Source organism: Brassica napus, chromosome A9, assembly GCF_020379485.1.
Source record: "Brassica napus cultivar Da-Ae chromosome A9, Da-Ae, whole genome shotgun sequence".
NCBI lineage: Eukaryota > Viridiplantae > Streptophyta > Magnoliopsida > Brassicales > Brassicaceae > Brassica > Brassica napus.
The window spans coordinates 27,382,230-27,454,318 of record NC_063442.1 but is presented as its reverse complement, the minus strand read 5'-3'; the positions used below and the strand labels follow the sequence as shown (position 1 = coordinate 27,454,318).

The 72,089-nt window shown below is 31.9% G+C and overlaps 5 protein-coding genes across 5 annotated transcripts; 2 read left to right on the top strand and 3 right to left on the bottom strand.

Annotated features, from left to right (window-relative positions):
* Positions 1–4,025: 4,025 nt before the first annotated feature.
* On the top strand, positions 4,026–7,664 carry LOC106367285 (CBL-interacting serine/threonine-protein kinase 23). The gene is made up of 15 exons (XM_013807024.3): positions 4,026–4,591; positions 4,679–4,741; positions 4,877–4,948; positions 5,035–5,142; positions 5,238–5,318; positions 5,430–5,483; positions 5,577–5,702; positions 5,776–5,865; positions 5,997–6,116; positions 6,194–6,319; positions 6,409–6,525; positions 6,630–6,686; positions 6,785–6,859; positions 6,960–7,038; positions 7,125–7,664. Exons 1-15 carry the CDS (start codon positions 4,391–4,393, stop codon positions 7,154–7,156), a joined length of 1,401 nt encoding a protein of 466 aa, XP_013662478.2. The 5' UTR covers positions 4,026–4,390; the 3' UTR covers positions 7,157–7,664.
* Positions 7,665–10,068: 2,404 nt separating this feature from the next.
* On the bottom strand, positions 10,069–12,288 carry LOC106364649 (J domain-containing protein required for chloroplast accumulation response 1). Its single transcript, XM_013804179.3, has 5 exons — positions 11,579–12,288; positions 10,932–11,475; positions 10,757–10,846; positions 10,494–10,673; positions 10,069–10,404 (listed from the first exon to the last, which is right to left on the bottom strand). The coding sequence occupies exons 1-5, from the start codon at positions 12,019–12,021 to the stop codon at positions 10,360–10,362; spliced, it is 1,302 nt and encodes a 433-aa protein (XP_013659633.1). The 5' UTR covers positions 12,022–12,288; the 3' UTR covers positions 10,069–10,359.
* Positions 12,289–37,077: 24,789 nt separating this feature from the next.
* Positions 37,078–38,559, bottom strand: BNAA09G26240D. The gene is made up of 6 exons (XM_013804178.3): positions 38,431–38,559; positions 38,081–38,176; positions 37,887–38,002; positions 37,580–37,785; positions 37,308–37,484; positions 37,078–37,212 (listed from the first exon to the last, which is right to left on the bottom strand). Exons 1-6 carry the CDS (start codon positions 38,441–38,443, stop codon positions 37,170–37,172), a joined length of 651 nt encoding a protein of 216 aa, XP_013659632.1. The 5' UTR covers positions 38,444–38,559; the 3' UTR covers positions 37,078–37,169.
* A 26,361-nt stretch (positions 38,560–64,920) lies between these two features.
* Positions 64,921–67,983, bottom strand: LOC106367284 (pentatricopeptide repeat-containing protein At5g41170, mitochondrial). Its single transcript, XM_013807023.3, has one exon. The coding sequence runs from the start codon at positions 67,795–67,797 to the stop codon at positions 65,362–65,364; it is 2,436 nt and encodes an 811-aa protein (XP_013662477.1). The 5' UTR covers positions 67,798–67,983; the 3' UTR covers positions 64,921–65,361.
* Positions 67,984–68,411: 428 nt separating this feature from the next.
* Positions 68,412–70,716, top strand: LOC106364646 (putative hydrolase C777.06c). The gene is made up of 9 exons (XM_013804177.3): positions 68,412–68,702; positions 69,020–69,155; positions 69,316–69,443; positions 69,550–69,697; positions 69,788–69,893; positions 69,986–70,044; positions 70,131–70,166; positions 70,240–70,349; positions 70,432–70,716. Exons 1-9 carry the CDS (start codon positions 68,524–68,526, stop codon positions 70,487–70,489), a joined length of 960 nt encoding a protein of 319 aa, XP_013659631.1. The 5' UTR covers positions 68,412–68,523; the 3' UTR covers positions 70,490–70,716.
* The last annotated feature ends 1,373 nt before the right edge of the window (positions 70,717–72,089 follow it).

The following is a 72,089-nucleotide window of genomic DNA, read 5'->3' as shown; positions in this document are numbered from 1 at the left end:
GAAAAATAAAAAAAATTATAATATTTTAGTTATTATATAATCATAATCAATCATATTAAATTAAAATTATTATATTGAGATAAATATAATAAAATTGTATTAAATTTATATATTTATATAATTTATTTTCGTAATTATAAAATATTTATGTTCAAAAATAAAATCTAATATGTTGGTAAGATGGGTTAACATTATCAAACTATATAATATATGTATAAAAATTAACATGTATTTTTTTAAAGTTAATAATATAAAATCTTTGTAACTACTTTAATCATAATATATTTTAATTTTAAATATAACTAGATTTTGACCCGTGCAACCGCACGGGTGTTTGTTTTCACTTTTCTATACATAAATTATTGTTTTAGAACATAAGTGGTATATATTTTTAATGTTAATCATATACTTAAATATTTATATAATATTTCAAATACAATAATTTTATAATTTACATGTTATAATTAATTAATTGTTTAAACCTTATGTATTTGCCGCTTTTTATTATATATTTATCTTATTGTATTTGCATTTAGTTATTAAGCAAATTAATAAATTCATGAGAAAATATATTTAAAAAATATTTTGTATTTAATTTATGCTAAATTCTGACCCGTATTTCAAAACTGAATTTCTTTTTACCAATATTTTTATGCTTATTCATTTTAGATAATTTATTATTGTATATATAAAAGTGTAAGATATGTTAATTTTTAGACATGTATTATATAGTTTGTTAATTTTAAGTCGTTCTATCATCATATTATATTTTAAATAAATAGTTTATATTTATAAAAATAAATTTATAAATTTATAAATTGAATATAATTTTATCATATTTATTTTAGTATAATAATTATATTTTAACATGATCATGACTATAAAAGTAGATAAAATAGGATATAATTTATTTATTTTCATTTCTAAATTATAACTTAAAATACATTAAGTTATTGTTTAAATATTACACAGATTTATTAGAATTTTTAAAATATAATATATAAATATATATTATATTTAAAATGAAAATATATTATGATTAAAGTAGTTACAAAGATTTTATATTATTAACTTTAAAGAAATACATGTTAATTTTTATACATGTATTATATAGTTTGATAATGTTAACCCATTTTACCAACATATTAGATTTTATTTTTGAACATAAATATTTTATAATTACGAAAATAAAATATATAAATATATAAATTTAATACAATTTTATTATATTTAGCTCAATATAATAATTTTAATTTAATATGATTGATTATGATTATATAATAACTAAAATATTATAATTTTTTTTATTTTTTGTTTTATATAACTGAATATATTAATGCATAATAATATTTTAAACTAATTTCGAAATTAGTGAAAATATTTAAATATAATTTCAAAAATGAAGATCTTGTAAAAATCTTCTTAAACAGATTTGTTAGAATTTTAAAATAAATATATTTATATTTAAAATAAAAAGATATCAAAAGATACTATGATTGAAATATTTTAAAAATTATATTTATTATTAGTCTGAATTAAAATATAGTATGAATTTCTATGAATAGGTCCATTAGGTCCATTTTTAAAAAAATCACACATGAATCAAGGTTGTGACTTCTGTTTTAATATATAAGATATATATGTATATATTATATTTTAAAAATTCTAATAAATCTGTGTAATATTTAAACAATAACTTAATGTATTTTAAGTTATCGTTTAGAAATGAAAATAAATAAATTATATCCTATTTTATCTACTTTTATAGTCATGATCCTGTTAAAATATAATTATTATACTAAAATAAATATGATAAAATTATATTCAATTGATAAATTTATAAATTTTATTTTCATAAATATAAAACTATTTATTTAAAATATAATATGATGATAGAACGACTTAAAATTAACAAACTATATAATACATATCTAAAAATTAACATATCTTACACTTTTATATATACAATAATAAATTACCTAAAATGAATAAGCATAAAAATATTGGTAAAAAGAAATCCAGTTTTAAAATACGGGTCAGAATTTAGCATAAATTAACAAAATATTTTTTAAATATATTTTCTCATGAATATATTAATTTTCTTAATAACTAAATGCAAATACAATAAGATAAATATATAATAAGAAGCGACAAATACATAAGGTTTAAACAATTAATTACTTATAACATGTAAATTATAAAATTATTGTATTTGAAATAGTTATATAAATATTTAAGTACATGATTAACTTTAAAAATATATACCACTTATGTTTTAAAACAATAACTAGATTATGACCCGCACAGTTATGCGGGATTGCCTATATTTGTATTTATAATTTATATTTTAAAATTAAAAACTTATAAAAATTTAATGATATTTTATAAATTTTGATCCACATTAAATTTTACTGTTTTAGTTTTCAGTTTAGTTCCGGTTTAGTTATGGGTTTTGATTTTTCGGTTCAAAAAATATAGTAATAATTTGGTTATTTATGAATTTGAGTTTTGTTATTTTGTTATTTGGTTTGGTTCATCTAATTTTGCAATTATACTTTATTTATAGTGGTTTGTGGGATTGCACGGATTGTTTTTTATTTATAGTTATGAATTTATATTAAATATATATATGATGTTTGTTGTGTAGTATTACATAATAGTAGTTTTAATTTGGTTTCCTGTTCAGAACCACAAAATTTCGAAAATATAAGCTATTATCAAAATTACTGTATATTCATTCAAAGTTTCAAACCCAGGATTATTGCATAAATTTAAAACATTGTAATATATTGTTTTGATATTGTTACTAATACAAATGTTTGGTATCAATGGAAGCTGGTAATTTAAGATTTAAAAATGCATAGATTTAGGGATATATTTGTTTCAATGACATATTCTATATTTTAAAAATAGATTTCAAATTTTGAATACATAAAAATCTATCTAAAACTATATATAATGATTTTGTTGAAATATGTTTTATAGCATGCTATATTTTCTTAGGAATATACGATCAGTGAATACACGTTGATGTTGTGTTTGAGTATATAATAGAGATTTGGGTATAAAATATATATATATGACATGGTTTAGAAGAAGAAGTTGATGTTATGTTATAATCTAAACCTACTTCCTATAAGATGGTGTTCATAAAAAAAAATAAACCACCGGTCAAACACTCCAATAATTGGTCAAAACAACTTATAGATCTTGATTTTTGAGTTCATATTTAATCCATGGAAGTTGACCATGTTGATCTCTTAACCTATTGGTTTCAAAACGTAGAGCAACACAATAACCAATCTATATGAGAGTTTAATAAGTTCAATTAATTTCTCTCCAGTTAATGAAATTGCAAACCATATTTGTTTGGTTCAGATTAAAAGATATGGTTTGTTACTCAAATATTAAACCCAAACCATAATTGGTTTAATATAAATATACCAGTTACCATATAAAATTGTATACATAATTTATTTTTATATTTAGTCACAACATGTTTAATAAGTCCAAATTAAATCTATGTCATGGTAAAATTCAAATAGGACTTTATTTTAATAGAGTAGATTTATGTATAGAAAAGTGAAAACAAACACCCGTGCGGTTGCACGGGTCAAAATCTAGTATTATTTATTTGAAATGTAGCAAAAGGAGCATTTTCAATTTATTTCTATATTTGACAACAAATATTATTATAAAAGATATTATCCTCCAATTTAACATATATTTTTTATTAAATAGATATTGGTATATTTTTCTTTATATTAAAAAGTAAAAAAATAATACCCTTTCTATATTAAAAGAAGATAACATTTCTCTACTTTATAAACATATATTAAACAAAAAATTCTATTAAAAAAAAACAGAAAATACACATTAGAAATGGTCTAAGCAGACCAGCAAGAATTAAATAGACAATTATTTTGTGTAGAGTAAAATAAACAATTTATTCTGACATAAACATTACTACGTTAATTAATCAAAAAGAATATAAATCCTTATAAATATAACTTTAAATTCCCTTCCTCCTCCGATCGAATCAGAAAGCTTCCCCCTTTCTCTCTCTCTCTCTCTCCCTCCCTCTCGCGCTTTTTCATATCAAAATCGGCTTCGATTCTTTTTTCTTTTCTCGGTGCCGAGAATTTGCGAAACTTTTCAAATTCGATAACTTCGTCGTCTTTGATGGGTCGTCGTCCGATTTGAATATTCTCTCCTCCGCCCGCCCCCACGAGAGTTGAATATCCGTTTTAGGGGGATTCACGGGGTCTTAGGGTTCTTACAAAGATGAGCGTTGCGAAATCTCAGGTATGGCAGCCATGCAAGAAGAAGCGATCCTGAAAAGATCTTTAAACATCGAAGAAGAAGGAATCTAGAAGATAGAAAGAGAGAGATGATGGCTTCTCGAGCAACACCTTCGCGATCAACTCCTTCTTCTTCAGGGACGCGAGTGGGTAAGTACGAGCTTGGGAAGACTCTGGGTGAAGGAACCTTCGCTAAGGTCAAGTTCGCGAGGAACGTTGAGAACGGAGAGAGTGTCGCCATTAAAGTCATCGATAAAGAGAAAGTCTTGAAAACCAAAATGATCGCTCAGGTTTTAGACCAATCCCTCTCCTCTCTTCCTTTTTAGGATTTTACCCAACATGTTTTGACTTGAGGGGTTTTGTCTGTTTCTGTTCAGATCAAGCGTGAGATTTCGACAATGAAACTCATCAAGCATCCTAATGTCATCCGTATGTATGAGGTTTTTGTCTCTAACTCTCTTCTTCCTTTTTAATCGGTTGCTTACATGTTTTGAATCGAAAAAGCGTAGTTTGAAGTTAGGGAACATAATAATAAGTGGTCCCTCCCTATAATAAATAGTGTTATTTTATTGCAGGTGATGGCTAGCAAAACTAAGATCTACTTTGTTTTGGAATTCGTTACTGGTGGAGAGCTTTTCGATAAAATTGTAAGCTTTCTCTCTCTCTTTCCATTGAGGATGCTATTTATGAATGAGTTCATAAGTATAAGGACTTGATTTGTCATGTGTAATAGTCAAGCAGTGGGAGGTTGAAGGAAGATGAGGCCAGGAAGTACTTCCAGCAGCTTATTAATGCTGTTGACTATTGTCATAGCAGAGGAGTTTATCACAGAGACCTTAAGGTTACCCAATCTTATCCTTTTGTGCTCTTGTGATTTGTATCAAGAGTTATATGCTTTCACTTTGTTAAAACCAAGTTGCGATTTTCTGGTTGCAGCCAGAGAATTTGCTCTTGGATGCAAACGGTACTCTGAAAGTGTCTGATTTTGGATTGAGTGCTCTACCTCAGCAAGTCCGGGTGAGCTTCTATCATGTTATTTTGATGTTAAATGTCAGAACGTGATAATACAGCTACTATGGTGTCCATGAGTTATCAAAGCTGATTTTTGTGACCCTTCTTCTTGTTTAGGAGGATGGTTTACTTCACACAACATGTGGAACACCCAATTATGTTGCTCCTGAGGTAAATATCTATTGACACTCTCAACTGTCTTGAAGCTTGACGTCTTATTCTTTCCTGGTCTCTGTAGCCATCTATTTTTTTGTCTCTCTATAGGTAATCAACAACAAAGGTTACGATGGAGCAAAGGCTGATTTGTGGTCTTGTGGTGTGATTCTCTTTGTCTTAATGGCTGGCTATTTGCCTTTTGAAGATTCCAACTTAACGTCTTTATATAAAAAGGTGCTATGCTTTGCTTTACTTTACTTTCAAGTAAGAGTAAAGCTATAAGAGTCTTATGTCTTTATGATTACAGATATTCAAAGCCGAATTTACCTGCCCTCCCTGGTTCTCTGCAAGTGCTAAGAAGCTTATCAAAAGGATTCTGGATCCCAATCCAGCAACGGTATATTTTTCCTACTCTTTTTGTTGTTGAGAAGGTTTCATTTGTTCTATGCCGTCAGAGGAGGCAAAAGCTTCTATTGGTTTTGAGTATATCTGATGTTTTTACACTGATTTTATCTGTATATTGGACAGAGGATTACATTTGCCGAAGTCATTGAAAATGAGTGGTTCAAAAAAGGGTACAAAGCACCCAAATTTGAAAACGCAAACGTCAGCCTTGATGATGTTGATGCTATTTTTGATGATCTAGGGGTAAGGCTTATCTGAGTTATCTACATTTTTATGAACTTTGGGTGATTGCTTAGCTTGTTGTTTTTGTTGGATATTAGGAGTCTAAGAACCTTGTTGTGGAGAGGCGAGGAGAAGGACCTAAAACACCAGTAACTATGAATGCTTTTGAGCTCATCTCAACATCACAGGGTCTCAATCTCGGTTCGCTTTTCGAAAAGCAAACGGTACAGATTTCTAATAAGTAAAGCCTTTTGTTTTTCTTGTGGAGGTTGTCATTCCTAGTTTAGTGATAAAGCATATCATTTGGATTCAGGGGCTTGTTAAACGAAAAACTCAATTTACTTCCAAATGTCCGGCTAATGACATAGTCACCAAAATTGAGGCAGCAGCAGCACCTATGGGCTTTGATGTCAAGAAAAATAACTACAAGGTTTGTAATTCCTTTTTACATATTAACCTACATGCTGGTGAAAATTGTATTTATTCATTAGGTACTTGTGATTACACTCTTATACCATTTCTTGACTCATCCAGATGAAGCTTCTAGGAGAGAAATCAGGCCGCAAGGGCCAGTTAGCAGTCACAACTGAGGTTAGTTTTCTTAGTGACCAGTGATTGATCACCCTCTACTAGATCACCCTTTTGTATGATGTATCTCGGTGTTGGACCCTAATCTCAAGCTGATTCAGGTTTTTCAAGTTGCTCCATCGCTTTATATGGTTGAAATGCGAAAATCAGGGGGTGACACCTTGGAGTTCCACAAGGTATGCATATGCAAGGCTTGAGTTGCATCTTAATGTCGTGGGTTTGGTTCTGAAGAAGTTGATAATCTTATGCCTTTTGCTTTTCTTCGTCTTGTTTTAGTTTTACAAGAACCTGACCATGGGTCTCAAGGACATTGTTTGGAAGACAATCGATGAAGAGAAAGTGGAAGGAACCGAAGGTAAGCAAGCATCTTCATTGACATAATCTATTAAAGAATCCAAGAAAGTAGATGAAACAACATCACAAATCCTGTTTTTGTTTCAGGTGATACTAATGGTGCAGTGGCTGCTTCTTGATACCAGACAATTGTGAAACAGTTTGCGTTTGTTTTTGATATAGATTTTGTTCGTTATAAATGGCTATGGTACTTGGGGTTTGCGAGTGGTTTTGAAGTTATATAAAGCAAGTGTGAAAAAGTGGGAGCAAAGCTGAAAGTTTGAAACTATTTTTTTTTGGGGGGGGGGGGGGGGGATTTTGATTAAATTATGTCTTTGTTTGATTCCATGGAATGCTGTGAATATCATATGCGTGTATCCTAGCTTGAAAGCGAAAGCTCTTTCTACATATTTGGGGATGTTTTAAGAATCGGTTTTTGTGCCATTTCTACGAGTTTTTTACTTGCCAGTGAGTTTCGATGGGTAACGAATACTTTTTGTCTGAAATTGCCTACAAGCCAATCACTGTACAAGTAGATTGACACATGTTGTTGGCCCACTATCTGTACGCTGTCGGCTCTCCTACGTATAGAAGTCCAACATTCATAACAACATGACCAGTAACGTTTAAAACACAAAACAAAAAACATATTACTGGAAGAAATGTTTTCTTTTTAGAACTTATGTATTTATTATTCGTAGATAGTATATATATATATATATATTCACTAAAATTTATATTATTAAAACAGAATTATTTTTTGGTATTGTTTGGAAACATAGATAACATTATAAATGAGAATTGTTTAAAAACATGGATACCAATATAAAAAAAAAATTATCTTTTTAGTTATTCTATTAATATAATTGCATTAATTGTATTTTCATATTTAGTCAATTTAACAATTTCATTAATTATTTACCTTAACAAGACATCACATCATTAATTATATTACTATAGTAATAATAGTGAAAATCTTAATTTATTTGTTAATCAATATTAACTTTGTGTCAATTATAAAATTAAAAATGTAAATAACTAGATTTTGCATATGGTTTAAACGTTTGGTTTAGTTTGTTTTAATAATTTGTTTTTTTTTAGTTTCAATCGGTGGAAAATTACATAGTCAAAAACATAATTCAAAGACATGTTCTATGAATAAAATAATAACTTAAATCAAAATAATATAAATGTATTACATTTATTATCAATTAATTTTTTACTCCATATAATTATTTTACTAAATAAAAAAGCTCTCTTTATTTCACTTTATTTAGCAAAACGTATAGATAGAGTTCTTTTTATTAGTTTATAAAATCAGTTAGACATGATAATTGGTTATCCATTTATGTACGGATTGTTTTTTCGGATATCGTTTTTTTTAATTAGATCCCGCTTGAATACTATAATTTTATGTGTGGGTTTTGAGTTGTGTCCTTCTGTGTCTGGATGAGTTTGGTTTTGATGTATATGAACCTAAAATTATCTAAATAACAAATGTATCTAAAACGGATTCGGATATTTGTACCAAAAATAATCATATTAACCGATTCAGTCAAGATCTTTTGAATACAATTAGTTATATTATGACATATCTAAAATATGTAACACTAATTATAAAATAAAAATATCGATATATAAAAATGTAAGAACCAATATCCACGCGGATGCGCGGATCAATCTCTAGTTATTATTAAAACTAATGATTATGTCTAAAATAATGGTAAACATGATAGATAAGCAAAATCGCTTAATAAATCGTAGTATAGATAAATAGATTATTGACTAAGTAACACCAACTAATGAATCCATGCATACTTAGAAATATGCAGTCATGAGGAGTTCAATACAGGCGCAAATGTTGGTTTGTGTAGGCCTGAAAGGTGGTTTCCGCCATAACATGGAGTCATAAAATGCAACATGAATGTGAACTGAAGGAATCAACATTTGAATAGTGGTGCAGCATGGATAAGGAGAGATCATTGCGGGAAAATAACTCACCATGCTATAGACGCTGTTACTCGATCGCCCAATGGAATGGTGGCAGAGCTTCGCGGTGTATATGGGTGTTGTAGAGTTTAGGAGATCTACGGGTCCAAGATGTGACAATTGCTTCGGACTGCCATGAGATAGTAGAAGCTATAGCGAAGCTAGACCTATGGCCAAGGTATAGAGCTTTGTTGGAACAAATCTTTGCACTTAAAGGTAGCTTCACAAGCATATCCTTTGAAGCGGAGAAACTTACAGCAAACTCAACAGTAGCGGATGCAGGATACTTTTTTTACTAGGGTCAATTTGATAACAACTACAATTTATAAGGGTCAATATGTTAGTTCTTTGACATTTCATCAAATTTTAGAAGGCAAAATACAAGTAAATTTTTTTTTCATATGGGTCATTTGACCAACCTAACTGCATGCTGCCTCCGTCACTGAAACTCAATTGCAAGAGATATTGCCAAAAGTGTGTTGCGAGATGGGCGTTTCAATTCCTACTTGTCACTTGGAAGCCCTTCTTAGTTACATGATCGGATTCAAAGAGAAACATCCAGAAACGATGTTTGATTCTTATTTAGAATGTTGTCGTTTTTCTCTTTATTATCCACAGTTTTCTAAGGTTCTTGGTTTGTACTTGAAGTTTATTTCCTCCCCATGACTTGAATCAATTCATACGTTCAATAAAAAGATTTCAAGATTAACCATATTGAACTTACGTGATCTATACCAAAACACTTGCGAGGAAGAGTTATAACAAAAACCTAGTTAATGTGTAATAGTATAAGCTCTCTACTGGAGTCACTAGACACTAGAAAATCTGGCAATAGGCTGGGAGAGCGATCAAAGATTAGATGGTAACCTAACTAATGATTTTGTACAAAATTACTGTAAATTCTATCGTTACACCCTTATCCAATATCAAACAAACAAGAAACAGGAGGAATTTTGTGGATACTGTAACAAAAAATTTAGATATATTCGACATAAGAGTAGTTTACCTGATTTATGCGTTTTTAGTTTTAATCTAATAGGTGTTGCTTACTCTGTATCTACTATCAAGAAACAAAAATATCTTCATTTGTTTTTTTTTTCCTTTTCTTAGCCATGTTCCATCCGTTTTCATGCATTTATTTGTTCTTTAATATAGTTTCCTAACATTTTGTTATATATAAGAGCATTGACAATGGTAGACACAAATGCACCACATGGGAATGTTCATATGACTATTAGAATCATTGCAGAAAACAAACCCTCCTTTTCCTTTTTTCTTATTCTTCATTACACTATAAATGATTATGAACATATCCGGTTTACTAAACACCAGGAAATGATTTGCAAATTCCGGTTTAGCTTGAGAGTCCTTCATTTGTTAAGTACACACCCCATGCTTCCTACAATTTTCAAAATGCCAGCTAATAGTTAGTAATTAACCAGAACATGAACCGAAGCTTACAGGTTGAATCAAACTCGGTTTAAGTACCTGAAGAATGGAGAATACTCTGCTGGCGACAGACTTCTGAAGCGGTGAAGTTCCTCCTCTCTGTTGAAGTTTATCTGGATGTAAACAAAGGCGAGCCTTTTGGTAAGCTTTCTTCACTTGTGATCCATCTCGTAGATTTGCCAGAGGTATGGCCTGCCAATTGCTATTTGACCATAGAACCTGAACAAAAATCACGGTTTGGTCCGAATCAGTATCCGGTTTACTTGGTCTGAGACAAAGTAACCAATTTGAAAAACTCTTACATGATGTAAAGTTGAGAGGAGGAGTCTAATGTTGGTTTCTTTTCCGGTTAACCAGATTCTTATCTCTTCATCTTTCATCTCCATCTCCATCTGCAATTCATTTGACCGTCACGTCAGATTCTTTTTTCACTATGAAATGACTTTTACCGGGATTTTTTTTAATTACAGTACTAACCTCTTCTTCTGATTTGGCTTCTTCTTCTTCTTCTTCGCTCCTTCTTGAATCTATTAAGTCTTCTTGTGCTTGTTTTGTTTCTGGACGTTGAGATCTCTCTCTGGCCCAAGCTATTGCTTCATCCATGTCATTCGAATCAGAGTTTCCTCCTCCGCTTCCTCCGTCTCTGTAGCGATCAAAACGGTCTGAGTTTATTTCGATTACGTAAGAGCTCATCTCATCCTCATCGTCTTCTTGTTCTACTTTACAGTCTTGGGTGGTTCTCTGCTTGGCCTCTGTTTCATATTCATCTTCGCGGATGAAAGAAGAAACAGGGGAAGATGCTGGAGAGCTTGGTCCGAAATCATCCATTCTCCTGAAGGATTGTGGATCCAAGGTCATGGTCTCCGGCGAGGATCTCCGAGAGCTGCCGAAGTGTGGTTTTCTGTAGCAAAAATCGAATTTTCCCGGTGTGAGATCTTGGCCGGACAATGATGTCGGAAACACCGGGAAACTCTGTTTCTTCGATTCCCGCTTATGACTTCTTGACGGGACGTTTAACGGTCTACAAAAAAAAAAACAGAGCATGTCGAAATTACGGAATTGACCTCGAAAGTTGACTCCTGCATTAACGGATATTGAGGGTATAATAGTAACTCCGCACTCACCTGAGTGTAGAAGTAAAAGAAGATATTCCGGCGTCATCATCTGAAGTCCCCGCCGGTGGTGGCGAGGAATTCGACCTCGATTTCGTTATCGGACTCTGCTTCTTGGTTCCCTCCTTCTCCGTCCCACTGCGACCTCCGAACACGCCGTCGTAAAATCCATCTCCGCCGGACGGAATTCTAAACGCCGGTAAGTTTCTTCCGTGAGATTTAGAAGAAGGAAGCGCGCCGCAGGAGAACATCCCACGTGGTCGGAAAATCTCGTCGTAGAAACAGTCGGAGCGGGAAAAGTCGCCGGAGAATTTCCTAGTGAGGACGCTACGCGGCGGTCCACCGAAAACATCGGAGAAGTCTTGGGCGTCGATTCGAACGTCCATGGATCTTCGAGCAATGGAGAAGAATGGATCAACGTTCAAACCCAACTTCATTCGCCACGACTCGTCCATTTCGCCGCTGAGATCTTCTTTTGCTTTCTCCGGTCACTTGAAATTGTTAAAGAAAAGTAGAGGGATGTGTTGTGGTTTGTGAATGTACACTTACGTACACATATAAATAGTACTCAACGAACAAAAATATTTATTAACTATTTATTCATGTGTGAATTTTATTCGTTTTCAACTCTTATTCTACTGTCTAAGGAAAAAATCTTCTCTATTAAAAAAGAAGTATCATTTATTTAATTATTTACATTAATCTATTAAATATATAAAGATATTAATAATAAATCAATTTTAACTGTAAATTTAAATTTTATCTTTAGTTATAACAAAATATTGAGAAAAAATCTAACAAAATCTTTCTAAAAATTTAAAATATTTTATTTAAATTAATACCATTGATTAATTTCGTAATTAATAATATATACTATTATACATTAACTTAAATAAGACTTTATTATAAAACAAAATAAAATAAAAGTGTATGCTATTTTTCAAATTTTATAATTATATTCTATATCTTCTTTATTAAAAAAAATACCATAAAAAATCATACTAGGTCTATTTCATCAATTTCATCAATTACATCTATTTGATTATTTGAGTTAATATATTTAATATATATAACATTTCTAAAAAATCTTATAAATTATATAGATATTAGTAAATAAATTTTAACTGTAAATTTAAATTTTATTTCTATTTATAACAAAATATGTTGTAAAAAATCTAACAAAATCTTAATAAAATTTTAAAATATTTTTAAATTAATGCAACGATTGATTTCATAATTAATAATATAGTATTATTATATTCTATTTACTTATAAAATTCCACAATCTACTAAAATAAATAACATATAAATATAAATTATGCTAAGAAAATATCAGTTCTATAGTAACTAAATAAAATTTTAAAATGTGTTTTATTCAGTCTGTAAAAATTAGAAAAAAATGAAGAAGATTTTCAATTTGTTTATTTCATACTATGAATTTAGTTTACCAAACTCGAAAATATATTAATATATAATAACAATTAATAATAAAGTAAAATGTATAAAACAAATCATTATACATTAATAATATCGAATAAAAAATATAACTAATAACATTATAGATTTACACAATATATAACATTAAAATGTAAATTATATCTTTGAAAATTTTGCGATGGTATCTGTTATATATTTATAAAATGAAAATCTACCCGCACAGATGTGCATGTGAAAAATCTAGTAGTTATTAATTTACTATGATACTACTAGCTAACTTCAATTTGAGATAATTTTAACTTTACATCAAATTTGCTATCATTTTTCATATTTACTTTTAGTTGATTACCCTTTTTATAAATACTTTAACTTTATTATGAGAAAATAAAATTTACACTCATAAATTATTTTTAAATGTCTAAGAATTATTTACAGTAATTTATAAACCAGTTACGTCCTCTAAATAATAAACACTAAACAATAATTATTAAACCCTAAACTCAAGTGTTATCATATTTTTTATTGAGTACGTTTAAAAAATATATATTCAATTTAGTGTATTTTAAGCAGGTTTTATTAAATTTAATTATTTTTGGGAAAACCCGTGAATATATGAGGATAATATTCTATATTTTATGGTTGATCCAAAGAAAGTAATTTATATGTCTTATTCTATTTTATATATGTATCGTAGATATCATTGTGTTTTTTCGTTCTCATTCAATAATTTAATATATTTTTCTCTGTTCAACAATAACACTGCTTTCAATCATACATCATAAGTATTGCAACATTATGATTTGAGAAATTATTTAAAGCACTTTAAGTTAGTTATTACTTTTCAAAAATACAATTAATAAAAAATAGTTTAACATTTGAATTTAATATTTAGTATCGGTTTGTAAACTTCCATAAATGTTATAAATTATTCTAAATATTTATAAATGATTTAGAATAATTAATTTAATTTTATCACAAATTTAATATATTTATAAAAGTATTTACTTTTAAAAGTAAATTTCGAAAGTTGTATCAAACTTTTAATAAAACTGAAATTTCACTTTGATTTAAATGGTGCTTATAAATATATAAATGAATAATTTAATGCACATAATACAGTACTACGCAAAACAAACGGATATTATTTGAAGCTTTAAATGGAACATTTAAGAACTTCGGTCTATGGATCAGAATCATCTGAAATTACGAATTTTGTATTCCTTAATTGAAATTCTGTATCCATTAAATGAGAAATTTTTAAAATACCAGGTAACCTGACAAATGGCCAACTTTTGCTACACATTTGGAGGAGTTTCGACACAGTAAGATTTTCTTTCCTATTTTCAAGATTCGACATATACCAAAAGCAACTAATCTAATGGCGGACAAGCTTGCAAGAGGTGTCGGAGTTCTCATTCAGCTGTGTTTTAAGGTAATCTTCTCCAAAAGCAAAATTTCAAATTTAACTTCAAAACTTCAAATTTAACTTCAAAATTATTTGTAAATTATACTATGCTTCTTATATTTGTCATAATTAATATAAATCCATAAATATTTTATAGATAACTAGCACATATATAAAAATAGTATAATAATATTAATTAATAAAATCTTATGCTAAAATATAAAATTATAAATAGAAATACATAATTAAATATTAAATTACAAGCAAAATACCATATTATTACATAAAACTATTTTCTTAATGCTCCATTTTCGGTTACACGAAATTTGTTTGGACAATATTTTAAAAGTTCCAGAGAAATTTTACTAGACTATTACTGTTGTTGTAATATTTAAATTTGTGTAATAATGATGTCTTCATGTATCTTCTTAAATTTTTTCTGTTAATTTTTTTTTGTTATATTCTTGTTGTCTAATTCTACTTTAAAAATATTATAAATCTTATTAATTTTTTTTTAAAAAAAAATTATGTGTTAAATTTAAATCTATAAAAATAATTTTGAAATATTTAAAGTTTACAAAAGTTGTAAAGATTAAAACTATGAATCAGAAATACTTAAGAATCATAAATGTGAGATATAATTAATTATAAGGATCAAAATGCAAATAAAAAGATGAAACTTCAAATTTAGAGTTTTGAGTAGTGAAACTTCAAATATGAAGTTTCACTTCTTAAAACTCTAAATTTGAAGTTTTAAAATTCTTTTTTGGAGAGTAAAAAGCTCTATATTTCAAGTTATAAAGTTTATTTTGGAGATGCTCTCGTTAATTTGAAAACTTTAGGTTTTAGCCTAATTAATTAGTATACAAAAAACAAAAATTACTTTTACATCACTGCATGAATTTTGAGCAAAGGAAAAAGGGTTAATATGTACAAATAGCACTACAAGAAAACGTAAGTTTAACGAGGATAATTAACGAGGAAAAATAATCCTCGTAAAAGTACGTTGATTTTGCAAGGAAAGTACGTGGAAAAAGAGAAGCATCGTTATTTCGTCGTAAGGTAACGACAAAACAATTTCGTCGTAAAGACGATGTAAATTGACGTGGCTTTTACGAGGAAACACTATTTCCTCGTAAATACCACGTAAACTTCGCGAGTTCTTTACGACGAAATACTTTACGTGTACTTAACGAGGAAATTTTGAATCCACCAACTTGGTAGGTAGCTCACGTTTTTTTGGCCATCCAATTAATTTTCGTCGTAATTTCACACAAGGCTATACTTTTCACACATATGAGTATGGTAGACAGCGGGCGACCAGTAACTATGGAATATGTGTGAAAGGGGAAATAGATTTCTACGGGATCTTGACGGATATTATTGAAGTCGAATTTCCAGGGATATTGAAGCTGAAATACGTCCTCTTCAAATGTGAATGGTTCGATCCCGTCGTCAACAGAGGTGTTCGGTCTAACAAATTCGGTGTAGTTGATGTCAACGGTGGACGAAGGTACAACAAATTCGAGCATTTCATCTTAGCTTCACAAGCAGACCAAGTTAGCTTCCTTCCATACCCTCGAATGAGAGATTCAGGTATAAATTGGTTAGCTGTGATCAAAGTTACACCTCGAGGACGAATTATCAGTGGAGAAGAACCACCATTGCAAGAAGAACAGATAAATGAAGTCGAGGAACCTGAACAAGAAATTGATGACATCCTTCTCATTGATCCGCATAATCATGAGTACGAAGATCTTACCGACGATGCCACAGACGAAGCTGTTGAAGACGAGTTTAATGAAAATGATGATGTTTCTAGTGATGACGAGAATGTTGATGTATCCGATTGATGTATTTAATTTTATGTAGTTTGTTTTATGAATAAGATAATGTGGGAGTTTGATTTATGAATAAGGTAATGTGAAAGTTTATTTTAGGAATATGGGGTTTGGAGTTTCGGATTTTAGGGATTTAAACGGAATACTCGTTAATTCCTCGTATGTTAACGTCGAACTTACGACGAATTCCTCGTAAATACCACGTAGGACAGATTCGTCGTAAATACCACGTAGGAGAGATTGGTCGTAAATACCACGTAAAGTAAATGATGAACGCGGCCCACTTTAATTCCACGTAGGACGGAATCGTCGTAAACACCTCGTAACCAAAATCGTCGTAAACACCTCGTAACCAAAATCACCGTAAACACCTCGTACCGTAAAAACTAGAAAAAAAAAAGAAAAAGAAGAAATATACTGGATTTACATGTGACAAGACTTCCAGCAATTATATTACATAAGTCTCACCAACATAAATTCCAATATCTTCTTCACTTCCTTTTCTCTCAAATTTTTATAATTTGAATAGGATTGGATTTGAGAGTATGAAGTGAGATAGGGTGTGATTTGGGAGTTTGGGTGTGGGTTGAGAAGGAGAGTTACGGGTATATTTATAGGGAAGCTTTCCTCGGTAATTCCACGTAAGCAAAATCGTCGTAACGTCCTCGTACCTAAAAAACACGGGCCTTTGTAATTCCTCGTAACTTCCTCGTATAAAAAAACGCGGGCCTTTGTAATCTCTCGCTGTTTCATCGTAAAAAAAAACACGGACCTCTATAATTCGTCGTAAAATTACGAGGAATTTGCGACGGAATGTAATCTTATATATACACCCCGAGCGCTCACTCTTTCTTTCCTCTCTACTTCCTGTCCACTTCCTCCCTGTTTCGTTGCAATGGTAAGCCTCTCTAATTCCTCTCTAATTTGGTTAGTTTAGGTAGATTAGGTGGTTAGTATAGGGAATTTAGATAAGTTTACGGATCTTATGTTATTTATTGTTGATTAGGTGGATAATGTTGGAAAATATACTGTTGACGGAAATTTAAAAAATTAAATTTTTTTCTCAGGTTCGAAAAGGTAGACTTACTGCCCATTACAGAGAGATGTTCGGTGAGCCGGGTAGTCACCAACCGACGACTCACATGCCGAGGCGGATGTAACGTCGAGGAGTGATGAATTCTACCGGGCGATTAACGACCCTTAGTTCTTTTTAATTTCGGTTCTTGTATTATGAATTCAAAACTTATTTATATATAAAATATTTTGGTTTTGATTTTTTTAGAATTTTAATTTTATTAATAATTTAAATAATTTAAATTATTTTTTTAATTATAATTTTTTTATTTCTGTAAAATAACGAAACGAAGTAAATTCGTAGCTATTTTGCGACTTCTTTACGTGGAAGCTTAACGAGGTTTTTACGAGGAAATGTTTACAAAGAAATGACGTGGAAAATTCACGTGGTCTTTACGAGGAAAGCTATCAAGGTATTTACGTTTACTTTGCGAGTATTTACATTCGAGTTATTTACGTGGCTTTAACGAGGAATGGCTTTCGAGGTATTTACGAGGAAATTTAGCGACGTCCTTACGTGGAAGCTTTACGTGGTCTTTACGACGAAATATTCTTCTTCGCTTTTACGACGAAATTATTTCCTCGCTACGTTACCACGAATTAGCGAGGATATATGCGTTACGACAAACGTATAACGACGAAACGGGTTTCCTCGCTAATTCTTCGTAACACTGCTTTTACGACGAAGTCACGAGGAAAACTGCCCTCGTAAAACTTGTGTTTTCTTGTAGTGTATATAGATACAGATTTTGTTTTTTCAAGGATGGGTTTGGACATGGACCCTAATCCCATGATTGATCCGAACCAACCTTTACTAATACTGAGATAGATTAGAAGACCAACTTTTTTTTATCAACTTATGTTTTAAACCCGTAGTTTAATTACTGCATCTGGTGGTAAAAGGAAAATTAACTTTAGTTTGCCATATTTCAAGAAGGTTTTACTGAGATTTTTTTTTTTTTTGGTTAAAAGTTGTTTTCTTTTTTCGCTTGCACAAGTAATATGTTACTAACAGATTATAAATAGGAGGTCCAGGATTTTGTGGTCAAGTGATAAAGAGAAGGATTTGGTATGCCAGAACGCTTCAGGTTCGATTCACTTATTATGTGAAATTAAATTTCATACATCTTATATGGATTTGGACATTTGTTTTTGCCCCATATGAATACCAGGAGAGAGGGTATATCTATGGGATGCACTTTCATTTCTATATATGCTCATGATATTCCACGTTAATAAAAAAAGAAGTAGGAGAACATCTGTTGATCATTTCAACATGAATTTAAAATGATTTGGTTTTTGGATTTTTGGTCATCAGTTAACATACACTATTGCCACTTGGAGTCCCTACTCTTGAAGACATGATTTAATTGTTTCCCTTTTGTGTTAGCTGTATAATTGATTTTCTCTTGATTGACTCTTCAAAATGTTTAAATCATAATTTTAGATCGTCAGTATTTTTGGGTGATAGTAGTCCTAGTGGAGTGTAGAACCAAAAACAAATCTCATATGTTAAGCTTAAAGTGTTTTCAATATTTTACATTCTAAAATATTAATTTGGACCCTACCTCATAAAATATCTTACTATGATATTTATAAATCCAGTATCATGTGTTCGTTTGTTGTATTGCCAAACTACTCACAAAGACTGAAATAGTCTTGATTCACTTACATTCAATGTTTATAGATTAATATAGATGTATAATGTATGTGTTCCAATATATATATATGTATAATGGAACATTATGCATACAGATGTACAACTGGAAGAGGAGGTAATTCTACGTCTTGGATTTATATATTATAATAAAATTTATTATATTACTTAGAATATAATTATGTTTATAAATATTTAAAAACCAACAGTGACAAAAAAAAATCCAGCTCTTATACAATAATCTTAGACAATGTGACATGTCTAGTGACCAATATGGTTTGTCTATAATTCTTGTGTAGTGGAAATATTGTTAGAAACTTAAAGTATGTTGACTAAATCTCATTTTTATTCTTGACAAGTGAAGGTAGCTAGTAAGCCGGCTAACTGATGACACTCACTTCCTACTCCTAATATGCTAGGTAAAGGATTATTTACACAATTATATCTATTATTAATATGCCACTGAAGAGAAGTGGGTGCAGGAATGACATATAATACCCTTTGGAGGGGACAATGCATGCTATTATTTGATGTCAATGAACTTTCTTCCCTACCAAAAAACCATATCCTTCTTACTTTCCAACACATGCTTATCATTATTACTAATTAATTATTAAGAACGATTAATGTTAGTTTTTTTTTTCTACAACTGATGTCCCCGAACGTACAGATCATTAAATTATCGTTCTATACAAGTGATGTCCAGTTTTTATTTTATTTCATCTGTAGGCAATTGTTTTGGTATATTGGGCATTAGGTTATCCATTAATAATTATTACAAATAGCCAATCATCGCCTAAGATGAGTTACTAAGCATAGCTTAAGTTCAATCTATAGACTTCAATGGATACAATAATTGCTACATTATTATTGACTTTTAATAACTAATAAGTAGGAAAGATACTAGTCGCTGAGGTCCTAGGAAAACATTCTATTTTGGGGCTAGCACTTGAAACGGGCACTATTGTGGAAACCTATTATTGTTGTTATAGTTTTATATTACTGACGGCTACTTGCTGATTTTCTTTTTGATCAACTTGGTGTATTTCCGAGTCTATAGAAGTATTCATACTAATCTTTTAAAGGAGGGTGTAGATTATGGATTGATTCTCTCCGAGTATTCAAATAGGATCCAAAACATGGTCTCATATCTATGTGGCGTTGTGGCCTACATGTTTAGTGTTGTGAGATTGACTCGAATATGAGTTGCTTAGTCTCCCAAAGTCCGCATACTAATAGACCATCTATGTATGGTTGAGTTGCTGATTTTGTTTGGGATCAAATCAACGAATTTATATATAAAAGTATGCACATCAAGTGTATAGTCCTAAATCACCAAGAAATTATTAAATGTTGGACTTATTTGGTGAATATTGTTTGTTTTTGAAAATAATAACTAAGTAGAGAACACACAAAGACCATGCATCATATTCAGACCATGGTATAGGAACATTACAGGTAAAATGCAGATCAGGTGGTCATGAAAGGGGACAGCTTTATCTTAGTTAAACAATATTTCAATACAATACAAGAAAATCATATACAAAAACAACCATTGTTATAAGATTTGCTCCCCTTATGATTCGAGTTAGATCATTTATAAAAATTAAAAACGAACTGTAATATATAAACTAAGAAATGTTCAGTGATCTAAAAAAGAATCAAGGAAATTCATTAATTTTTAGCTGTTCCAAGCATGTGTGTGAGAGCTGTAATGCTATGTGACAAAGATGTTACCTCTAAGTTATCATAATCAAATCTTTATTTTGATAAGTTTGAAGATCAGATCACTTTTATATAAAGGTTTGAAGAATCTGATGAGTGGTCTACCAGTGCCAAAATAAATAAATTGGTGATAAATGCTCAAAATGAGTTCAGTACGTAGTAATGAGACTCATCATATGTATGCTTAACGTATGTACTTCTTTTTCTTTTCTTCATTTAACTCTTCAAACAAAAAACAAATCTATAAAACTTATCTTCGATTTTTGTAGGTTTCTTATACATTAGACAGTTTAGAACTAGTGTTTGTTTAGGAAATTAAACTTATGTTTTTTACTGGAAATATATCAAGCTAAGCACAGGTGGATTCAATGAAATGGTACATCGTACAAGATCAAAATGGTATACATTTGGTGGTTGTCAAAGATAGTTGTATACTTATCTTCAGAAAATTAAACGAAAAGAATATAGTCTAAATAAACGAAAGAAGAACAATGTATTAAAAATGGTTTAAAAAAAAAGAACAATGTATTATTGTATAACAAAAGAATATATATGTTTTCTCTATTTTTTATTCTAGAATGGCTGAATAAACCGCTCAGCCCTAACAAAAAGTAGATTATAAATTTATAATTTCCTTTAGCCACAATAATAACTCGAGAGTCAAGATTTCTAATTCGACATAAAATAATTGCAAGATTTCTGCAAATTTGAAGGCCGGTCATTACTAAGAGATTAGTCACTGTTCGTGTATAACGAATCTATGTATTGACTATTGACTAGGAGTGGGCATTCTAAATTTCTATGAACCGAACAACCAAAGCGAGGCCAGAGTTTATGCATGCATAACCGATTCAGGTAAGCTTTCAGTCAACCGATAAATTCATCTCGGTTTGTTAGAAACCAAATTGAACCAGTAATAATAATATGTTTATTTTATTTACTATTACACAAAAATGTGAGCGTACAGAGGCAAACACCTTAGTGCCAAATGGTAGACAAACACAAGTAACAGAACATGGGAGATGATTCATCAAATAAAAGCATTAAGTGGGTCTTTGAATAATACCAAGCACAAAATCCCCGAAGACAGTCTAGGGTCAAGCACAAAGAACGGATGGCCATAACCAATGTGCTTTCTTATGAAGACGCGTAATACGTATACCCCAAGACAAAGTAATAAGCCAATGAAGTAAGTGATTGTAACCATAAGCAGACAAAAACATCACACAGTTTAAATTTAACCTAGATCACACAAAACACACAGCATTCTAGATGTGTGAGAAAACAACAAAGAATAAAGATATTTAGGTTGCCTAAGGAAGATATTTGTGAAGCAAAGGGAAGGATTTTTGGCGTTTCGTTGCAGAGTGAATGAGTGATCACACTTATGCCATTGAAACAATAATCTGGAATGCAATACCTAAATCATGCAAAACATAGCATTTTCAAAGAGTGGAAGAAAAGAAGGAAATTTTTTATAAAATGTTTTATGTTTTAAAAGAAGAGTGCTTAAGGAACGACACAACCCATCAGTTCAATGGCATGAATTCGAAGCGGGTGACTCCAACAATGTGGCTGCATGATTCATAGAGCAGTAAGGGGATTCACCAATGTTGTTTATGGGTAAAGTAACAAAAGGGATATTTTTACTTTTTTTTTACTAAGGCTTCCAAGGCTAAATTTTTGTAACTACAAGATATATCTTATTGTTTAACTATAAAGGTTAATTTTCTCCACTTAACCCATTTTCCATAGCTAAATTTTGTAACGGTATACTATCAATACATAAGATGCCAAATAACTTAATAAATGATGGTTCAATCAGAGTCGTCGAATTTCTACAAACCATTTCTTTGCTTTATAGTTATAATTGTTAGCCAACTGACCACAGAGTACACTGGACATTCTACAGTATTGAAAATAGATTGAACAGTTCTCTCTCTGTCGGTGTACGTCCACAAGTAACCTCTTACCCCTTGAAGATTCTGTGCATTTACTGCTAAATGTTGACGTAAATCATATATCCAAGGAAGAACCCTGTAGATAGATCCTCCACTAAAAGACAAGAACAAATCTAATCGCTTTCATAAACCGGGTAGATACCATTTAAGCATTACAAACAAAACAACAAATCACATCACCAACATTTTTTCCAAAAAAAAAATTTTCACAAGATATGGGACTATATGATAACTAACAGAGTATGCAACGTAAGAAAAACGAGCTCTCTTAGCCTTTACATGGAAAAACAAATAGCAACAGTAAGTTACTAAGTTCCAGTAGAAGGCAACAGCTGAAAACCGTTTAATTGGACATGATCTTTTGTTTGAAGAATATAAAAACTTGCGACAAAAATAGTTGTTGAGGAAGGTGTCCTCTATACTTTTACTTTCTCAGCAACAGTTTCCAACTTTGGCTTACTATGAGAATCAGCCAAAGATGAAGCCATTATCACGAGATATGTACATTCAACTTTGGCTCTCACACAAAAATAAAAATAAATGACGGGCTTAATTCTGCGTCAATACATCAAACCAAAATCAGCAAAATTACAATAACGGAGAGCTAATGCAACAAGCAACCTATCAACTTCAGTATACAGCAAATGCAAAAAATAATGGATACCTTTAATGATGTAGCTATTTTTTTTTTTAATGATGTAGCTATGTGTAAGATATATGTTCTGTTCATAGCCATTAAATCCTATATTTCCCAGAATATTTCCTTTTTCTTTTCATAATTGGTGTTACAGTCACACCTTCTCAATTGCAATGAATCAAACCAGGACCAACAACACATTATAACATATAATGAAACAACTCCTTAAAATTAAGAATGTCAACATTAGGTGTGAGTTCATGACTTTGCTCAACTCTGCTTAGTTTTTCATGACCACAAACATTTTTAGGCTCACTTATTAAATGAACTTAACGTTCGAGCTTAATTTAGATCATGAATTATATGAGCAAATTTAATGAACATGAACTAACTGATGAAGTTGGTCTTGTAAGAGCTAAAATTATATATATATATATATATATATATAACTTTAAAAATTGAGCTTTTTGTTTTATGTTTCAATTTTATAAATTAAATATAATAACATATAGTTAATTTTTAAAACATTATCTAAAATTTCAGAAAAAACAATAGAAATTATATTATGTTTAAAAAATTGCTTTGAAATCTGATGTGTATTTTTAAGTCAGACTAGCGGTATTCTGCCCAAAAGAAAACAAAGACACTTCATAAGTCATATAATTAATCACATTATACATCACTAATTTTATCACTTTAATTATTGTGAATAGGGGTGTCAAAATAAGGCAGCTCACTCAGTTTACCTAATATTTGTGATGAGCTCATACTTTTCTATGAGTTAGTTCAGTTCATTTATTATATGATATTCAATATGTTCATCTTGATCATAAGTTAGCTTGAGTGCACAAAAAAAAAAAAAAAAAAAAAACAGTGCACAAAAAAAAAAGATCATAAGTTAGCTTGCAACCTAATATAAAATAAATAATTGATTGTAACAAGGAAACCCAAACCCAATGAACAACTTCGGCTTTAAAACTCAGAGGACTAAGACTTATGATCAGTATTTTATTGTAACGTGTCACTTATATTCAAAACAGTGAGTCGTTCACTAAAATAACTAGTTCTGCTCAATCCGGTTTCCACACGCCACGCCAGGAGTATCAAAGAAGAAATCCAACACTCTAATGGAGTGAGACCCTAGTTGCTTCGCTTGGATATGGAAATTGTTATTAACTTAACGACAAATACAACACCATGTAGTTATCATTTCCAGCACATGGACACAGTTTATATTCGTTAAAAACTGAAAATCTATTTTCTTGAAGCCTACCAAAAAGCTATACCAATGGATCATACCAAACACAATATCTTCAAAGAAAAGTTTCTAGGTCAAAACCAAGCAATGGTAGTCTAGTGGTAAAAAGAAAATTTCAGGCAAGGTGTAAATCTGCCGATTATGAGTTGCAAAAAAAAACTAAGTTGTCATTTGTTTGGCCATACGAAGATGGAGTCATGTCTTACTTCTCTAAAAATCCAGAACAGGACTAGTCGTCACTACTGTTCAATTTGGGGATTAGTTGGAATTCGGTTCAGATGTACCCAAATTAAAAATCTAGGCCATAACTACTATGCTTTTCCTTGAAAAAAGGTAATACTTCCAACTACTAAGAGCATCTCCAAAAAGACTATTTTAGAATTTGTAAAACTTTAAATTTGAAATTTCAAAGAGTTCTTCTCCAAAAGCAAAACTTTAAACTCAACTTCAAAATTATTTTTATTTTACACTATGGTCTCTATATTTGTAATAATTAATAAAAATTCATAAAAATTTTATAAATAACTAAAACATATATAAAAATATTACCATAATATTAATTAATAAGATCTACACTAAATATATAAATTATAAATAGAAATACATAATTAAATATTAAACTACAAGCAAAATATCACATCATTCCATAAAATTATTTTCGTAATACTCTATTTTCGATTACACAAAATATTTTGGACAATATTTTAGAGATTTTGGAGGTTCCGGAGCAAATTTACTAGACTATTAGTGTTGTTATCATATTTAAATTTGTGTAATAATTATGTCTTCATGTATCCTTTTTAAAAAGTTTTTTATTAAGTTTTTTTTGTAATATTAGTTTTTCTAATTCTTGTTTTAAAATATTATAAATGTTATTTCAGATATTTATTTAAATTTAAGTGTAAAATTTGAAATATTTATGATATATAAAAATTTAAGGATTAAAACGGTAAATGAGAAAATACTGAAAAATCATAAATGTGATGTGTAATTAATTATAAAGATCAAAATGTAAATAAAAAGATGAAACTTTAAATTTAAATTTTTGAGTAGTGAAACTTCAAAAATGATGTTTCACTTCTCAAAATTCTAAATTTGAAATTTTTAAGTTCATTTTTGGAGAGCAAAAAACTTTATATTTGAAGTTATACAGTTTTTTTTGGAGATGTTCGACATCAAAATAATAAGCCTTGAGATAAGAGATTGTATAAATATAAATATTAGAAAAAATCAGCAAAAAAAGCATTAAGTGCCTTTGAATAAATACCAAACACAAAATCCTCAGAGACACATTCTAGGTCAAGCACAAAGAATGTATGGCCATAAGGTCCATAACCAAAGTGTTTTCTCTTGAAGACGCGTAGTACATCCCATGACAAGGTAATAAGCCAACAGGTAAGTGATTGTAACCATAAGTCGACAAAAATAGTGTACATTTTAAACTTAACCTAAATCACACACAATACACATGCAGTAATTACTGAGATTGGTGAGAGGAAAAATAAGGAAGATATTTTGGTTGCTAAAGGATACACCTAAACGATTTTTGGTGTTTTGTTGCGAGTGACTTCAGTGATGCCAATAAATAATCCATAAGATGAAATGCAAAACATAGCTTTTGAAAAGAGTGAAAGAAAAGTATGAAATATTGTATAGATCTTTATGTTTTTACAGAAAAGTACTAAGAGCATATAGTTTAGAGTAAATTAGGTCCAAACCAACTCTGCTTTTCACTTTATAATATAGTAAAAAATATGTTTACTCTATAAATACAGTACTTACTCTATTTTCTTTTTTTTTTCAAAATAGAGTAACTCTATAATAGAGTTGATTTAAACTTAGTGATGCTATATATTAACATATATAATCCATCAAGTCTAATTATGGCATGGATTATCAGCAAGTGACTCCAATAATGTGGATGCGTGATTCACAGGGAAGTAAAGAAAGATTCAACAAGGTTGTTTATGAATAAACTAAACAAAAGGTTTTTTTTTTTTGGTCAACGGTTTTCTTCCTGATTAACTTAAAGAGATCATACAACGTTTTGCATGCTAAGGCCTACAAGAGCACACTTAGCAAGACCATCAGCCACAGAGTTTACAGACCGAGAAATTACAACAAAAGATATGGTTGAGAAGAGAGAAATGAGGTGACTAATTTCATGGAGAAGTCCCGCTATCTCATTCAGAACCGTCCCTGATCGCAGGGCTAAAGATTTTAACTTCCTATTGTTAAGCCATAAAGGTTAGTCCTTTCAACTTAACCCATTTGCCAAAGCTTAACTCTTTGAGGGTTCTCAATCAATAAAATGAGAAAGAACTTACTGGATGATGGTTCAATCAAAGTCGTCGAGTTTCTACATAACTATTAATTATTTTGCTGTAAAGTTGTAACCGTAAACGAACTAACCACTGAACAATGTGCATCCACAACTAACCTGTACAATGTTTAGCCAGAGGGTTTGTAGAAAATTTTCTAAAAGAGTTTCTAGCAATAAAAAATGAGAAAAGAAAAGATGGTTCATTTTATTATAAATAAAATTATATAGTAAATATCATTTTTTATATTTTTAAGAGATTGGAGGAGTCTTTCAGCTATATGATGCCTTAATCCCATGAAGCTTAGAAATTAGAATCATTTAGACAAGTTCTACTAAAAGACAAATAAACAAATACAATCGCTTTCATATATAAACCGGGTAGATACCATTTAAGTATTACAAACAAAACAACACTTAACATCACCACCATGTTTTTCCAAAAAAGATTCTTGAAAAGTAACACATTTTTGGTATGATGGTGTATGGGACTATATATATGCATGGTAACAGAGAATGCAACGTAAGAAGGTGAGCTTCACAAGTATTCTCTTAGCATCTACGTGGAATAATACACAGAACACGCTCAGTACGTTACTAAGTTCCAATAGAAGTCACCAGTTGAAAACCGTTACTTGGACAGGATCTTTTGTTTGCAGAATAATAAAACACTTACGACAAAAGCAGTAGTTGAGGAAGGTGTCCACTTTACTTTTACTCTCTCAGCTACAGTTTCCATATTTGGCTTGCTATGAAAATCAGCCAAAGATGCAGCCACGTAGGCACTATCGCGAGATAACTACATTCAACATCATCAGGTTCGCACGAAATTTTTTTGTTCACGATTTTATAGCCAAAATTTAGTGGATATATCATCATATAGCCACGCAATATGTAGTTTTCGCCACAGAAATGTATGGTTATACGATTAAATTCTACAAGTACTTACGCGTCAGTACCTACACCAACCCAAAATCAACAAAAATACAATAGCGGAGAGCTAATGCAAAGAAGCAAGGTATCAACTTCACAACTATATCCAAATGACAGAGAATAATAGGATACATTTAATGATATAGCGGTGTGTAAGATATACCCGTGAACGATAAGCATCAATGTTTCTCTTCTTTTTTATTTGTGGGAACGCAACTTTTAAAAGCTTTCATATATCTATTTATAGGCTCTAGCCATTAAAATCCTACCTGTTCGGCTGTTCCAAAAGACTTCTTTATTTATTTATTTCGTGATTGTTATTATGATTGGCATATGCCTTCAGAAAGTCAGTTTCCTAAATGTAAAGAGAAACTTTTGATGTTACAGTCACGCCTTCTCAGATGCATAAACAACTCTTATTTGTGGAATCCATAGGTCTAGTAATCAAGGGTTTAAATGCTTCTACACAAAGTTAGGGATTTGATTCTTAGATGAAGCAACTTTTATAGATTATACGGATTCAAAGCTTATCGGAAATTCTATAGTGTTGTAGGTAGAACCCTTTGTTGTGGACTTGTGCTATGAAGAGAGATTGTCCATCGAAAATATCGTATATGTAAACTGTCTGTTAATTTTAGTGTTACACGGAGAACTACGTCTTGTAATCATTGTCTGTAAACTAAGAGAGATTGATTTGTATGAACTTGTTGTTTATTCACGTCTTATGTTACACATATATATACGTGCTTGTTACAAGAATATACTCAAGCACAATATCTTCTACAATCCTTATCACAATCTTCTAATGCATATCTCCAACCATCTCGATCCTTATCACCTCAACACTTCTACGTCTACCAAACCGAACCGGACTTATCCATTCTCTACACTCCCCCTCAAGTTGGAGCGTGTAAGTTTCGAACACCCAACTTGTTGAGAAGATAATGAAACTGCGAACTCCCCAATGCCTTGGTCATTATATCAGCCAGCTGCTCAGTAGTTCGAACGTGCCTCGTGACTATGAGACGATCCTGCACTGCGTCCCTTACACTATGACAGTCTGCCTCTATGTGTTTAGTTCTTTCGTGAAACACCGGGTTCTGAGCAATGTATAGCGCCGACTTGCTGTCACAGAACAACTCCATAGGCTTTTTATGTGCAACTCCCAAGTCTCCAAGAAGCCTCTTTAGCCATATCAACTCTCGCAGTGCCGCAGCCATCGATCTATATTCAGCCTCAGCTGATGAGTGCGACACAGTATCTTGTTTTTTAGTCTTCCACGAGACAGGGGAACTTCCCAACAGAACAATATAAGATGACAGTGATCGTCGCGTCTTTGGACATGATGCCCAGTCGGCGTCACAGAAACCTCGAACACAAAGATCACTTGTAGACTTCAGCATGATCCCCTGACCCGGGCTACCCTTGAGGTAGCGCAACACTCGCACAATTGCATCCCAATGCACCGATCTTGGTTTGTGCATTACCTGAGACAACACATGAACCGCATAGCTGAGCTCAGGTCTGGTGATTGTGAGATACACCAACCGACCCACGTATCGTCTAAACCGAACCGGATCCGTGTAGAATGGTCCATCAGCAGAGAGTAACCGATGATTCTGTTCCATCGGGGTCGAGACCGGCTTACAACCAAGAAGACCAGCTTCATTTATTATATCAAGAACATACTTCCGTTGAGATAGAAACATACCCTCAGCACCTCTTGCGATTTTTATGCCCAAGAAGTATTTGATTCTACCAAGATCCTTCATCTTAAAGCACTTGCTCAGATGCGTTTTGAACTTCGTCACCATATCCAAGTCGCTTCCCGTGATCACTAAATCGTCCACATAGATGAGCACTCTCAAACTCTTACCGTTCTTGATGTAGGTGAAGAGCGAATAGTCTGAGTACGACTGCTTGAAACCAGCCTCCTTCAGCGCACTTGTCAGCTTTGCAAACCAACATCTCGGAGCTTGTTTCAAACCGTACAGGGACTTCCTCAGTTTACACACCTTCTTAGGATCACTCGAACTGAAGCCAGGGGGCATCTTCATGTACACTTCCTCATGTAGATCTCCATGGAAGAAAGCGTTCTGCACATCCATCTGATGAACTTCCCAGCACATTGCAACCGCCACTTCCAACAGCGTTCTCACCGTCGTGAGTTTCGCTACTGGTGCGAACGTTTCTTCATAATCCACCCCTTCCACTTGTCTGTTTCCTTGCACTACCAACCTTGCTTTGGGTCGCTCCTTTGTGCCATCGGCATTGTACTTATACTTGTAAAGCCAAGTGCATCCCAGCGCTTTCTTCCCTTTAGGCAGGTCGGTTACATCCCACGTTCTCTGCTCTTCCAGCGCTGCAACCTCCGTTCCCATCGCTTCCTTAAACACAGGATCAAGGATTGCCTCCTTGAAGTTGCGTGGCACAACATCTGCACTGATAGCTGCAAGAAACGCACGATGCTTTTCCGAGAAGATGGCGTCAGTCACGTATGCAGAGATGGGATATGATGAGGTGTTACCTGGACACGTTTCAGAGGATGCTGATGGAGTTGAGGCAGAACGAGGGCAGTGTTTATCAGGGTGACATTGCGCGTTGTACGTGACGTAGTCTCGCAACCTGACCGATGGCTTTGGAACTCTGTGACCTCTTCCAAGTTCCTCCACCGCTTCTGTGGTCACTGCGGCTTCTTCAACATGCGCAGTTGCCTCTGTCCCTGTGGCCTCCACCAACTCATTCTCCAATTCAATCGTGTCTGCTGTCCTTGTTTCTGAAGCTGGTGGCTCTTCGACAGGTGCGGTGCAGACTCCACGGATTCCGTAGGGGTCATAGTCATTGGCAACTCAGCAATGTCGCTCCCCCTCGAAGCGATCAGTGGTTCTATTTCTTCAGTTTCATGTGCAGGTTGCACAGTTTGTGGGACTGCTGTGTTCGCGCCACTTGTATCAGTCTGATACGGGAACACTGACTCGTCGAAAACAACATCACGTGACGTAAAGAACTCCTCGTTCTCCAAGTCGTACAGTCTCCAACCTCTCTTTCCAAACGGGTACCCTACAAACACGCACTTCCTGCCTCGCGCTCCGAACTTGTCTTTGTGTCTCTGCAGGTTGTGTGCAAAGCCGAGACAACCAAACGTCTTCAGATCAGCATACGATGGGGCCTTACCATACATACATTCATAAGGAGTCTTCCCATGCAGAAGGCTCGACGGCGTTCTATTAATAACATGCGCCGCAGCCAGAACACTTTCCCCCCAAAACTTGATAGGAAGGTCTGATTGAAACATAAGAGATCTGGAGACGTTGAGAATGTGGCGGTGCTTCCTCTCTACTCGTCCATTTTGTTGTGGCGTTGCTACACATGAAGTCTGGTGAACGATTCCACTCTGCGCAAAATACTTGGTAAGGCACATGAACTCCGTGCCATTATCACTTCGTACGGTTTTGACATGTCTATCGAACTGTCGGTGAACAAGTTGACAGAAGTTCGGTAACACTTTCTTTACTTCAGACTTTTCGAGCAGGAGATGAATCCAGACAGCTCTCGAGAAGTCGTCTACGATTGTAAGGAAATACGCAGCACCACATGACGATTTCTCCCGATACGGACCCCACAAATCAACATGTATCAATTCAAAAGGAACAGATGCTTTATTATAACTCTCGGCAAACACCCCGCGAGTTTGTTTTGATTTGAAACAAATTTCACAACCTCCAAACTTGTCAGAGTTGTTTTGAACACCAGAAACAAATGGTAAAAATCCTAAAACACCAAAGGAAGGATGTCCCAATCTGCGATGCCACAAAGTCTTGTCTTCTGCAGCCTTGACTCTGAGACCTCGCGCCACTGTCACATCCCGATAAACATAAACACCGCCTTGTTCTGCCTCAACTCCATCAGCATCCTCTGAAACCGAACCGAACCGGACTTATCCATTCTCTACATTGTCCGTGAAATTGATCATCATAGCTAGAGATTATAATGAGATAATTGACGATTTGACCAGTGTTAATAAAAACAACTCATATCTACTTGCCATCTTTTACCGTAATCTAATTATGAAGCATCAATTCAGCAACCAACAAAACAACCAAAAAACCTCTGATCTTGTTGCTTCACGTTCAAATACAAACCAGAGAGCAACATGGTCAAACCGGTTTACACACGCCAGAAGTATCAAACAACAAAACCCATCACACCCCAATGGGGTGAGACCCTTGTCGCTTTGCATGGGATCTGGAAGTTGTTCCAACATCATGGACTTACAATGCAGCTGGACACAATTATATTCAATCAAAATATCTTTGCTTGAAGCCTCAAACAGTGTACCACAAGAAGTTTGTGGTTACAAAAATGTAAATGCTATATACCAAACACAAAATCTTCAAAAAAAAAATTCTAGGTCTATCACAAAGAATGGATGTCTATAACCAATGTACTTTCCTATGAAGACGCGGAATAATATACGTCCCAACTCCGACGAGGTACGCGATTGTAACCATAGCCAGTCAAAAACAATGCACAGTTAAATTTAACCCTGATCACACAAAAACACAGTATTTGCATGGGTGGGGAAAAAACAAGATATTTAACATATCCATGAGTTGTACATATGAAGCAAAACGAAATATTTTTGGTGTTTTACTGCATATTCTGGTAATGCCATTGAACTTACTAAATGATGTTTTAATTAGAGCCGTTGACTAGCTTCTTGAAACTATCTTTTCTAAAAAAGTTTGAAAACTTTTAGTACCTGTAATTGTAAGCCAACTGACCATAGAAGACTGTACACTGTAACAATAATCAAAGAGATTTATTCTTACTTTGTCGGCTGCCACCTGAAGCACAAATATTGTTTACGACCAAGTCTAGTATCATAAATCCAAGGTAGAATCCACTAGACAAGTCTTCCACGTATAGACAACAACAGTTATAATCGTGTCATAAACCGGATCATACCATTTAATCACTACCAACAAAACAGCAAATCACATCACCAAAGCAATATTTTATTCCAAACGCATTTTTTCACAATAAATTCTTGCAAGTAAAAACTTTCTTTCGATCATGTGTGTGTTTGGAAGGATGTGGTAACACAGAAAGCAGGGTAAAAACGAGTTTTACATAAGGGTTACGTTCTCTCTCTCCCTTCACATGGAAAAAACAAACAGCAACACGCCAAAATAGGAATAGCTTAGTAAGTTCCAAAAAAAAAAGGTAACAGTATATATAAACCGTTAGGACAAGCAGAGAAGACATGATCTTTTATTTGCAGTATAATTAGCTACAACAAAAGCAGTCATTCGAAAAGGTGCCCTCTCTTTACCTTCCCTTTCCCAGCAACAGTTTCTACCTTTGGCTTACTATCAGAATCAGCCAAGAGGCAAGCATTATCACGAAAATGATGTCTGATAAGTACCTTCATCATCGCCAAGTTCACACCAAAGAAAAATAAACGAAAAAATACAAAATATATAATAACAGAGCTCTAATGCAACAATCAACCAAAAAACTTCACTATATCCAAATACAGAAAATAATGCCATATCTTGAATGATATAGCCATGTGTAAAAGATATACCCCCATCAAGAATATGCCTCAACTTTTTATCTATTATATTTTTAACCATTGAATCCTGTCTTTTGCAAAAGATTTTACTTTTTATTCTCATAATTGATGTTATAACCTTCAGAGAAAGTGAGCATCCTAAATGTACAGAAACCTTCGGTGTTACAGTCACGCTTTCTCAGTTACACCTTTTAACATAATCTAAATATGAAGCAGCAACCAGCAAACATCATTGTCTGTAATGTGTTTACTACTCAGAATTATCAAAGCGATCAATAATTAGAAATGTATATTTTGCATTGTATGAGCTGTGAAGTGTCAACAACCCTCTAGTCTTGCTATTAGTGTTCGAATTACTATTCCATCCATCCATCTTCGCTTGATACCTCAAACACTCTACCAAGAAGTTTCTGGTTACAATAATGAAGGTAAATCCAAACAGATATTTATAAGACCACAGACTGTTTTGAGGGCAGGGGTAAAATACGACCACGCTCAACCAAACGTAGCATTAGCTGATCTGCCTCCTCAACTTTTCCTACCCGAACCAGTCTCTTGCTAAGCTTCTCACACATCTTAACATCAGGTATCAGATCCCGGTTAAACGTCCGACAAGCCACTTTATACGCTGATAGAGGTACACCTTTCTTAAGATACCCTTCCATAAGTACATAGCATGTCTTAGCATCAGATGTCGAAGCTGTCCTCAGAACTTTACCCAAAATTTTGTCTGCCTCCTCAAGCTTTCCCAAACCACAAAGCTTCTCAATGACTTGATTAACTGTCCTGCATTTCTGCCGCAGTAGCATCTTCTCCAGTACGAGATCATCAACCTTTCCCATTTGGCAGTATCGATGGATGACAGTCCTGTATGTGACAGGGGTGGGATCTATGCCCTTATGAAGCATCTTGTTCATGAGTTTCGTTGCTTCTTCTATTCTACCTTTCTTTCCCAGTGCATCAACTAAAGTGGTATATGTGAAGACATCTGCGTGTTTGTTGATCAGGTAAATGTCATCGAGCACGGAAAGGGGGTTGGAAAATAACAACATAGATTTACTGTATCTAACTATGCTTGTTGCTTTATTCTGAAATTAGTTCTGCTTTTGTGTTAAACTTATAGAACAAGAAGTTCAGGTTTTCTTCATTGTACAGCTTATTTCGGCATTTAAGTTTGCCGTAAGCATATCCAGTGATATCAGAGAAAACACAGAGCTCATCAAAGGATGATTGGACAGAGAAATGGTTTAGTTAAAAAGAAATAGATAAATATAAAAAATCGTTTGTGGTTCATCTGCACGTTGAGTTCATGGTTGTATATAGATTTTAAAAACTCTTAACGGAAACAACCTAAAACACATAGAAATTCATGAGTTAAATATTACTAAATAGAAAGATAAAATGAAGAATATTCCATTGAAAAACTATAAGTTTGGATTTATCCATTTTTTTTTGTCATCAACATCAACATATTCATATAGACTCTGAATATTAAACCGGATGCTCTTCATTCATATGAACGACGAAAGATGGCTGTTGTCTCACACTGCGTGCTAAGGTATCCGCCTTTGTGTTTTGCATTCTTGGTACATGAATGATTTTCGAGTTCGTAAAGCTTTCTTCCAGGTATTTGATATCTTCTAAATAACTTGCAAAAACTGACAATTTTTCTGGTGTCGACACTATCTACCATTCTATTATAATGTTTCTAAATATACAAACATTATTTAAAATTAAAAGGTATATCAACCACAGTAGAAAGGCAAACCCACTATCCTTGACTGCTATCAAACCCCCTATTTCTTGTAGTGATGTAGGTGAAAGATGAAAAAGCTGAATAAGAATCAGATCATCTTCTAGCTCTCACCCTCTCTCGTTGTTTCATTTTCTCCAAAATACAAAATATAAAACCTATAATAACAATACATAAATACATATATATATATATAAAGATATACATCTAAGCTAATAGTTCACAACAAAATTATATAAAATCTAAATATAAATTATATAAAAGCAGGAGGAGACTTTGGATAATGACGAAGAAGAGTTCTTTACAAATAAAATGAACATCATATCTACTAACCAGTGCCAAATAGTTTTGTCACTCACTAGAAAGCTTTATTAGATTACATTTCTTAAAGAAACGATATCACTGACAAGATGATGTCATTTTTGGTTTGCTTTTTTGTTACCATGGACATGGCCATGACCAAAGCCTAACACGCCTTGTTGCGTAGTATTAGTGGATGTGTGTTTTTTTTATCTCAAACTTACTTTAAACATATATACAATTATACGAAATAATTCTTAGCTTGAAGCTTTATTTTAAGTTGCCTATGAGTTTGTTAAAGTTAATCTGATAGAGAAACCAATGTAAAGAGAAATATGTACAAAAATACTATAAGTGATATAAAAATAACAATGTGTTTATAGTAAAATTTCTGAAATTCTTGGTAACATCTTCTCTATTAAAAGAGAACTACCATTTTTATCTACTATTTAAAAATCTACTAGGATCATTTCATTAATCATATAATATGACATAATAATTAATAAGAATATTAATAATAAATTAATTTTAACTATAGATTTGAATTTTATCTTCAGTTATAACAAAATTTGTTGAGAAAAATCTAACAAAATCCTACTAAATTTTTAAATAATTTTTATTAAATATTACATTAATTAATTTCGTAATTAAGTAATATAATGCTTTCATTTAAATAAATTATCATCTACCACTAAAACGGGTTCAAATTTGTTAATCATGTCAGATTTTTTTATACAAATGAAGTTATTAACATATGTTAAAAATTTATTTCTACAGCTATATATTTTCAAAAATCATATGTTAAAGAATATTTTTTATTTGATTATTTCAAATTATGAAAACTCGAAAACGTAATAAAAAAGGTAAAATGTATAAAACAAACCCCTATATTAATAAAGTAATAAGAAACCTAAACAATAAAATTAAAGAGTTATAAAATACATAGCACTAATATATAAATTGTATATTTAAATTTATATAATAATATCAAAATTAAATATTTATAAAATGAAAATATATCCGCACGGTGTGCGCGATAAACTCTAGTTTAATAGTTAAATGACACACTAGCATATATGGTTTGTTAAGAAGATAAATTATTAGCTAATCCATTTTTATTACATATACACATTTGCCAAATACCAATCTTTTGAATGAACTGAATTGTAGGTACATGGAACAGATGTTGAGAAGAGTGGGAGTCCATGAAATACAAGATACGCTTGATGGCATTTTCTGAAATTAGTCTTGCTGATTCTAGCAAGCTTGTCTATAGTTGTAGTAAACAACAATATTGAGATGTAATGATCAACATCTGAGTTTACTCAGAGTAGCTGTTATAGTAAAGTTTATGGTTTACTATTTTAGAAAGCAAAATTTATGGTTTACTATTTTAGAAAGCAAAGATATGTTCATATTGCATAACTACAAGAAAATTTAAATTATAGTGATGTGAAAACAAGAGGCAAGCGTTCGATTCACTTTCGTAAAACTAAGATTTGCAAAAGAGAATTTACCCACACAGAATTAACTTCGGCTGAGAGGTTGTGGAAAACTAAGATCCACGAGTTTCTTACATAATTTTTAACCAAATCATTTTTCAACAAAAATTTCAGAAAACCACCGTCTCCATACTAAAGAGTTTCTTACATAATTTGATTTACGCATAGCAGAGTCAAAATCATATAAGACAAAATAATTAGATAATAAAAATAAGCTCGGGTTCAGTGGTACAATTCGAAAGAAACCTTATCAATGTCAATCGGCCTGCAAAATCAATAGAAAAAGTTACTTTGTTATCAAGAAAAAAAAAGAATCAATAACAAGAGCAAATTCATGGATCGGAGAGAGGGGGGGTTTACCTGCGAGATCTGACCTTGCCTGGCCCTCCACAAAGGTCACACCCATCAAAGTCATCAAACCCGAAGTATTCATCACTATCAGTAGCAATCATCACCTTAAGCTTTCTTCCTCCCATGTAACTTCCATTTAGTTTCAACGCCTTCTCTTTGCCATTTAAGAGATTAATGAAAGCAAATCTGTTATCAAGAAACGACACAATCTTTAGTTTATATGATAAGAATAAGATAAAACGAAACAAAAATAATTCAAAAAAAGGGAACAAGTGACAAACCCCAAGGGAACACAGGTACCACAGTGCATGGGAACAAAAACGCTTATTATCTTTCCACAAGAACCAAAAATGTTGCTCAATTCATTCTTGATTTCATCCCTAGGACGCAAATGTTGAAATCCCTTAACGAAAATGGTTTCATCATTATTTTCGTAGGCTTCTTCACATCCAAAACAGCAAGAATCTTCCTTCTTTTTTCTCTCTCTCTTGATAGACAAAAACAACAAGGACAAATAAAAATCTAACCTTTGCAGTTTTCCTTTTCTAACAATCAATGTAACTATGCAAGAGTTTCACAGAATATAACCTCAGTTTTCTTCTGCTTCTTCAAATTTGCTTTACTCTCCTTAAGTATCTTCTGCCTCTTCAGATTTGTTTTGCTACTGGAACACAGGTGCAGCACGGTCCTACTTAAGAGAGAGACTGAAAAAGAAAAAAAAAGCTCATAATCAACACAAAGCATTCAATCTAAAAAAAATAGTTTATCTTCTTATTTTTTACATGTCTTCTTATTCTTATTCGTCTGCTTCTTCAGATTTGTCTTCAGAGTAGGAGTTACTGGTTTTGCAATAGACATCGAGTCCTCTCGTTCATCAGCTGTATAACCAACAATAGGGCTAAATCAGAATCAAATCGAATGGAAAATAGGACAAGATAATGTTGATAACATAACAAGAAACTTCAAAGACAGGACAAGAGATCTAAGAATCGAATCAACCAATCGGATGATTCAACGGGATAATTAAATCGAATCAAAAATAAGGCTAAAACGTACAGCACATGATTCAACAGGATAATATTGATAACATAACAGAAACTTCAAAGACAAAACAAGACGTGATTCGACTTACCCGAGACATTCATTGAGAGGATGTTGATTTTTCTTTTCTGTTAGCAGCCCCGCCGAAGAAGACGTTTCGTGGAAGAGTTTTATGTAAGGTTGTAGGGTTTGCCTAACGGTCCCGTTTTTGTGTCTGCAAGCAAGGCTTCAAACACTTATAGTTATATCTATTCTATTAATTTAGAGTCTTATTTTTTATTTACGAATGTTGTTAGACCAATTCACTAGACATTTAATATATCTTATTTATTATTTAACATAATCAACTAAAAGTATAATATTTAAAGAAAATTAAAAAGAATTTTATTCCCCTACATATTTGCAAGTAGATTTTTGTAACCGATCTTAACCACAATTTCAAAAATAAGATATATTTAAATAGTAAATATATTTATTTTAAAAGTATATATTAGATTTACATAATCATAGGTATATATGTTCTTTATTTATTTTACAAATATATATATAAGTTTTTGCACCTAAGTATAATATAATATTTTGGGGTTTCATATGTTGTTTAAAATAGTAAATATTGCTATAAGAATAGTAAAATATATGAAATCTTGAAAAACATAATGTAAATCCTATTATATAAAGCTTGGTTCTTCAAAGTTGCTAATTAACATGATCGCGACATATGTCAATAATTTTTTTAAGATTGCGACATGTGTCAAAAATATGATTTTTTTTCTTAAGATTTAAAAGAGATTTAGAAAATAAAAGTTATCATTTTAAATATATCTTTTCACGATTTTTTAAAAATTTTGGAAAAGAACAATTACTATTACATAGTCTTTTACAATTATATATTGTTAAATCATTGGATATTAATTTTTACTTTTTTAATCCTAAACAAGTAAATAACTGTAAAAAGTTAGTTGAAAGTAATTTTTGGTTTAAAAAAATATAATTTTCGTTTTTAAAGATAAAAAAGAAATAAAATTGTAAAAGATAAATATTAACTAAAACAAAATCTAAAAAAACGAATTATAAAATCCTACAAGTACAAGATATTATTTAATAAAAATCAAAAAGTAAAACTAAATATAAAATAAGTGATATTTTTTTTTTAAACCTAAACAAAAGAAAATTGTAAAAGATTATATTGCTATTACATAGTCTTTTACAATTACATATTGTTAAAATTATTGGATAGTAATTTTTATATTTTTAAATCCTAAACAAGTAAATAATTGTAAAAATCTATTTGAAAGTAATTTTTTTTGTTTTCAAAAATACAAATTTCGTTTTTAAAGATAATAAAGAAAGAAAATTGTAAAAGAAAAATATAAACTAAAACAAATCTAGAAAAAAACGAATTAGAAATTCCTACAAGTACAAGAAATTATTTAATAAAAATCATTAAGTAAAACTAACTATAAAATAAGTAATATCTAAACTATTAAAACAAGAGTACAAATAAGGTTTGACCCTTATTTTTCCTAAATAATTACAATGTAATGCCACTGGTAGTAACTCTAAAACTTTACTAATTATTCATAGTACTCCACGGCATATTACACTAAGCAAGAAAAATCCCATTAACTTCTTACCCCCACTAACAAGCAAATCATAATTTAGTTAGACATAACATTAACTCAAAAATTAAATTTTTTCTATCGATATAGTACATAAGAAATCAAGTAAATATTCCTAAAATTATTGAACATCTTACTAACTTAACATAACTAACCCATAAATTTAAGCTATGATATTAATAACAATAATAAAGATATTTGCCGTTGTAATTTTTTATTATATTCCTATAATGTATATTATCCATTTGCAAGATATATTTTTTTGTCAACACAAGATATATATCTAACAAGAATAACTTATGTTAATCTATAACTTTGTTTTTTTTATCACCATAGAATACATTATTAAGTGATGAAAAATTACACTACTAAGTATTAATTAACAATAGGATGGGCAAAAAATCCGATCCGAACCGAACCAAACCAAACCGACCCATCCGAACCCAAATCGATCCAAACCAAACTTATAAAGTATATATCTAAATCATTTCGTTGAAGATTTTATCAATCCAAATGGTTTGGTTTTAAATTGAACCAAAAAACTGAAGTATTTTTAAATTAGATTAATTAAATATACTAATAATATTAAGATTTTATATATTTAATCATTTAACCTAAAAAATTAAATAAATTTATATTTTACTTCAAAATTAACAGAAAAACGCAACTAAAAATAAAATAAAAGAATATGAATCTCTTACATTAATATCACAATTGAAAAATTACCTATGATATTGATCTTAGGTTTAATGATAACAGCATCAAACTATTAGATTACATTTTCTACATGCTTATTGTAATGTTTGGCTTTATGTTTAAAAATGAAAAAAAAAATAATGATTTCGTGTCAAATGATGATTTGTTTATATTTTTGTAATTGGACTAGAAAAAAACTAAAAAATCAACACAAATGAACTAAACAAGCACAAACCAAACTAAACTAATTTGGATTGACTTTGTATAAAGTTTTCCTAGACCAAAATAAACCAAGCCGAATTCAGAATTAAACCGAAAAACCCATCCCTAATTAACATGGTTACATATATACAACTATATCAAGAAAATTGCTAACACAAAATTGACATTGCAAATGAATAACATCCGCACGGGTGCGCGGATCAAAGTCTAGTTTATCTTTTAAAAGCCTAAACAAAAGAAAATTTTAAAAGTATTACTATTATTTTACTATAAATAACAAAATTTCCTTTTTAAATTTCGTTCTTAAAGATAATAAAGAAAGAAAATTGTAAAAGAAAAATATTAATTAAAACAAATCTATAAAAAACGAATTAGAAAATCCTACAAGTACAAGAAATTATATAACAAAAATCATTAAGTAAAACTTACTATAAAAAAGTAATATTTATTTTTTAAAAGCCTAAAAAAAAGAAAATTTTTAAAAGTATTACTATTATTTTACCATAAATAACAAACTTTCCTTTTTATAGATAATTGTATGTTAGTAATTTATAAACCAACATATAGCTACAAATATTTCACAAATATATTTAGGTTTTAGCTTCCACATATTATTTTCAAAAATAAAATATTATTTACGAGAAAAATATTACCTAAGTATTTTCTTTAAATTTCTTGATACAACTCAATTTTTCTTATCATCTTATTACATTTTATGACGCTAACACAATTATTTTTCAATTATGATGTGTTGTCATATATAAGTATGTGTGAATATGAAAAATATGATACATATTTGTTTGTACGTATAAGACAAAATATAAAATTTGTTAAACAGAAAATTTTATTAAAAATAAATTAACTTTATAAAAAATTAAACTAAAACGAATTATAGTATCCTACCAATACAAGAAAACTTTTAATGAAAAATATTAAAGAAAACAATTATAAAATAAGTAAGTTTCCTTTTTTAAAAGTCTAAATAAAATAAAATTGTAAAAGAAATATTGTTTTTCTTATAAATAACTAAATTTCATTTTTCATAGGTAATTTTGTGTTTAGAAAATTATAAACCCAAAAAACTTCAAATATTTGACTCAATATGATTGTTACATGTATCTATTAAAAATTATATTGTTAATGTGTCAATAAAAACTTGCCTTATGTGAAAATAACATTTGTTTCCTAAAATCATAAATAAAATAGATTTGTAAAATAATTTTTCCTTTTTTAATCTTCACCAAATAAGATTTTTAAAAAATTTAAGATTGTGACATGTGTTAATCTATCTCATAATTAAAAATATATATACTAAGATATTAAAAAAAACAAATTTTATTAAAAAGTAATGATAAATATTATTTAATAGTAACTTTCCTTTTTTTTAAATCCTAATAAAAATGTAATTGCAAAATATAATTTGATAATATTGTGACATGTGTTTGTATGTATAAGACAAAATATATAAATAATTTAACAGAATTTTTTCCATTAAAATAAAATAGTTGTATAAAAATATTAAAAAAACAAATTATCAAATAATTAGTTTCCCTTTTAAAAGTCTAAATAAAACAAAAATGTAAAAGTAATCTTATTTTTCTTATAATTAACTAACTTTACTTTTTAATAGTTTTGTGTTAAAAAAATATAAAACAAAATTAACTTCAAATATTCACATGATATGATTGTGACATGTGTCAACTAAAACAAATTAGATTGTGAATGTGTCAATAAAAACTGTAATTATGTGAAATAACTTCATCTTTTCCTAAAATCATAAATAAAAGAGATTTCTAAAAAAACAAAAAAAAACTAATCTTAACCATGATAGTAACAATTATTTGAAATTGTTTTTACATCTTGACGAGAGAGAATTGTAAAATTTTATTTAATAATAATTTTTCCTTAAAAAACTAATAATAAACATAATAGTAACAATTATTTAATTAACAAGAAAAATAGTAAAAATATTAATGATATTGAAAAAACGAATTTCAAAACTGGGAACTTAAAAAAAAAATATTAAATAGAAATAATTATTTGATAGAAATTTTATTTTTCTAAATCCTAGACAAAATATAATCATAAAAGTTTATATAATATTAATTTCCTTTTCTAACATCCTAAAAAAAACTGTAAAAAAGTATTTGATAGTTGTTTTTGTTTTTTTATAAGAAAATCCTAACCAAAAGAAATTTTTATCATATTTTTAAGTTTTAACCAAAAGAGAATTGTAAAATTTTATTTGATAATATTTTTAAGAGAGTATTTAATGACGAACATGATACTAAAAATTATTTAATTAACAAAAAAAATATAAAATTGGTATTAATACAAATTGTAAAAACAGTAATTTTTAAAATTATATATTGATAACTAAAAATAATTATTTGATAGCAATTTTTTTTTTGAAATTTTAAAGAGAAGATAGTCGTAATTGGTTATATGATAGTAATTTTCCTTTTCTATAATCTTAAACAAAATTGTAAAGAAGTATTTAATATTATTTTTTATTTTTTATTGTAAATACAAAAGAGATTTATAAAATAGAATGTTTTCCTTTTTAAAAAATCCTAGCAAAATAAAACTTTAAAGACTTATTTAATAAAACATTAAATTAGTATATAAAACATGTATAATGTTGTCATTCACTTGATTGGTGTATTTGACTTTCATTTCTTTTTACTTTTCATTCAATTTCTTATTTCAGGTTGTATTCAGTTTAAACGTTTAGGTATAATATTTACTCTAATCATATGTACAAAGTTTATAACAATTCATTTATACACCATGATTATAAAATACAAATATTAACTTGAACTTATATGTGAAAACGAGTTTTAGTTATAAAATAATTTCAAACAACAAATGCAAAAAACAATCATAAATCTATAATAAAATGATTTAATATTTTATAATTTTTATTAAATTAAAATATCAAACAAAACCCGTTGTAACGCAATGGGCTCATATCTTGTTATATAATGATGAAGGCTTAAAAGTACTGTAACAAAAAAGTAATAGTTTAATATAATATATTTATGTAAATAGATATTCGAATTTAAAAATTTATATTTTAAAAATCTGTTTGTTTTTGATATATAGATATTAATATCTTATTTGAACTGAGAAAATCTAGAATGATTTAATAAAAATATATATAATCGAATATTATTAAAAACTTAAACAAATTGATTGGTTATTATTCTTATATTTTTGAACTTATATATTAATGAAGTCAATTTTAGTTGGAACATTATAACTTTTTGAACAATCCAAAAACCTGTCGATAAAAAATATCTTTTAAAATATTAAAATTTCAATGATAAAATTAGTTACATTACTATTAAATTATTAATCCAAATTTTATAATAAAATTGTAAATATATCCGCGCATCCGCGCGGATTTCAATCTAGTTATGTGGCAAAGATGTTACCCCTAAGTTATCAAAGATCACATCTTTATTTTGATAGTTTGAAGATCAGATCACTTTTACATAAATATTTGAAGAGTCTGAGTGGTCTACCATTGCAAAAAAAAAAAAAACAAAATTGGTGCTAAACGATCAAATTGAGTTCAGTGCGGAGTAATGAGTCCCATCATATATATGCTTAACGTATGTACTTCTTTTTCTTTTCTTCATTTAACTCTTCAAGCGAAAAAGAAATCTACAGTTTGGAACTAGTGTTTGTTTTGGAATTATGTTTTGTTTACTGGAAATATCAAGCTAAGCACTGCTGGAGTCAATGAAATGGTACATCGTACAAGATCAAAATGGTATATATTTGGTGGTCAAACATAGTTGTATACTTATCTTCAGAAAATTAAACGAAAAGAATATTAGTCTAAACAAAAGAAATTAGAAGAACAATGTGAGCTTCAGTCAACCAATAAATTCATCTCGGTTTGTTAGAAGACAAACTGAACCAACAATAACCTAATAATAAACATGTGAGCGTACAGAGGCGAACATCTTAGTGCAAAATGGTAGACAAACACAAGTAACAGAACATGGGAGATGATTCAGCCAAAAAAAAGCATTAAGTGGGCCTTTGAATAATACCAAACACAAAATCCACGAAGACACAGTCTAGGGTCAAGCACAAAGAAATGATGGCCATAACCAATGTTTTCTCATGAAGACGCGTAAGTATATCCCAATCCAAGACAAAGTAATAAGCCAATGAAGTAAGTGATTGTAACCATAAGCAGACAAAAACATCACACAGTTTAAATTTAACCTAGATCACACAAAATCACAGCATTTGAAGAGATGTGAGAGAAAACAACAAAGAATGATGATATTTAGGTTGCCTAAGGAAGATATTGGTGAAGCAAAGGGAAGGATTCTTGGTGCTTTGTTGCAGAGTGATCACACTGATGCCAACGAAACGATAATCTGAAATGCAAAACTCAAATCATGCAAAACATTGCATTTTCAAAGAGTGGAATAAAAGAATGAAACTTTTTATAAATTATTTTATGTTTTGACAGGAGTGCTTAAGGAACTACACAACCCATCAGTTCAACGGCATGGATTCGAAGCGGGTGACTCCAACAATGTGACTGCATGATTCATAGAGCAGTAAAGAATTCACCGATGTTGTTTATGGGTAAAGTAACAAGAGGGATCTTTTTACTTTTGTTCGCCTAAGGCTTCCATGACTAAACTTTTTTTTTGTCACAGAAGTTTTTAACTACACAATATATATTATTGTTTAACCTTAAAGGTTAAATTTTTTCCACTTAACCCATTTGCCATAGCTAAATTTTGTAAGGGTATACTATCAATACATAAGATGCCAAATCCTTTATATATTATTCGAGAAATATTACAACATTTTTTTGTAGCCACATGTCATCATTAGAATGATTTTTAGAATCCTTAGAGAAATAGGTTGGTCTATTTAAATATATAATAAACTTTTTATTAAATTAACCATAAATACATTATTAATGTGCTTTATTATTTCCATAAATAAAATTATGAAATTTCCTAATATGACTAAAATATATATGACAATTAATGATTTTAAAAAATAAAGATTTGATAAAAATAAGTGTCTTATATTATATTTGTTTAATTTTTAAACTAACCATAATTACATTATTAATGTGCTTTAGTAGAAGCACCGTAGCCTATTGGTTAAGGTTTAAAGGCTTCTACATCCAGGTCTGGGGTTCGAATCCCAGACTATACAATTTATTGCAGATTACAAGAAATCCAGGTTTCACGTCCCGGAGAGAGCAGTTTATTAAACAATTATGCAGACTACAGAGGAAAAGGCTTGCAAGGGATTTTCAACATGGTGCAAGTAAATCTGGCCAGACGTGAATCTTCATAGGACGGCTCAGGTGATGCGCAGTTAGGTGTAGGTCTTCATTAGGCAGGTAGTATTGTCGGTTGTCGAATCGTCGATGTAATCTTTCCTATATCATAATTGTAAGATCGTAATAAATCAGCGTTAAAAAAAACAACCATAGTAACCATTTAATAAAAATTAAAAGTTTTCTTTATATGTTATATTTTGAATTTTAAAAAACGAGTATAAATTACTAAAACTTTTAAAAGTTTCACATTCAAATTTTGTGATCTATGGTTTAAAATTTTTGTTATGACATGATACAAATTAAAAAATCATATAAGTTGAAAGTCTCATTTAATAAGTATTAAAAATAAATATATATATATATATATATATTATTTTAAATTAAATATATGTCATATAAGAAAATATATAAATATCTTAATTTTGAAAGTACTTTGAACAATTTTTTTTGATAAAAAATTTGAAAAAATATTGACAACTTAATTTTTTAAAAATATTATAAATTACTTAAGCTATTAAATTATATAAAATAATTTATATATATAACATTCATTTCGCGCAAGACACATGTCTTAACCTAGTAACTTAATAAACGATGGCTCAATAAGAGTCGTCGAGTTTCTACAAACCATTTCTTTGCTGTATAGTTCTAATTGTTAGCCAACTGACCACAGAAAACACTATACATTGTACAGTATTGAAAATAGATTGAACAGTTATCTCTGTCGGTGTACGTCCACAAGTAACCTCTTACCCCTTGAAGGTTATGTGGCATTAACTGCTAAATGTTGACGTAAATATCATATATCTTAGAGCATGATTAACCCTATAATCCCAATTGAGTTTCTTAGTGATTATTTAAGTAATGACTTATTCTTGGGTTCACTCCCTAGGTGAACCTACAGGTTCACCAACCAATAGGATTGTGTCATTTTAGATTCAGTATCTTTTAAAAAAGGAAACAAAATATTATTGAATTATATTATATTTTTAAAATAAAAATTGTATTAATCACAAAAAAAAGATTTTTTAATCTAAAAAAAAAGAATTTGTTTTTCAAAAGTATTTTTAACGCTGCCAACAAATATTAAACCCTAAACCCTAAACCTTTAGGTAAACCCTAAACTCTTGAATAAATCATAAATCTTAAAGTTTAAGATTTGATCCAAGAGTTTCGGATTTATCCAAGGGTTTAGGGTTTACCAAGGGTTTAGGGTTTAGGATTAGGATTTAGGGTTTAGTGTTTTGTTGATTGTGTTAAAAATATTTTTTTTTAAATTCAAGAATTTAAAATTTATCAAAAGGTTTAGGGTTTACCAAAGGGTTTAGGATTTAGATTTAGAGTTTAGTGTTTTGTTTATGGTATTAATTTTTTTTTGTAACTACTATTATTTTTATTTATTTATAATTTTTTTAATTTTAAAAACGTAATATAATTTGACAATATTTTGTTTTCTTTTTTAAAAGATATCAGATTTAAAATAACTAAATCTTATTGGTTGGTGAACCTATAGGTTCATCTTAGGGGGTGAATCCAAAAATAACTGTCAAGTAATTATTTGTACTTAAAAACTCTAGTTAAAAAACTATTAGATTTTGTCCTCCAATGAAAGTTTCTTAATCAAAGATTCTTAAAAAAATTGGTCTTTTCATAATCCAAAAACACTTCCTAATCACTCTTATGAATGATATAACTTCAGAGACCAAACAATCAAAACCAGAAAATGATACTAGCCCAACTTCCGTCTGTACTCCTCGGCTTCACCGCCTCAGCCGTAGCTTCACCGTTGTCTCCACTTCCGGCTTCACCTTGTCACCGCTCTCTCTTCTTCCGGCTTGACAAGGCGAGATTAACCAACCTACAAGTGACCATCTTGTTTCATGGAGCATTGAATAAGAAATTAAGAACGCTGCAAGAGCAAAAGAGAGAAACATATACTAATGACAGAGAAACTAGTAGCAGTTTCTGATGATATATGATAAAGATTAAAACTCAAGAACAGAGCAAAAGGAAGAGACCAGCAACAAACAAGGGACTGTCACGAGAGGAACAGCACAAGCGTGCCATAGCTCTCTGTAGAAAACAAAGAGTTTGTCCTAACTTAACCACATCTCAATAGTAATAGGGTTCAAAGTCTTCATCTTAATGTAACACTAAAACATCACAACCATTCATCAGAAGCATTCAACACAAGCATCCATCGTATTATCCTAATTAAGATAGTGACTTACAACGTCAACGGCCTTAGGCAACATTGCTTCATCTAATTAAGATAGTGACTTCACCCTGCAGAACGTTGCTACACCTACAAATTTTTCACTCAACAAACATTATAAAAATCCAATTTTTTAAAAAAAAATTAAAGACAGAGTGATTGTCTGATTGATGCGTACCGGAGTAACCAGTACGACCTTTCTCATTAGTCGAACTGGGAAACTCATTGCCTAAGGCCATTGACGTTGTAAATATAAGACTTATGAGAGAATGATACTTTATTGAATGATCAACGTACAATATTTATAAGTACATGACAAAGGAATATACTCAACATATTCTAAGAATATGTACAGCTAAGATAATCTAGATTTGTAGTTATCTTGTAAGTCAAGTATATCCAATATGCTCCCTCAAGACGGACGGCGATTTACAAGTCCGATCTTGATAAACAGAGACTCAAACCGACGACGAGGCAGGGGTTTGGTCAAGGCATCTGCTAACTGATCAGCGGAGCAGACATGTGTGACGTGCAGTGTTTTGGCCTGAACTTGATTGCGAACAAAGTGATAGTCAAGTGCAAGGTGCTTCATCCTGGTGTGAAAGACAGGGTTTGCTGCAAGATAAGTAGCGCCAATGTTGTCACAATATACAGTGGGAGTAGCAGGTATAGGAACACCTATTTCGTTAAGAAGTGAGGTGACCCAGCAAACTTCAGCAGAGGTGTTAGCAACAGACCGGTATTCAGCTTCAGTAGATGATCTGGAGACACTCGTCTGTTTCTTAGCTGACCACGAAATGGGGTGCTGTCCAAGGAATACAATGTAAGCTCCAGTGGAGGTATAGTCATCTCGATTGCCAGCCCAATCAGCATCGGAGAAGGCATGGAGAGACAGTGAGTTGGGACGCTTGAAGACGAGACCAGTTGTTATAGTGCCAGCAAGATACCGGAGAACACGTTTTGCTGCTTCCCAATGCGTCGTTGTGGGTTTGTGCATGAACTGCGAGAGCTTGCTGACCGCAAATGAGATGTCCGGTCGAGTGAGAGAGAGATATTGCAGACCACCAACCACTGTACGATACTCAGTTCCATCAGACAGCTGTGTTCCATCTGTGAGAGTCAGTGACGATGAAGAACACATAGGAGTAGCAGTGGGCTTTGCAGATGTCATAAGAGTTCGATGAAGAAGATCAGAGATGTACTTTCGCTGAGAGAGAACAACACCAGAACTGGAGCGGGTGACTTCAATGCCAAGGAAGTAGGAGAGATCTCCAAGGTCCTTTAGGGCAAAGCGATTGGAGAGGAGATCAATGAATGACCGGACTGCAGTTGGAGAGCTTCCTGTGATGATTATGTCATCAACGTACACAAGAAGATACATGGTCACAGATTTATCCTTAAAGAAGAATAAAGAGGCCTCAGCAAGTGAGTTGCGAAATCCAGCTTGCAGGAGGAACCGTTTGAGCTCATTGTACCAAGAACGCGGGGCTTGCTTGAGGCCATATATTGGTTTCTTGAGTTTGCACACATACTCGGGACGATCCTTGTCAACAAAGCCTGGAGGTTGTTGCATATAAACATCTTCATCGAGAGTTCCCTGGAGAAATGCATTGTTGATGTCAAGTTGTCGCAGCGGCCAATCCCCCGTAGTTGCAACACTGATGATGATTCGAATTGTTGGAGCTTTCACAACCGGACTAAAGGTTTCATGAAAGTCAATGCCTGGACGTTGAGTGTAGCCTTTAGCGACGAGGCGAGATTTTCGTTTGTCAATGGTGCCATCAGGGAGGAACTTGGTTCGAAACAGCCACCTGCAGCCAACAACGTTCTGTTCCGACGAGGGTGGAACTAGTTCAAACGTGTCAGTGCGTATGAAGTTGTTGAATTCTGCGCTGACAGAGTCTCGCCATAGAGGGTCCTTTAGTGCTTGAGTCACCGTGTGAGGGTCAAGACTGGCAAGTACTAGATGAGCCGAATATGAGTACTTTGGATTCTGTTTGACGATTTTGTTCTTTGCTCGAGTGACCATTTGATGATTGTTCGTTGGTACTTGTTCCAGCGATGAAGTAGGAGGCTCAGGTTGAGTCGTTTTTGTCGTGATTTGATCAGGAGGTGTTGTTGATGTTGTTGCCACACCGTGAGCCGGTGCTGCTGATGTCGTGTTCATCGGCAAAGGATCTGCACACGTGAGCATAGCTGGTGCTGGAGGAGCCGTGAGTGACCTGAAATCATTGACTAGTGGAGTCACTGTCGGAACCCAAGAGGGTTCAGACTCGTCCTGGTGAGCAGAAGATGAGGTTGAACTCGGAAAAGGAAAGTTATTTTCACAAAACTCGAAATGTCTTGAGACATAAAGCCGTGAAGTTGGTAAGTGAAGACATAAATAAGCAGATTGAGTTAGAGAATACCCAAGAAAGACACATGGAAGGGAGCGGGGGTCGAGTTTGTGAGATGTGTATGGACGAAGCCACGGGTAGCATAAGCAACCAAACACTCGGAGTTTTGCATAATGCGGTTCCTCTGAAAAAAGCTGAGAGTATGGGGACTTCATAGCGAGTGTTTTTGTTGGCATGCGATTGATGAGGTAAGTTGCTGTGGCAAATGCATATGTCCAGTATGTAGGAGGCATTTTGGCGTGTGTGAGGAGTGCTAGTCCAGTCTCCACTATGTGACGATGACGTCGTTCAGACATGCCATTGTGTTCTGGCGTGTGTGGTGGAGTTGTAAGGTGTGAGATACCATGTGTTGACAGGAAGGAGGCAAGAGCAATGTATTCTCCCCCGTTGTCAGTGTATAGAGTACGGACGTTGGTTGAATTGATTTTCCACCAGAGTTTTAAACCGAGTGAAGGTTGCTGCTACCTGTGACTTCAGTTTAAGAGGGAAAAACCACATGTAACGAGTAAAATGGTCAACAATAAGCAAGTAGTATTTATAGCCATCGACACTTAGGACTGGTGAGGTCCATACGTCTGAGAACAAGACATGTAAAGGATGAGTAGAAGAGATTGTAGTAGTAGAGAAAGGAAGTTTGTGGCTCTTATTCAATAAACACGAATTGCAAGGAGTAGACTCCAAGGCATTACATAAAACCAAAGGTAAAAACGAAGATGTTATTGTTTTAAGAATTGGAAAAGCAGGGTGTCCAAGGCGATAATGCCAATGAGACAAAGATGATTTTGAAACAGAAAAAGCTCCTAGAGTTGAATAAGGCCACTCGTAGCTACCATCCTTAGCCAGTCCCTTCAGCAGGGTTGCTCCCGTGTCCAGTGCCTTCACCTGAAACATAGAAGGGAAAAATTCCACAGAGGTTTGATTATCATTGCAGAACTGATGTACTGAGATCAAGTTCTTATGAATAGACGGCACACAAAGGACATTGTTAAATGTATAGTCTCGAGTAGGAGTGTGAGAGCGAAAAGAACCAGTATGTGTTATTGGAAGTGCAGAGCCGTTGCCAATGACAATGGAATCACTTCCCGTGTATGGGTTGTGAAGTGACAGGTTGTGGAAGTCTGATGTCACGTGGTTTGTTGCTCCACTGTCCATGAGCCAGCCTTCAGGGTTCATCGTGTTGAGACCTGCTTGATGGGCACTGGGACGCCATTGCTGTCCTGAGGAGGGTGCATTCTGAGTTGGTATAACACGGAACATGGGACAGCGTTGAGCACTGTGACCCTGAACGCCACATGCTTGACACTTTCCAAGATAAGGACGAGACTGCCTTGTGTAGTTGCGGTTTTGTTGTTGTTGTTGACCCTGAGATTGTTGCTGTTGCTGATGATGTTGAGGAGTTTGATTGCGCCAGTTGTTGTTGTTGCTTTTGGACCGAGATGCTTGATTTGCCGTGATTGGGAAGGCTGGAGATGATGGTTGAGCACAGAGTATCATCGCTTCCCGATTTACCAGTTTCTCGTGAAGCTCCGTAAAGGAGATGAGATTGTCACGACCATTGGTAGCATCTATTTCAGGTTTGTACTCCTCCGGAAGTCCAGCAAGGACTTGTTCAATGAGATCCTCAGGATCCATTGGCTTGCCTAGTAGCGCGAGTTCATCAGCTTTCGTTTTCATAGTGCGTAGATATTCACTGATGGTTGTGGAACCCTTAGTGCAGCTTTTGATCTGGAACTTCAGCTGTCGTATGTAACCCCTGGTTGGAGTACCAAACGCACTAGCAAGCGTGCTCCATACCTCATGTGTGGTAGTGGCACTGGCAACAAGAGGTTGGATTGGGAGGGAGAGCGCACCTAGGACCGCACTGTAGAGTAAGCGATCCTGTCTCCTCCATGTGATATATGCAGGGTTTGGTTCTGTTGCACCATCTGTTTCAATAGTTGGCGTAGGGATGGAGTCATGTGCAACGAGAAAGGTGTGAAGTTCATGACCTTCGAGTAAAGCATGGATCTTCTTGCTCCACATGAGATAGTTTGTGTTGGTGAGTTTGGTGATGTTGCCCATGTTCACCGAGAGAAGTGAGTTGTTAGGATCACTTGAGTTGTAAACCGCGGTGCGTTCAGCAGTGGCGGCGCTGGATTCAGACGACATTTTTGAAAAGAAAAAGAAAGGTTTTGAGAGATCAGAGCTCTGATACCATATAAGACTTATGAGAGAATGATACTTTATTGAATGATCAACGTACAATATTTATAAGTACATGACAAAGTAATATACTCAACATATTCTAAGAATATGTACAGCTAAGATAATCTAGATTTGTAGTTATCTTGTAAGTCAAGTATATCCAATAGTAAACTCGTTGCCTAAGGCCAGGTCATTATCTTCATCTTCCTCTCTTCGATCTCCTGATAGCAAAATTAAAAAAAAAAAGGGATTGAGCTTTAAACACTAGATCAATCAAAACCCTCATCGACAAAAATACACACTTACAGAAAGCAGAAGGATGAGACGGAGAAGACGAGACAGAGAAGACGAGACGGAGAAGTGATGATGATGGGGAACCCGACTACGGGTTTCAATTGTTCTTGGTGTGTTTCGATTGAACACGAGACTGAGAATACAAGACTGAGAAGAAAAGAAAGAAAAGAGAAAAGAAAAGAAAAATAGAATCCATGCTTGGCTGACACCTGTTTCCAAAACCCACTTTAGAATCGGTCATCAAAATTCTTACTTTAGGATCGGTAATATACTTTATATTTAGTTTAGATTTAATTAAATGAGTTATCTTTTCTATTAAAATAAAAATATCATTTTTATCTATTACAAAATAGTCATACTAGAAGTCTAGGTTCATATATTCAAATAATTTTTTTATTGTTTACATTAGTTTATTTAATGTATAACATTTCTAAATAATAATAAGGATATTAATAACAAATCCATTTTAACTATAAATTTAAATTTTAGTTATAGGAATAAAAAAATATGTTGAGAAAAAGACAAACAAATTTTTTTAAAAAATTTAAATATTCTTTTAATTAATACACTGATTAATTTCACAATTAGTAGTATAATATTATTATAAATTAATTTTAATTAAAATTTTATTATAAATAAAATAATGAAATTTTTCACTAATTTTATAAATTTTATAAGTATATTCTACATTATATTAAAATAGAAATAATTAATGAATTACATATTAAAATTATGTTTTTTTGCAAACATATTAAAATTATGTTGAATTGGTAAACCAATATATTTTGAAAAAATACTTTCATTAAGATAAATAAATAAAATATCATTCACCGTTTAAAGTGACTAAAATATCATTCACCTTTTGAAATGATTAATATTCATAAATTATGTAATAATTTTGCAAAAAATAAAATTGTTAACATATGATAAATTTTAATATTTAGAACTATATATCATCTATTTAGTTATTTTTAAAATGACAGTAATATATTATCATAAATTATTATGTATAAAATAATATAAAATTTTATATTTATAAATGAAATGTTAACCGCACGGGTGTACGGGTTAAAATTTAGTTTTCTTTAAAAACCCAGTTAAGAAACAGGGATAGTGGTGGTCTAAGGTAGAACCCTGTAGATAGATCCTCCGCTAAAGGACAATAATAAATCTAATCGCTTTCATAAACCGGGTAAATACCATTTTAGCATTACAAACAAAACAACAAATCACATCACCAACATATTTTTTCCAAAAATACTTTTTTCACAAAAGATTCTTGAAAGTAACACTTTCTTTCAAGTATGATTGTGTATGGGACTATATGGTAATTAACAGAGTTTTCAACGTGAGAAAAACGAGAACGTCTCGTAGCGCGCCTTACATGAAAAAACAAACAGCAATAGAATGGTTGTGTATGGGAGACTGGGAGTATATGGACATGATCTTTTGTTCGAAGATCATAAAAATCCTACGACAAAAACAGTAGTTGAGGAGGTGTCTTTACTTTTACTTTCTCAGTTTTCACCTTTAATTTGGCTTACTATCAGAATCAGCCAGCCACTATCACGAGATATGTACATTCAACATCACCAGTTTCACATAAAAAAATGAGTGACGGGCTTAATTCTGCGTCAATACATCAAACAAGAACCAGCAAAACTACAATAACGGAGAGCTAATGCAACAAGCAACCTATCAACTTCTGTATACAGCCAAATTTACGCCAAAAAAAAAAAAAAAACTTCTGTATACAGCAAATACAGAAAATAATGGATACCTTTAATGTTGTAACGATGTGTAAGATATCTATTCTGTCCTTAGCCATTAAATCCTACCTTTCCCAAAATATTTTCTTTTTCTTTTTATAATTGGTTACTAGGTGATTTTCCCGTGCTCATGCACGGATATAAATATTGCTAAAGTAAATATATTATAATAATTGATTGCTACTTATATTTAATATTAAATTAATTTATAATTTATGTGTATCATTTATATTAATAATATTATATTACTTTAATTTTTATATATGTTATATCTAATAGGTTTTGTTGTTTTTAGTCGATTTAGTTATCATTTGGGTAAATTAGATTACATATATGAATTCAACTGTAATATTTTTTATTCTATATATTAAAATTTTAATTAATTTCTTATTTACATTTATGTGGTTGTTATCTTAGATATGTAAATATATTTTATGAAGATTATGTATAACTTAAGATATATTGTGCTTAGAATGAAATAAAAAAATAAACTAAAGTGTATGATTCAAAATTACATAAATTAATATAACGAAACGATAATATTCTGAAGTCTCATTTATATATATATATATATTTTTTTTTTACAAAAGAACTAAATTGTAACAGTTGGTTAATATTTTATTTTCCTTTTTAATATTTTTGAGTTGTCCTATGATTTATATTTATAAAATATATTACTATTCTTATAAAATTATATAATCTTATCGTAGTTAAATCTATGATTTTAGATATAAGTTGGATTAGTCGAATCATTCATGTTGTGAGTATATTGAGTTACATATATTCTTTCAAATTAAAAATTAAGTATAATTTTTTATTATTATAATTAAGTCAAATGTGCATGTATTTTCATAACATTTATCAAATTATATGTTGATGTTTTTTTTAAAATATTAGAAAATAAAGGATGATCAATGTGAAGTTACATGCGTAAGTAGCTGATACATTTTTGAAAGCTCATGTACACATATCAATATTTACAATAATTAAAATATTTTAAAAATTCTAAATAACTTTATACCTTTGATTTATTGAATGAAAACTAAAATTTATTTGAATAATCTTAAAAATGAGAATCCGTATTTGCTTTGGTATTTTGATACGGTTCTATTAAGTTCCACAAACAAAAAATTTAAAATTTAAAAACATATTTAATATTAAGAAAAAATAACTTTAATAATCATAAAATATAATATATCTACCTCATTAAACTATTTTGTAACTATTTGATCAAATGATGTTTATTTTAGAATTTGTTTTTTAGTTTTTTTTTAATATCTCTTAAAAATAAGCAGTAAAAAATTGTGATTGTATTTAAAACTAATATTATATAAGTAAAATATAATTTATCGATATTTTTTTTGCTGTAATTGAAAGATATTATAGTCAACTAAATTTATGAAACTCTTAAAAATAAGCAGTAAAAAAATTGTGATTGTATTTAAAATAATATTATATAAGTAAAATATAATTTTTCGATAATTTCCTGTAATTGAAAAATATTATAGTCAACTAAATTTATGAAAAATAAATAAAAAATTTCAATATTACTAATTATAAAATATTTTTAGATAATTAAACATATATTAGTTTATGTTACTTAATTATTTTATGTAATCATCTAAGAAAATATATAGGTACATAAAAATATTTTTATTAATTTGAAATTTTTTGTATTGTTTAAATTATGTTTTAGAAGAAATAATATTTCTGTTTCTAATATCAAGATTATATGTGTAAATTGTTTTTAATGAAATCATGTTATATAGAAATTTATAATTTTCATCTAAGAAAATATAGATATAAAGAAAGTATTTTATTATTTCAAAATAATATTTTATGTTATTTAAAAATATTTTTTAAATGTAATATTACTATTTTGTGAACTTTCCTTTTTTATGAAATCATATTATATATACATATATTTTCGTTTTTCAATTCTTTTTTTTTACTTTATAAAAAATTTCTTTTTTATTATATGTGTATATTTTCGAAATTTTTAAAAAGGAAACTAAATAAAATAAAAAATAATAGTATTTTATATGTAAGTTAATTCATTAAGGGTATCAGTGTAATCAACAATCGTGAGAGTTAACGTGAGAGCGACACATAGGAAAGTGATTTCGGTATCAGTGTAATCAACCATCGTGAGAGTTAACGTGAAAGCGACACATAGGAAAGTGACTTCTCAAATAATATTATAGAGATATAGCCACGCCTTCTCAAATGCATCAAACCAAACTAAGACCAATAAAACATTATAGCCATTATGAACTAACGTGGACTAACGTGAGCAAGCAAAGAAAATCAAGAGCAAAAATGTATTGAGGCAAAACCTGTTTAGGGTTTGTCTATTGATTATGTGAATTGAAAAAAATTTACAATCTCTTAGACTCAGTATTTATCTTAGCCCCAAAATCAAATCTCAATTTCTTTTTAAACAGTTCGTGAAAATGAAATTTTCTTAAACCGAAAAACCACAACAAATGTTGGTATTTTACTGGTGGTTAAAACATTTTCAGAATTAACATGACATATAATGAAACATCTCCGCAAAATTAAGAACGTCAAAATAAGCCGTAAGTTCATAAGCTTGCTCAACTCTGCTTAAATTTTTCATAAGTATGGACATCTTTTAGGCTCATTTATAAATGAACTTAATAATCAAGCTTAATTTAGATCACAAGTTACATTAAAGCTTAACTAATTCATGAGGTTGGTATTTTTTGAGTTAAAACTATATATATATATATATCTTAACACTTGAGCTTTTGTTTCATTTTTTAATTTTATAAATTAAATATAGTGACATATAAATTATCTAACACTACTAAAAGCTGAATAAGGAGAGCAACGAGCGTGCCACGTAGGATTTTTTATTCAGGCCAATCATGAAGCTCTGTTTTGCCACATCACTTTTATTTTGTCGACAAAAAATATAACAGGTCCAGTAAATCTGGGCTGAACAAAAATAATAGGTCTATCTTATTCTACGCAGAATGTTCGTCGCCTTCACCTCCGACTTTTCCAATTCACTATTCTAATCTCTGCAATCTCTCTGTAATTATTACACCCCAATCTTGCTCATTCAATTCTGATCTTTTCTCCTATCTTCATTAGAGATTATCGTTCCACCTTCCTTTATAACATTTAAATAGAATCAAGGAAAATTACACTATATTATTAAAGTTGCTTTGATACCTGATTTTATTTTTATTTTTACGTAATAGGAGGACTATTACCCAAAAGAAAGCAAAGACACTTCAGAAGTCATACAATCAATGCACATTATACCTCACTATTTATCACTTCAATTGTTATGACTTATGAGTAGTGGTGTCAAAATGAACTAAATTAGTCATCTTATCTTATACTCGTGATGAGTTGGGTTTATCATAAGCTACCTCAATTCATTTATTATATGAGGTTTAATATATAAACTTGAGCTCATATGGGTTTGAACATGGATTAAATCACAATCTAATATAAAATAAATAATTGACTGTAACAATTGGAAAACAAACTTAAAGAACGGTTGTGACTTTAACTAAAGTAGAACTTAATTAGAGGATTGAGACTTATATCAGTACTTGATTGTAAGGTGTCACTTATATTCAAAATTGCGAGTAACAAACAGAATAACGAGTTCTGATTAACCCGGCTTCCACACGCCAGGAATATCAAAGAAGAAATACAACACCATGATCTATATTATTAATTGTTATCAACTTAACAACAAATACAACACCATGTAGTTATCATGTCCATCACATGGACAGAGTTTATATTAGTTAATTAAAATTTCTTTGCTTGAAGCCTACCAAGAAGCTATACCAATGGATCATACCAAACACAAGATCTTCAAAGACGAAATTATAGGTCAAGCACAAAGAATGGATGGTCATCCAATGTGCCTTTTCTTGACAAACGCGTAATACGTCCCAACTACTAACGCAAAGTAATAAGCTTAGCGATAAGCGATTGTATAAAAAAAAATACAAAATATCTTTAAAGACACGGTCTAGGTCAAGCACAAAGAATGTATGGCCATAACCAATGTGTTTTCTCTTGACGACGCGTAGTACATCCTATGACAAAGTAATAAGCCAACGAGGTAAGTGATTGCAAACATAAGCCGACAAAAAACAGTGTACATTTAAACTTAACCTAAATGACACAAAAAACACATACAGTATTTGCATTTGTAGAGATAGGTGAAAAAAAAATAATACATAAATAAGGTAGATATTTTAGTTGCTAAAGGATACAACCTAAATGAATTTTGGTGTTTTGTCGCAGAGTGACTTCAGTGATGTCAATAAATAAACCATAAGATGAAATGCAAAACACAGCTTTTGAAAAGTATGGAAGAAAAGAAGGAAATATTATATAAATGTTTATGTTTTCACAGAAGAACGTTAGAGGAACAACATAATCCTGCATTTCTAATGGCATGGTTTAGCACCGGTAGACCCCAATAATGTGGCTGCATGATTCCTAGGGAAGTAAAAGAAGGATTCAACAAGGTTGTTTGTGATTAAACTAAACGAACGGTATCTAGTTCATTTAGGCTTCCAAGGCCAAAGAATTTAACTTCCTATTGTTAAACCATAAAGTAACAAAAACAAAACTTACTGGATGATAGTTCAATCAAAGCCATCAAGTTTCTACAAACTTTTTTTTTTTTGCTGTAAAGTTGTAACTGTAAGCTAACTAACTAACCACAGAACATTCAACAGTACTGTAAAGAGATTGAACAGTTCTCACGCTGTGGGCATCCACAACTAACCTGGTAGGCTAGTTGGTGGGTAGAAATTTTTGTAAGGAGTTTCTAGCAATACAAAAATAGAAAAGAAAGAGAAAATGGAAATTCTAATTTTATAAAATATTTAATTTTAAAGAATAACTATTTTCATAAATATATTAAATTTGTGGTGAAAAATACTAAACTAACCCTCTTAAATCATTTATAAATGTTTAAAAATTATTTATAAAGTTTATAAAACCAGTCTCATCCATAAATAAGAAACCCTATAAATAATCATTAAATTTTAAACTAAAAATATTAGAGCATTTTTTATTGAAAGTATATTTGAAAAGTAATATTTAGTTTATGGTATTTCAAATAATTTCTAAGAGAAAATAGATATAAGTGGTGATTGGTAAGTGTTGTGAGTGTTTTTCACTGCTCATTTTCTTTCTACAGCTAGCCAGTTTGGTTTATCAATCATGCTTTAAATAAATAATTTAAAGCTACAGCCCTAAAGTTAAAAAACAAAAATATATTAGCTTTGGGAATCAATTTTCTAAAGCTTTATATTTAGTACTTTGAAAGCTATTGATATAAATCTACAGCAGTAAAATCTACAGCTACACCAGAAAAACTTACATAATAATATATTCTAAAGCAAACAAAATAAAAGCTACAATCTCTACCAATTAAATACTTTTCCATAATTTTGAGAGATTTTATTGCCACATCCTAACTGTTTAATGCTTCATCACTTTTATAAATACAGAATCACCCGATTTTTACATGTGTGATTTTTAATGGACTAACCTTGTAAATTTTATTTTAATAGGAAAATATGTTAAAACATTGATATCTTTTACCAGTATTAAATATAGAGTAATTGGCGTAGATACACTCAGAAACCCATGTAATTTGTCATATAACCTTGTTTATTTTAAATATTTTTAATGATTATAATACACTTATCTCTCTCTCTCTCTCTCTTCTCTCTTTTATGTGTTCTAATCTCTTTATCTCTCGTACAAATTCTTCAAATCATTTTTTAATTCAACACAAATTTTTTTTTATTCTGATTCTTTTGACACACATAATGCTAATCTTATTATCTCACCCCAATTCCAATGTTTCCAATTTCGAATCACAATCAACTTTTAGATAATATATACGTTAGTAAGTATTTTATTACTTATCTGCTATTATTTGGATTTTAATGGATTCTTAATCGATACATGAAGTGTTAGCTGTTACAAATAGATTTTGAGCTATTTAATAGATAACTAATTAATTGTTAATAGTTTCATTAACTGATATATGATTTGTTAGTTGATACATTTGTTTGATACATAGATTGTTAGATGATACTGAAATTATTAGCGGATATGTTAGTTGGTATATAGATTGTTACATGCTATGTAAATATTTAGCTGATAAATCTAGAGTTACTTGTTTTCGACAAATCATAAGGGCATTTTCGTCCGCACAGTGTCAAAAGGTTACTTCTTTTTGGGTTATCCATAATTATGGGCATTCAGCAAATTTGGATCTTAATTGGGGATATTCCACACATTGTCCTTTTCATATACTGAATATATTTGTAAAATATATCATGAATATATTTGTAAAATCAATGGTTAATTAATTAATTCAAAATTTAAATGAATAAGAATATTTTTTGCATATCCTTTTCATATACTTTTAAACTAATTATAAATAGACTCTTTTAATATTATTTTGTACACTTCATTATTAATAAATAATAAATAAATTTATAAATCCCTCGATATTCTCTTTTTAATTATAGAGAATTAATAATTTTACTAAATATTTAGTTATTTTTTCTGTTTGTTAAATTTTAACCATTTTACTAAAAGATATTTTCTGGATAACAGTACAACATATATCAAAATTATCTTTTCTTTTTACATATATCTTTAGATTATGAATAATTTTTATTTTTATTAATTTTAGTCACTTATCTAATCAAATAAATATTAAAATCACTTTGAAAATAATAATATAGATAGATCTTTGTAACATATTTAATATATATATATATATATTCAAAAAAACATAAAAATAAGGATTTTGAAACAAGTTTAATTGGATCAAATCATATTAAGTTGTGACCTAAATAGTTATCTAGTTTCATCTTTTGGTCGGGTTTTAAAAATAGAGAAAATTGCCAAAATGGTATAAAAGAACAACATGGTTGTCCTTATAGTATAATATCAACATGAAGTTGTCCTAATAGTATAATTTTTTTTATAATCCCAAAACTAACCTTGATTAATCATATTAAACAATTAAATATAATAATGAAAATGTTAAAGGTTTAATTAAAAAAAATTGTGATGTCAAAAAAAAAAATTAAATATAATAATATTAAACATAAAAATATATTTCATATTAAACAATTAAAAATGTGTTGTCAAAAAAAACAATTTAACATAATAATAGATTTCATATTAAACAATTAAGCATAATAATAAAAAAAAGAAAAGAAAAAACAAAATGGTAACAAAAAAAGAACAAAAGAAAACCCGAACCCTAAATTTCTCCCATACACCACATATTGTATAGATATGCATCATAGAACAAGAGTTTGTGAAAATCACAAGATAAACTATGAAAAAATCATAAGATTGATGAAGAATAAAGGCAAATTTGATTTTTTTTTTATATCTTGACATAGAAAATCGACCAGAACACGTTTTAGGAAGTTATAATATTTTTGGAATATTTTTTTAACTGAAACTTCCTTAATTTTTGTAAAAACAAATTTTTTTTATCTGTAGAAGGCACCTTCTATACTTTGTAGAATCATGAAAAAATACATAATGCAATTTCTACTTCTTGTATACGTTCGTGTTAAGTACAAAATGCAATTTCTACTTTTTATAGACATTCAAATTAAGTCCAGATTTCGTTTTCTCGAAATCTTAGAATACTTCATAAAAGTAGAATCTATATTCTGAAGAAGAGTAGCGATATTTACAATATAGATTTCGTTTTTGAGTCTATCAGATAATCAGAATCAGCCAATAAACAGGCATTATCACGAAAGTGATGTCTTATAAGTACCTTCAACACATTAGGTTCACCCCAAAGCAAAATAAACCAAAAAAAATACAAAAATACAATAACAGAGCTCTAATGCAACAAGAAACCAAACAACTTCACTATATCCAAATACAGAAAATAATTCATATCTTTAATGATAAAGCGATGTGTAAAGATATACCAAAAATATTTACTTTTTCTTCTCATAATTGATGTTGTAACCCTTAATCTAGTGGTTTAAGGTTCATTACTTCTTTTACACCAGAAGGTGTGGAATTTAAACCCCAGAAATTGCAAATTATACAGATTATGGAAAAAAAAGTTACAAGAGGTCTTCATTACACAATTAGGGAGCTAGAGGAAATGCATCTCAAGTACATCAGTTAGTAGGTACGAGAGGATTAATGTCGGATCCCCAAAGACAAATGATTGATTTACCTATTCAAAGCAATTTACGCGAAGAATTGTCTTTAACAGAATATATTATTTTTTGCTATGGAGCCCGTAAAGGAGTTGTAGATATTGCGGTCCACACATCAGATGCTGGATATCTTACGCGTCGACTTGTTGAATTAGTTCAATATATTGTTGTACTTCAGGAGAAATTATAAAAAATAGAAGTATATTTACGTTAAGTATATATATAATATATAGAAGTATAGAACTAATATATGTATATGTTTAATATTAAATCTTAAAGCATTCAGAATTTATTTCTTATAATATTTATTTCTTATAAATTTTCTAAACAGAATAAAAATATTCTTATATAAAAATGAAAATAATAGATAAATATCAATATATTTATATCTATATTGATATTGCGTCCAATAGGATTTGAACCTATACCAAAAGTTTAGAAAACCTATGTCATATCCATTAGACAATGGATGCTTTTCACTTTTTTTAACTTCCCATTTGTTAAATGTGCGGCTCGGAGTGACGCAGTTAGACGTGAGTGACGCAGTCAGACGTGTATTCTCATATGGTGGTTAAATTATCGACTGTAAAATCGTCTATGTAATATTTCTCAACATTATAATAGCAAAAAACTTTCAGATTAAATGAGCATCCTAAATGCCCAGAAACTAACGCTTTCTCTCTCTCTTATCTCTCCAAAATCTTTCAGAGAGAGAGTTAGCAGTCTTGTTTTGGCGGTGGCTTTGGTGTTGAATCGCCCTCTGTTTAAGCTTCCTTTCCGGCTTCGGTGCATCCGACCGTATCTCTGATTCCGGCGTCGCATCTGTTCCACGGTGGTCGTCCGGCTTTTGCCTCCGGCGTTCTCATCTTCTTCTCCGATGAGGACGGCTGGCTATAGTCTCCGCGTCTCACTAGCTTTGGTGTTGACGGCGGCTTTCATCGGATTCATCCCGTTTTTTTTTTGATCTATGGTTCTCGTGGTTTCTAGTCCGACCGATTCTCCTTCCTCCATCGTAAGTCTACGGTTGTTGGATTGATTGACGTAGGTTGTATATCTTTTCTAAAGCATATATCTGATGAGCGTCTAGGGTTTTTGTGAAGAACGAATCCGATCCGTTTCTTCTCCGCGCCGCTGACGGCGGAGGTCAATCCTGCCGCTTCTTTGTCTCCGGAGGGAGCTCGTGCCTTCCATTCGTGACGCGTGTTCATTGGGCGCCGGGCGTCCGGACACGTGGTGGTGGAGCTGGCATCTTCCCCTACTGTTCCTCTTTGGGCTTAAGGCCCGTAAGTTGTATTGTGAAGTGGCCTGTTGTTTAGGCTTTGTCTTTCTTATGCTGACTTTTCCTGGCCTTTTGTGTTTTTGTTGGTCTTGGGCTTTGTCCGTTATTCTTTCAATAAAATTCCAGAGGAAAAAAAAAAAATGCCCAGAAACTTTGGTGTTACAGTCACGCTTTCTCAGTTGCACCTTTTACGTAATCCAATGAAGAAGCAGCAACCAGCAAAACATCAGTCTGTAATAAACTCACTACTCAGAATAATCAAAGTGTCAACAAATAGAGAGGTATACTTAGCATTGCATGACTGTGAAGTGTCAACAACCTATAGTCTTGCTATTAAGTAAAGTACAAATCAGAAAGAAACATGAATTAGGCCACAATTGGTTCTTTGCATTTTCGTTTGCGTATCCCATATTACAATGTTCTAACTATTATGACATGCGGACACAAATGCAAACACAGAGAAACAATCGGTGACCTTAACTATAGTAAGAAAAACTTAAGAGGACAGAGACATTAAAACTTGATAGTAAGTTTTCACTTAAATTTGAAACAGTGAGTAGTTAACGGGTCGCTTCCAGGAGTATGTGAAGCAGAATAACTGGTAGCCAAGAGCATCAACTACCAAATCCTTGACCGCTCCGGAGTGAGAGCCTAGGTGCTTGGCTTGAGACCTGGAAGTCGTGTCTAACCAGCGACGAAATACAACAGCATGTAGTTATATTCCATCACTCTTTTCGCATGAGCCCTCAAGCAGTCTACCAAGAAGTTTGTGGTTACGATGCTTATGATACCATGGACTGTTTTAAGGGAATGGGAGAAATACGACCACGCTCAACCAAGCGTAGCATTAGCTGATCTGCCTCCTCAACTTTTCCTTCCAGAACCAGTCTCTTGCTAAGCTTCTCACACATCTTAACATCAGGTATCAGATCACGGTTAAACATCCGACAAGCCACTTTATATGCTGATAGAGGTGCACCTTTCTTAAGATACCCTTCCATAAGCACATAACATGTCTTAGCATCAGATGTCGAAGCTGTCCTCAGAACTTTACCCAAAATTTTGTCTGCCTCCTCGAGCTTTCCCAAACCACAAAGCTTCTCAATGACTTGGTTATACACTGTCCTGCATTTCTGCCGCAGCAGCATCTTCTCCAGTATAGCCACGAGATCATCAACCTTTCCCATTTGGCAGTATCGATGGATGACAGTCCTGTATGTGACAGGGGTGGGATCTATGCCCTTATGAAGCATCTTGTTCGTAAGTTTCGTTGCTTCTTCTATTCTACCTTTCTTTCCCAGTGCATCAACTAAAGTGGTATATGTGAAGACATCTGCGTGTTTGTTGATCAGGTACATGTCATCGAGCAGTGAGAGAGCAGCGTCTATCTCATCGTTCTGACAAAAACCGTGAATCACTGTAGTGAAATTCACGACATTGATAGCACACCCTTTGTTCAGACACTCCTCCATGAATTTTCTGGCCTCGTGTGTTCTCCCATCCCGGCAAAGACTCTGGAGCAGCAAGTTGATTTCAACTGGGCCTGGGAAAAAGCCTTTTAGCACCATCTCTCTTACCACATCACATGCCTCAGACAACTTCCCTTCCCTACGAAACCCATGCATAAGTACACTATAGGTAATAGAATTTGGACTCCACCATTGCTCTTCACTCATGTTCATCATTTCTCTCGCCTCTAACGATTTCCCCGTCCTGCACATCCCGTTTAACAGAGCAGTGTACGACACAGTATTTGGTTTGTACCCATGTAAATGCATCACCTGAAGCAGCTTCTTGGCTTTGTCCACCTCACCCAAACGACAGAAGCCATTGACAACTGTTGTATAAGTTACTACATCGGGAGGGCAATGTCCCTTTGACAGCATTTCGTTAATCAGATCTTTTGCCTCAGACATTCTTCCTTCTTTGCACAATCCATGAACTATAACACTATAACACACCTTATCAATCCGAAAGCCTTTTCCTTCAGCCTCTTTAAGAAACAAAAGAGCCTCATCCGGATGACCATGCTTTGTGAGCATATGAATAAGATTATTGTAAGTAACTTGATCCGGCACCAGACCATGCTCTTTCTCCATTTTCTCCATCAAGTTTCTCACTTCCAAAATCCGCTTCTCTTTGCAAAGAAAGCCCATTACGGTATAGTAACTAACTTTATCCGGCGCACATCCTTTACTAGGCATCTCCTCTAGCAGCTCAACAGCTTCCTCAACTCTACTCAAGTCACAATACCCTCTGATCAAACAATTATAAGTCACCACATCTGGCACTATACCAATAACCTGCATACGTTCCAGAAACCGCAACGCTTTCTCCAACCTATTCCCCCTCACGAAAACATCAATAGCCGTGTTGCAGACCAACAAATCAGGCTCAACACCAGCTCTCTGCATAAGAGTCAACACCTTCAAAGCATCCCTCAGCTGACCTGCTCTACTATACGATACCATCACAAGCGAAAACGCCTTAGGAGTTCGATGCACACCTCTACGTTTCATCAAAACAAGAACCCTCCTCGCACCTTGACAGAGCTTGGTCTTGCTGAGAGCCTCGAGCATGGAGTAATACACAACGGGGTGGTGGCGATACCGCCACTGACGATCCGCCCAGTAGAAGAACTTGAGAGCAACACGCTCGTCGTCTTGAGAGCGTAGAACGGCGCAGACTTGCGAAGGTTTAAGGCTCCTTAATAGATTCCTCATTTCGCCTTCGTGCTTTGGGTTCCAAGAGGATCTGAGATTAATCAATCGGTTTGTCTCTCTCACCAAAGGATGCCTAGATTCATCTTCTTCCACGTCGAATCTACTGTTAACGTCTTCTCTCGATCGTGGGATCTTCCCGAAAGATTCCAGAACAGCAAAATCATCATCGTCCCGTTCGTCGACGCTTTCCTCATCGTCTTCGTCATCTTCTTCTCCTCCCAATTCGTCTATCTCGTCAAAGCTGTTGAAGCTAGGGTTTCGAATTTCTCCAGATTCAGCTTCACTGACATTCAAAGGCGGCGACTTTCCGAAACCCAATTGCGTGAATTCTCCTGACAGGTGGTCATCTTCGCGATGAGAAACTCCTTCTCTAAAGGGGCCATGATTGGAGGGAGGAGTTTCCGAGGAAGATGTGGAGATAGATGCGTCAGTTTCGCCGTTGGAGAATCGGAGTAAGGGTCGACGAAGAAGGCGACTAAGCCTTAGATTCAACATCAATTAGATAAACGGAAACGAGTTGCTTCTTCACAAATTTTTAGTTGTCACTCAATCGTAGTGTTCTTCACAGAGCAAAGTAACGGAAAGAAAGCGATTTTGAAAGTTGGAAGAACTTGAATCATCTTTACTATTAGGGTGTGACCACGAGAAGGTGTTGGGAAAAATAAAGAGAATGTATGGAGTTTGCATTTATATTCTGTATATAGCGAGGCATATCAAATAGTGGTAGAATAGTACCCTGCCACGGTACAGACCCGGGTTCGATTTCTGGCTGGTGCATGAGCTGTGAGCTCTATTTTTTTGTGAAATTTAATTAAATTTATCAATTTAAGTAGGTAGACAAAAGAAATAAAAGTCTTAAAAATCCGAAAGTGTTAACAAATCATACAATAAATTTTAGTCAGGGAAAGAAATAATAAAATATTTATTTTAAATGAGGAAAATTTGTCAAGATTTATCCGAAAAAGGTATTAACATGAAGTTTATATGAAAAGGAATCCAATTTCCCACAACCACCAGGAGCAGGAGTTACATTGAGAGGCGTCAAGAGTGCGCCACGTGACAAACGTAACCGTTAGTATATAAAATAAAATATATTTGATCTTCATCTCCTTCCCCTTTGCGTCGTCGACAAGACACCCTTCTTCTTCTGTTACCTCTTTTTATTATTACTAGCGAGTTTTTCCTTTGCCATATTCTCTCACAGGAAACATACATATTCCGATGATGAACGGTTCGGTTCCGAGTGAGAACGGTGGCGAGGGATCGGCTCTGATATTCCTGGGAACGGGATGTTCGAGCGCGGTTCCTAACGCAATGTGTTTGATCCAGAAATCAGATCCTCCCTGCTACGTCTGCTCGCAGTCTCTCTCGATCCCGCCAGAGAAAAACCCTAACTACAGGTACATTGTACATACCTTCGAGTGTGGAGTTGCTATCTTAGTTTTTTTTTTATTTTTGCTTCTTGCATGTCGGTGATCACATTGAACATTCCTTAAAATTGAGATTTGGGTTTCATCAATTTTGTTTAATTCTTGGTTTGTGAGATCACTTAGTTATGTTCCTTTGATTCAATTAGTCTAGCTTTGCGTCCTACTTTTAAGATTGTGTGTGGCGCTTGATTTTGATGATCCATCTTATAGTTAGCTGATTCCTCCCTATTTTAGACTCGAGATTCTCTTTTCAGTGCAAGAGTTATGTGTCCTTTTTGTTTTGGCAGGGGAAACACTTCACTTCTAATTGATTATTGCCAAAGTGATGGCAAACATAAATACATTCAAATCGACGTTGGCAAGACCTTCAGGGAACAAGTCCTTCGTTGGTTCACTCTTCACAACATTCCTCAAGTTGATTCTGTAAGTCGTGCATGAATATTTTGTTTCGTGCCTAGAAAAGGATCTAACATGCCTGAGATAATGTATGAAGAAAGCTAACATGAGGCAAATTTTAAGTCTTGAATTACAATTCTCGAGTCCATGCATGTAAGCACTAATTTTTTTTTTACATGACATGCAGATCATTTTAACCCATGAGCATGCTGATGCAGTACTTGGCCTGGATGATATACGCTCCGTGCAACCATTTAGTCCTACCAATGATATAGATCCTACTCCTATTTTCGTAAGCCAATATGCTATGGACAGGTAATAATAACATCTTCATGGTCTTTTTTATTTATTTTCAGTTTGACCTTCTAGACTTTGAAAGCTGTAGTTTCGACAATTGCCTTCTTTTCTTTCTTCATAACAGTCTTGCTGTGAAGTTCCCGTATCTGGTTCAGAAGAAACTTAAAGAAGGCCAAGAAGTTAGGCGGGTTACACAGCTGGACTGGAGAGTAATCGAAGAAGATTGTGAGAAGCCATTTTTAGCTTCAGACTTATCATTCACGCCACTTCCAGTTAGTTTCTCAAACCCTCTGTTAGAAATAGTGATTCATGTCTCCCTGCTTGATCTATCCGGAGACTCAAATCTTGTTTATGCCTCTTAGGTGATGCATGGAGAAGACTACGTCTGCCTTGGTTTCCTTTTTGGAGAAAAATCAAGAGTGGCGTATATATCTGATGTGTCACGCTTTCCTCCAAGCACTGAGTATGGTAAGTGTGTGTAACAAATTTCTTAGAGCGTGTGTGTTATTGATACTCTCACACAAGATAACTTTAGACTCTATTGCCTTTGGATTATACAGTCATATCAAAATCTGGTGGTGGACAATTGGATCTTCTTATCTTGGATACATTATATAAGGTAACGCATATCATCCTTATGCATTAAAGTTTGCTTTTCCATTTTTCTGATGTTTTCACATTCTTTCTTTTATCGTGACGTTCCAGACAGGATCCCACAACACCCACTTATGTTTCCCGCAGGTTAGCTTAATTTGAAGGTGTTTTTTTTTTCTTCTTTTATGTTTTATGCATGCTTACTTTTGTTCTCATGTAGACACTAGAGACGATCAAAAGACTGAGTCCCAAAAGGGCTCTTCTAATCGGAATGACTCACGAGTTTGATCACCACAAGGACAATGAGTTTCTTGATGAATGGTCTAAAAGGTAGAAAACTGTATCAGAAGAAACCATCCACAGAAAGAGAGGTGTAATCTTATTTATTTGTTGCAATGTTTGGTTTTCTTAGGGAAGGGATCTCGGTAAAACTTGCGCATGATGGCTTGAGAGTCCCTATCGACCTATGAAGAGGTAACAAAAACATTACTTGGCCTTTTCATTAAATCTTTTTAGGCTGAGCATCTAAATCAGAAGATGAGGATACAAAGAGAGAAAGAGAGAGACGGAAATGAGAAAACGGCTCTCTTCAAGATGCACTAAAACCTTCTTTTTGTTGTTGTTGTTTAAACCTTTAATCTTAAGTTGGGATCTTTGTGTCTTTGCCAAATTATAGTTTAGCATTTAAACCCTTTGCTTTATTATCTTTTTGCATTTTTCCTGATATACTTGTTAAAATAATAACAAAAGAAAGAAAAAGCAGTTCATCGTAAAACTATTTTATGGTTGAAATTTTGATTACTACATTAGTCAGATTTTTAATAGAAAGTCTACAGAAAATCATTCTCAAATAATATAGTAAAAGACCACTCAAAAGGCTTGGTTTCGTATGGTTAGATTCATATTCATTTGTAGTCACGGTAATCATTTCTAGTCACGGATCATTCTCATCGTGAGCTATCAACAAAACAACAAAATACATGTTCAACTATAGTTATTTTTAGGTTCTGACACAAAGGTTTCTTCAATAACAGAGGAAAGAAAGGGACAATATATGGAGAATAACTCTTAATAAAGATCCAGTTTAATAAATTTTGGTTACTACATTATCAATCAATAACTATATGAGAAACTTAAGAAATAGTATTATTCCACTTCTTAGAAAGTAGACAAGATTCTAGACTGTTAATATGGAGAAAGTGTTTGAAACAAAATCGTTTGATCATTCATGATATTTTTCATTTGAGATCAAGAGAAAGCAAACAAAATGCATATCACAGCATACTATGAGTTATCTTCTTCGTCCTTATAAACTTATGTGTCCATCCAAAGGTTTCCTACAGATCCCCATAAAAGAAAGCTAATCTAGGTTCCAAAAATAACTCGATAGAAGACGATAGGGGATCTATGTAATTAAGCTTGGCAAAATCTTTTGGGTAGTTACTCTATGGACCCACTGGGAGATATGTTTTGCGTCTCCATTTCTAAATTCTACTGTCAAGTCAAACTCGTGGTTTTGAACATATTGCAAAAGATAAAAAAAAATTAAACTAAATTCACATTTATTGATTAAGTTAGTAATAGCAATGTGAAATGAAAAATGTCAAAAAGTGTGTGCCATGAAATGTACAAGGTAGCTTTTTTGACTTATCCCATACACCGACCACTAAAATCAAATTGATGCACCATTTCAACAAGCCCATTTATATGGCATGGCCGTTTGTGTATATATTTAATATTTTGTTTGAACATTCTTTTGGTGAGTACAATTCTCTTCGTAGTTGACCAAAAAAAAAATGGCTACCTTTATTATTCAATTGAGAAAATGAAATAAATCAGCGACCAGTATGTACATCACAATCACATCATTGTTGATTATATGTATGGCAAAAGCAGATCCAAATGTTCATTTCACTATAAAAAACGAATGAAAAATAAAGTTAAATGCGGTCAAATATCTTTCTACGAGAGTCCAACCAATATCACTTTCTATGAAATTCATACATGGATCAACGACAACTGGACGATATAGCTCACGTTTATTAACAACCAGAGGCAAGAACCATGTCA

What these genes read in the sequence shown, in the direction of transcription:
- LOC106367285 (XM_013807024.3), top strand. Translation starts at nt 4,391, where the DNA reads ATGATGGCTTCTCGAGCAACACCTTCGCGATCAACTCCTTCTTCTTCA. An exon ending in GAGAGCTTTTCGATAAAATT is followed by an intron (nt 4,949 to 5,034) that starts GTAAGCTTTCTC and finishes CATGTGTAATAG; the next exon opens with TCAAGCAGTGGGAGGTTGAA. An exon ending in AGTTAGCAGTCACAACTGAG is followed by an intron (nt 6,687 to 6,784) that starts GTTAGTTTTCTT and finishes AAGCTGATTCAG; the next exon opens with GTTTTTCAAGTTGCTCCATC.
- LOC106364649 (XM_013804179.3), bottom strand. Translation starts at nt 12,021, where the DNA reads ATGGACGAGTCGTGGCGAATGAAGTTGGGTTTGAACGTTGATCCATTC. An exon ending in AAGCCAAATCAGAAGAAGAG is followed by an intron (nt 10,847 to 10,931) that starts GTTAGTACTGTA and finishes AATGAATTGCAG; the next exon opens with ATGGAGATGGAGATGAAAGA. An exon ending in TCCTCTCAACTTTACATCAT is followed by an intron (nt 10,674 to 10,756) that starts GTAAGAGTTTTT and finishes ATTTTTGTTCAG; the next exon opens with GTTCTATGGTCAAATAGCAA.
- BNAA09G26240D (XM_013804178.3), bottom strand. An exon ending in GAATAAGAATAAGAAGACAT is followed by an intron (nt 38,003 to 38,080) that starts GTAAAAAATAAG and finishes TTTCTTTTTCAG; the next exon opens with TCTCTCTCTTAAGTAGGACC. An exon ending in AGAAGCAGAAGAAAACTGAG is followed by an intron (nt 37,786 to 37,886) that starts GTTATATTCTGT and finishes TTGTCTATCAAG; the next exon opens with AGAGAGAGAAAAAAGAAGGA.
- LOC106367284 (XM_013807023.3), bottom strand. Translation starts at nt 67,797, where the DNA reads ATGTTGAATCTAAGGCTTAGTCGCCTTCTTCGTCGACCCTTACTCCGA.
- LOC106364646 (XM_013804177.3), top strand. Translation starts at nt 68,524, where the DNA reads ATGATGAACGGTTCGGTTCCGAGTGAGAACGGTGGCGAGGGATCGGCT. An exon ending in TCTTGGATACATTATATAAG is followed by an intron (nt 70,045 to 70,130) that starts GTAACGCATATC and finishes GTGACGTTCCAG; the next exon opens with ACAGGATCCCACAACACCCA. An exon ending in CTTGATGAATGGTCTAAAAG is followed by an intron (nt 70,350 to 70,431) that starts GTAGAAAACTGT and finishes TGGTTTTCTTAG; the next exon opens with GGAAGGGATCTCGGTAAAAC.